Source organism: Sapajus apella, unplaced genomic scaffold, assembly GCF_009761245.1.
Source record: "Sapajus apella isolate SASKATOON/1434 unplaced genomic scaffold, GSC_monkey_1.0 scaffold62, whole genome shotgun sequence".
Lineage (NCBI taxonomy): Eukaryota > Metazoa > Chordata > Mammalia > Primates > Cebidae > Sapajus > Sapajus apella.
Window position 1 is genome coordinate 232,244 of NW_022437002.1, and position 71,329 is coordinate 303,572.

The following is a 71,329-nucleotide window of genomic DNA, read 5'->3' on the forward strand; positions in this document are numbered from 1 at the left end:
TGTCACCTCCAGCTGTGCCTACATCAGATAAGAGGTAGAGATAATCGTAAGAAGTGCTGGCCAGGCGTGGTGGCTCATGCCCGGCCTAATATTTCTTAAACACCTAGAATCTGCCAGAAGCTAGGGAGACAACAATGACAGAGACAGATGTATTCCCTGCCTCCATGGAGTTTATATTTTAATGAGAAAGACAGACAGTAACAAGTAAAAATGCCAAAGAAGAAAAATGCAAAGCAATGCAAGTGATAATCTAATAAAGGAAAAAAACATGGAGCTGCTCAGATGGAGAAAATATTAATTATTGGGAAGTTAAATACAATTAGCTTGAACTCACAGCTCTTGAAGAGTGAGAAACAGAGTCCCTCCAGTATTTCAACATGTAGTTGAGGATGGAAGCCAATGAATGTCTGGCTTCTGGTCTACTCTAGCTCCAGTTTCCTTCTCTTGGTTTCTTAGCTCCCTGCCATCAACCAGATACCTGGGATGAACAAGAAGAACATTGAGGAGCTCGCAGTACTACCTGGTTCTGTACTTGAGCCCACTATCAGCATTTTTTTCTGCCAGATCCCTTTCCACCATTTCTGTCCACCAGAGCGGGCTTCCTAGGGTTGATGGCAGACTGAGTCCTCCCTAAGCTGGCCACTCCCTCTTGTCTAGACCTGTCCTCAGAGTATGGGGCAGAATAGGATAGGGGTTCAGGATCCCCACCCTGCCAGGTACTATCTAACCAGAAGCAAGTGACTTAAGTGTCTCTATGCCCCAGTTTTCTGTTTTGTTTTTGTTTTTGTTTTTAAAACAGAGTCTCACTCTGCTGCCCAGGCTGGAGTGCAGTGACGCGATCTTGGCTCACTGCAACCTCCACTTCCCGGGTTCAAGCAATTCTCTGCCTCAGTTTCCCAAGTAGCTGGGATTACAGGCGCCCACCACCACGCCTGTCTCATTTTTTGTATTTTTAGTAGAGATGGGGTTTCACCATCTTGGCCAGGCTGGCCTTGAACTCCTGACCTCATAATCCACCCTCCTTGTCCTCCCAAAGTGCTGGGATTACAGGAGTGACCCACCACCCCTAGCCTTTCTAGTCTTAAAATGGGATCATGAATATTCTTAACCTCATAGAGTTGATAGATGTAAAGCAGTTGGAGTCATGCCTGGCATATTACTAAATGTTAGCAATCATTCTTATTTAGCACTTGTCCATGCAGGCACTGTGATAGCTGCCTTATATACTGTAACTCACTGAATCTTCTCAAGGTCATGCAAGGCAAGTGGTATTACCCCATTTGCAGATTGGAACACTGAGGCTTAGAGTGGTCAAGGCCCTGTTTTGCTCAAGTTTCCACAACTAAGCTGATCTGGGATTTAAACCTGGGAAGTGATACTTAATATTCCCCACTCCTTCCTCCACATTATTTTCTGCCTCCCCTGGAGACGAGTTTCACACTTCCCTTCCCCAGCCTCTTTTGGTCTTGGCTGAATTCATCCTCCTTCCAAGACATATTTTGCCAGTCAAGCCTTGCAGGTCCATGAAGCTGATTCTTTTTAAATGTAGGCCTCTGAGGAGATGACCTCACCTCAATCTTCCATCCCCTCATTTTATATAGAGAGTAGTCTCAACATCTTCTATAATTTTCTACAGAAATTAAAGTTTTTCTTCTGAATTATAAAGTCATGATAAAATGTATCTTCCAAAGGACATAGAAATTGATCTGAAATTTCATCAAAAGTTTATCTCAGCTGGGCACAGTGGCTCATGCTTATAATCCTAGCACTTTAGGAGGCCAAGGTGGGCAGATCACCTGAGGTCAGGAGTTTGAGACAAGCCTGGTCAACACAAAAAAATTAGCCAGACGTGGTGACACGTGCCTATAATCCCAGCTGAGGCTGGAGAATCTCTTAAACCTGAGAGGCGGAGGTTGCAGTGGGCCAAGAATGCGCCATTGCACACCAGCCTGGGTAGCTGAGCAAGACTCCTCAAAAAAAAAAAAAAAGAAAGAAAGAAAAGTTTATCTCAAATGTTAAAATCATGATTACACTGGAGCACTTCCACATTCCAGATCTACAAGTGTCAAAGCTAAGGGAACTGAACAAGATACATAGAACTGTATATCTCAGAAAAGAGAAGTAGCAGCAGTTGACAGGAAGAGCAACATCCTCAATCTTCAAGATATTTACAAAGTTTGTGTATGTTTTTCTCTTCCTAAGTTCCCTCTTCAAAGAAAATTATTCCTACCCAGCTCCAATAAGCTTTTGCTGACCAGCACAACCTGTCCAGTTTTGCTACTAAAGGGACAATAAGTAAGTCAGCTATGAAGCACCTTATATATTAGTAAAAGCTAAAAATAATTATAGCAGTCAGTACTGGCAAAGGTATGAACAAAACAGTATTTACAAAATTTGCTGGTGTTGCCGTAACGGTCACTACCGTTTAAAAAGCACTTTGGCAATATGTTTTACGGGGTGGTAATTCCTTCCCCAGAATGTTACCCTAATTAAATTATAATAAAGCGGAAACAAAGTAGCAACAACCTGGAAATGACCTGCAAGTCACAAGTGTTTTGAGTGCTTACTTTGTAGAAGGTCCTATGTTATACGCTCAACACAAATAATCTTATTTAATCCTCAAAACAATTCTAGGCCGTATATGCTATTTTATTCCTTGTATACCAAATGGGGAAACTGGGACTACAGGAAATAAAGTAATTTACCAGGGCTCAACAGCTATAGGGCAAGGGAAGGTTTAAATCGTTGAAGAACAAGGAAGACACAGAATTTTTTCCTTCTACAGTAGCGTATGAAGAAGGAGAATGGAATGGATAGCCACTACTCAAGCCTCTACAATGTGCTAGAAATTGACCTGAAATTTCATCAAAAGTTTATCTCAGCTGGGCACAGTGGCTCATGCCGGTAATCCCAGCACTTTGGGAGGCCAAAGTGGGCAGATCACCTGAGGTCAGGCGTTTGAGATCAGCCTGGTCAACACAGTGAAACCCTGTCTCTACTAAAAATACAAAAAAATTAGCCAAACGTGGTGGCACATGCCTGTAATCCCATCTACTTGGGGGGCTGAGGCCAGAGAATCTCTTAAGCCTGAGAGGCGGAGGTTGCAGTGAGCGAAGAATGCACCATTGCACTCCAGCCTGGAAAGCTGAGTCAGACTCCATCTCAAAAAAAAAAAAAAAAAAAGGTTATCTCAAATGTTAAAATTATGATAACTCTGGGGCACTTCCATATTTCAGATATACAAGTGTCAAAGCTAAGGGAACTGAACAACATATATAGAAGATATATATATACTGTAGATTTGTTGTCTCATTAAAGCCTCCCATCTTCAAGACAGGGGATCACTAGACTCTTTGACAAGTGTGGAAACTGATACTAAGAGAGGGGAAGTGGTCAGCTCAAAGTCAGACAACGAGTGATCACTGTCCCAGAATCCTAGCCCAGTGTGTCTGATTCTAGAGTCTGTACTCCTTCCTATATTTTGAGTCTGTCTTTGTAGCAGGTCCTATGTTATATACTCAATACAAATAATCTCATTTAATCCTCAAAACAATTCTAGGAGGTATATGCTAGTCTTTTATAAATATGGTAAGTAAAGTCAACTCAGGCATGGGGTATGCTGGGCTGGTGCAGATGGGGAGGATGTTTGACTGCTGAGCCTCCAGGACACTGACCTAGCTCCAGAAGCACTTCCTGGGAAATCAGGCAGTCCTAGGTTTGGGATCCAAGGAGGAGTGGGAATTCGGTATGGCCTTAGCATGTCTTTAACTGATGCAGCTAAGAGATAGGTAATATACAAAGTCTGAGGCTTTGTTCAGTCACAACAGGAGAACAAAATAGGAAAACGAGGCAGAATGGCAATCAAGTACCATAGCAGTATGGGAGAAGAAGACAGCAGCATTGTGATTTGTGGGTTTCCCAAAGTACCCTCCAATGCTCCATGGCCTTTTCTTTCCTTCTTTTCTTTAAATTCAACTTTAAGCTCTCGGGTACATGTGCAGGATGTGCAGGTTTGTTACACAGGTAAACATGTGCCATGGTGGTTTGCTGCATAGATCAAGCCACCACCTAGGTATTAAGCCCAGCATCCATTAGCTATTCTTTCTGATGTTTCCCTCCCCACTCTATGGCCTTTTCTGTGTGCACAACTGCTTTCCCCACAGGAGAAAAGGAGCAAGGTCACAGACCATGACAACATCTGGCCCCTTTCTGGGGATCACCCTCCTGTCTGCCAGACCATAAGCAGATAGATACAGGAGGCAAAGGCAAAACTGGTCCTGGAATCTCCCACCCCATCTAGCCACACCCCACACCCTTGCTGGACTTGGTCCAGGATGTAAACTGGGTGGGCTGATAGGGGAGACCTTGAAGGGAGGGGCTAGGAAGGTTGAGGAAGCAGGTCCAGGGGAAGAAAGCTCATTACAGACTTGTTCTCTGTCCTGGGATGTTATCACATGAGACAGGAGGCTCCATCCACATCTCTGAGTCTCTTGCCCTCTGTTCCCTTAAGCCCATAGCACATCTTTTCCTCCTTCCTGTGTAGATTACAAGGGGACCAGGGAGGGGATTGCACAGCAGGGTACAGATGAGGAAAACTGGGTTCAGGCTTCTGTTCCACCCACAAGGGCCGCTGTACCTTGAGTCACTTTCCCAGCAACGAGAAAACCTAGAGTGCATCCAGGGGTGAAATCTTCCCAAGGAAGGCACTCAGGATGGATGATTCACTCCCCTGACTGCAGAATGAGGTGTCAAGGTGTGTGATTCTAAGAACCTTGTCAAACAGATCAGACTCACTTTGGAAAGACAGTGCCTCCACCCCAGCGGCACCATCTCCCACACTCAGTCCCAGCCCAGCCAAGGTGGGTGAAAATGACCAGATTCTGGGGAACCCAGGGCAAGAAGAATGGGGAGCATAAAAATACCCAGTACCAGCTGGGTGCGTTGGCTCACACCTGTAATCCCAGTACTTTGGAAGGCCAAGGTGGGCAGATCACCTGAGGTCAGGAGTTCCAGATCAGCCTGGCAAACATGGTGAAATCCAGTCTCTACAAAAAATACAAAAATTAGCCAAGTGTGGTAGCAGGTTCCTATAATCCCAGCTACTCAGGAGGCTGAGGCAGGAGAATCACTTGAACCTGAGAAGCAGAGGTTGCAGTGAGCCAAGATTGCGCCACTGCGCTCCAGCCTGGGCGACAAGAGTGAAACTCCATTTGAGAAAAGAAAAAAAAATACCCAGTACCTACAGTGGTGTCAAGAGCTATACAGTCTCATGTAATCCTCCCTGCCCCTCTAAGATCTTGAGATTCTTCACTTTCACCATTTCACAAGTAAAGAAAGGTATGAGTTCAGATTCTTTGAATTGGAATCAACAATTCTGTGAAGTGAGCTGTTCCCAAAACATGGGAGAAAGGGGGTGTTAATTTTAAAAATCAAAATGTGTGGCCTGGAATCCAGGGACATAGATAATAATAACAGATAATGTAGCTGGGCGCAGTGGCTTATGCCTATTATCCCAGCACTTTGGGAGGCCAAGGTGGGCAGATCATTTGAGGTCAAGAGTTTGAGACCAGCCTGGCCAACATAGTGAAACTCCATCTCTACTAAAAATACAAAAATTAATTAGCAGTCATGGTGGCACACGCCTGTAATCCTAGCTACTCAGGAGGCTGAGGCAGGAGAATTTCTTGAACTTGAGAGGCAGAGGTTGCAGTGTGTGGAAATCGTGCCACTACCTCCAGCCTGGGTGACAGAGTGAGACTTCATCTCAAAGAAAAAAAAAGATAATATTTACTTAGTACTCACCATGTGTCAGGTATTATTCTATGTCTTTACTTAATCCTTAGGGCAACACCATGCAGTAGATGATAATGTCACTCCCATTTTATAGATGAGAACCAGGTCACAGAGAAGTTAAATGACTCACACAGGGTCACACAGCTACTAAGAGGCAAGGTGAGAATCTGAATCAAGGTAGCCTGGAGTCAGAGACTGTGCCCTTAACCATTTCACCAGTGGTTACCTAGCTGCATGTCTAGCAGTCTGAGAGGTGGCTGGGCCTAAGGAATAATCTGGAATGAAGGTTTCATTCTGTTCTCTTGCTGCATATCAGCTCTCTCTGGTGGAAAATGGTCCTAGGCAGCTCTTGAGTTCCTATCTCCTCTGTTTAAGACTAAGCCTGGAATTCCAAATTCCCGGGAAATGGGCTCTGCGAGTCAGATCCATATCCCTAATCCAGTCAGTCAGGCAGGGTGGAGGGAGACAGATTCACATGGTTGTAGGAACCCCATCGTATCAAGCATGTGACCATGGCAGGGGCGATTACCAGAAAGATGGGAAGGGTGCGCTGAAAAGTCACCACAAAAGTTTTCCACTGCAGGAAACTGAGGCTCAGGGAAGTTGAACAATTTGCTCAAGGTCACTCAGAGTAAATGAAGCCCAGATTCTAACTCATTTTGTTTTTTCCCTCCAAATCTAGGTCCTTTTCTCCATACCATGCAAAAAGGGAGACATGTTTAGTTAGATGCCTAAGGTAAGTTCACAAATCAATTTTTCATTCAACTAGTGTTAGTTAAACACCTGTTATGTATCAGGCAATGTTCTAGGCACTGAGGTTACATGATGAACAAAACAGATAAAATCTTGTCTGAAATAAAGACAAGGTAAGAAACAAAAAATAACAACAGATAAAGAAGACCCCGGCTCTCATGGAGTTGACATTCTACTGAATCCCTTGAGTGAGGACAGAGGCCTATCCTCAAGACTGCTCCTTCAGCTGGGTTCCAAATGGTGTGAAACATGAAAAGAACTTGAGATTTTTGTTTGTTTGTTTGTTTTTCTTTGTATTTTTAGTAGAGACAAGATTTTGCCATGTTGGCCAGCCTGGTCTCAAACTCCTGACCTCAGGTGATCCACCCGCCTCAGCCTCCCAAAGGGCTGGGATTACAGGCGTGAACCACCGTGCCCAGCCAGAACTTGGGTTTTGATGTCTGTCATAGACATTGGCTCCTTTTATTGGCACCACCTACTCCCTTGTAGATTGCACAAGTGGCACCGATTCTTCACCTTTCTCTATATCCACATCCTTTGTCACAAAACTTTGTCACAAAACTTTTGCATCACTCTGATTCTGGCCTTAGTCATGTGACTTGCAGTGGGATCACACTTGTAACCCCAACACTTTAGAAGGCCAAGGTGGGAGAATCACTTGAGCCCAGGAGTTCAAGATCAATCTGGGCAACAAAGTGAGACCCAATCTCTACATATAATAAAGTTAAAAAGAAATCAGCTGAGCACAGTGGTGCATGCCTGTAATCCTAGCTACTTTCGAGGCTCAGGCAGGGGTGATACCAGTGGACTCAGGGAGGTCCACAAATGTCAATTTGACCTCGACCCTGGCCAGCGTCCGGGTTCTTGACACTATCACAAGAAGGAATTCAAGGATAAGTCAAAAAACAGTGAAAGTAGTCCAGGCGTGGTAGCTCACACCTATAATCCCAGCACTTTGGGAAACTGAGGAGGGAGAATCACTTGAGGCCAGGAGTTCAAGACTAGCCTGGGCAAGATGACGAAACCCTGTCTCTACTAAAACTACAAAAATTAGCTGGGTGTGGTGGTGCATGCCTGTGGTCCCAGCTACTTAGGAGGCTGAGGTGGGAGAATTGTTTGAACCCAGAAGATGGAGGTTGCAGTGAGCCAAGGTAGCCCCACTGCCCTCCAGCCTGGGTAACAGAGTGAGACCCTATCTCTCTTTTTTTTTTTTTTTTTTTTTTTAATAGAGACAGGGTTTCACCATGTTGGTCAGGCTGATCTTGAACTCCTGACCTCAGGTGATCCACCAGCGTAGGCCTCCCAAAGTGCTGGGATTACAGGCGTGAGCCACCACGCCCAGCTGACCCTATCTTAAAAGAAAGAAAGAAAAAAAAAAACGTGAAAGTAGGGTAATTTATTGAAAAGTGAAAAGTACACACTCAAGAGAGGGGAGTATGGGTTGACTCAAGAGAAAACGTCACACAGTGGAGTTTGGGGTTTCTACCTATATGGGTTTCTTTAACCAAGAGGTTGAATATTCATTATTCATTAAGATTCCTGGAAAAAGATTTCTCAGAATCGTGGTGTCACTCATTTTTATACCAAATATGGGTATTCTCAGAGCTGCCACAGTGCTGGTGGGGGTGTAATTTGTATGTTAATGAGCATATAATGAGGTCCTAGGAGAAACCTAGGTCAAATCTAGTTTCATGTTGGGTCCAGTTGGTCTCAGCCAGCTTGCCCACACCCTGGTTTTTCAGGGTCTTCTGCCCTAGCTTCTGCAGCTGTATCAACAGTTTCCTTTTGCTAGTTATGTGAAACTGCTGCCTGGAATTTTCTATTCTCCTGTGACCAACTTGTATTATTCCTGTCTCACGAGAATTCCTTGAGCCTGGGAGATCAAGGCTGCAGTGAGCTGCAATCACACCGCTGCACTCCAGTCTGGGCGACAGAGCAAGACCCGGTCTCAAAAAAAAAAAAAAAAGTCATGCAGTTCATACAGCATTTTTACCTAGCAACCTCCACCTAGTGAAAACATCTTTGTAAAAATTATAACAGTGAGAAAATTATGACAGTGAAAAGAATCTGATCTAACCAACCGCCATCTTACCTTTAACCTCCAAACTGCCCTTGGTCATTCCTAGACTTGGGCCAAGCTAACTTTGGGAGAAATTTAGCTTATAACTTAAATGAAAATAGCCCTTCTCCCAAACAAAATCACCTTGGAAAAACTAATGAAAGACCACCAGTTTAGGCGGATAAGAGAAGCCTGAATTCTGCTAAGATGTAGGCATAAATGATTACCAGCCATTATTCCGGAGGTCACAAGATTTGCAACTTCCTCAATTACTCCTGCAGATAACATCATTATTGTAGAACCTAAGATTGACCTTTTGAGTTGTCTTTTCAGGCCTTTGCATTTCTTTTCTCTTCTTCCTCTTTTTTTTTTTTTTTTTGGTTGTCGTTTTTGTTGAAACAGGGTCTTGATCTGTTGTCCAGTGGCATGATCTTAGTTCACAACAGCCTCAACCTCCTGACCTCAAAGGATCCTACTGCCTTTGAGCCTCCCCAGTAACTGGGACTATAGGCACGTACCACCATACTTCACTAATTTTTTTAATTTTTAATAGAGATAAGGTCTCACTATGTTGTCCAGGCCTGTTTTGAACTTCTGAGCCCAAGCGATCCTCCCACCTTGACCTCCCAAAGTGCTGGGATTACAGGCACGAGCCACTGCACCCAGCCGGCCTTTGCATGACTGATGACCTGATGGCCCCACTGGACCCACCGAGTGGCCTTTGGCCCCTACCCAGAAGCAGACTTAGCACACTAGGACCATTTTCCACACCTCTATGATTGCCCCCCAACCAATCAGCAGCACCCATTCCTAGCCACCTACCTCCCTGCCAAAGGTTATCTTTGAAAAACCTTAGCCTCCAAATTTTCAAGGAGACTGCTTTGAGTAATGATAAAACTCTGGTGTCCTGTTTAGCCAGCTCTACATGTCTAAAACTCTTTCTCTACTGCAATTCTCCTATCTCAATAAATCAGCTCTATCTGGGCAGTGGGCAAGAAGAAACCATTGAGCAGTTAAACCAGCAACCTCCATTTAATTCCAAGCAAAGGGTCTCCATCCCCCATACAGTCTGCATTCCAAGGGGTGGGCGGGGGATCAGATGTCCTTCATAGATAAGGAGTGAATCTCTGGGTTGCCCACTCCCAGATTCCTCTTCGACAATAGGTTCATTCTCAGGGTATGCTTAAGTTGTGACTGTCAGGTGTGTCTGCCCCCCAACCCTTCTCATGCCTCTGCCATCACCCATGAGAACACGCCAGACTCTCCTACTGAAGGAGCTGATCCAGATGCCCTAGTATTCCCAGCCAAGATCAGACTAAGTCAACCAACAGCCAGCCAACCTCCAGATATGTAGCACGTCCAAACCAGATCAGCAGAGCTGCCTAGCTGATCACCAGATGTATGAGTGATAAATGTTTAACTGCTTGTTGTTGAATGCTTCTGAAGCATGTGATTATTTGCTTTATACCACTGCTGTGGAGATATGTAGCTGAAATAACCTTCTCTAGCCCAACAATGTATTAATTTCCTTTGTGGCCTTGATTGTAACCCCATAGCCAGGCATGGTGGGACGTGTCTGTAGTCCCAGCTACTCGGGAGGCTGAGGCGGAAGAATTGCTTGAACTTGGGAGTTGGAGGTTGCAGTGAGCCAAGATCATGCCACTGCACTCCAGCCTGGGTGACAGAGCAAGACACCATCTCAAAAATATGTATGTATATGTTTTAATGCCAGGTGCAGTGGGTCACGCCTGTAATCCCAGCACTTTGGGAGGCCGAGGTGGGCAGATCGTGAGGTCAGGAGTGCAAGACCAGCCTGGCCAAGATGGTGAAACCTCGTCCCTACCGAAAATACAAAAAAAAAAAAAATTAGCAGGGCACGGTGGCACACACCTGTAATCTCAGCTACTCAGAAGGCTGAGGCAGGAGAATCACTTGAACCTGGGAGGCAGAGGTTGCAGTGAGCTGAGATTGCGTGCCACTGCACACCAGCCTGGGTGACAGAGCGAGACTCCGTCTCAAAAAAAAAAAAAAGAAAGAAAGAAAAGTAACCCTAGATGACCCATTTCATTGAAGAAGCTATATCCTTCTTCCCACCCTGAAGGACAGGGCCAGAGTTAATCCCATCGGACACCCTCTCCTGAGAATTTGAATTCTGAAACAGTGTGAGCAGGACAGAAGATCTTATTGGAAGTCATTCATCATGGTGGCAGTGGCAGCGGCAGCACTCAGGTAAAAATGTGCCTGCAACCTGATCCTAGGCCTTCCAGCTCTCCTTTGGTTCTTGTGTGTCCCCAAGCTTGCTTCTCCAGCTACCTACAACTTATTTGAGGTCCACCGACATCTTTCCAATAAATTCTATTTTGCTAAAAATGGGCAGAGACAATGTCTGTTGCTTGCAACTAAGCACCCTAACTGCTACTCCACCAGATAGACCCTAATTCCAGTCCCAGCCCTGCTATTATACTTAGCAGCTGATCATTGTCCAGGAATTGTACCCACCATTATCATGGGCCCAGGTTCCTGGTGTCACTGTTCTACCATTGTGGCCCATAGCTTTCACCTTCAAAGTCACTTCAAGGCATAAGATGGCTGCTGGAGCACCAAATTCCAGACAAGGAAAAAAAAAGGAGGGAAGAGCAGAAGGGGATGATAGCTGAGTAAGCTCCTTTGAAGCACTATTTCCAGATGACCTAGCAACTCTCTCGCTTTATAGGAGACCAGAATATTCTACCTCCCTACCTCCAAATACTCCTCTTTTGCATAAGGACTATTTTGAGCTGAAGGCAATTGAGAAGACGCCAATACAACAAAAGCTCTCTACCCTCCCCCATTGGCCTAAAAGCAATACATACATTTACAAAGCCAAAGGTGTCCTTCCTCCTCTCCCAACCAGTGGAAACAGAGGCTGATCTCTGAAGACAACTTTAGACCCTCATTTGCCAGAAAACACCAAAGGGATCTGTGACAAGCTTTACTAACTAGTGTTTGTCTACCATTTATTTGCCTTCCCCAAATTTGCTGCCCCAGCAGACTCAAAAGTCCTTTTCTGGCCAGGCACGGTGGCTCACACCCGTAATCCCAGCACTTTAGGAGGCCAAGGTGGGTGGATCACCTGAGATCAGGAGTTCAAGACCAGCCTGGCCAACATGATGAAATTTCATCTCTACTAAAAACACAAAAAATTAGCTGGGCATGGTGGCGGGTGCCTATAATCCAAGCTACTCAGGAAGCTGAGGCAGGAGAATCACTTGAACTTGGGAGGCGGGGGTTGTAGTGAACCAAGCTCATGCCACTGCATTCCAGCCTGGGCCACAGAGCAAGACTCTGTCTCAAAAAAAAAAAGGTTTTTTTTCCTGTGCTTTGTTTCTTCTCCAAAAATGTACTGTTCTTTGTTGAAAATTCTCCGTAAACCTGAATTCAAAACCACCTCTTTGAGACTTACTCAACCCCATGGGTATCTCCATGTAAACATGAGGTATACATGTTAACAGACTTGTTTTTCTCTTCTGTTACCAGGATGTGTTCTAGCTAAGAACTATGAAGGATAGAGAGGAAATTCTTTTTTCTCCCCAACAACTTACATCTCATTGACCAGAACTTAGTCACAGGGCTACACCTAGCTATAAGGAATGAAATCTTTTGGCTAGGTGCATTGCTAGCACTTAGATTAAAAACAGGGGTTCTTCCACTTAGAAAGAGGGAGACAACAGCTATTAGGCAACACACATTCTGGCTGCAGTTAGTTGCTCATGTTCAATGGTATGTGTAATGATCCTTGACAGATTATAAAATAATTTCCTCTCCATTACCTTCCCAAGCTGGGTAGTGGATTGTGCCTGTAAATCCCAGCTACCCAGGAGGCAGAGGTGGGAGGATCATTTGAGGCCAGAAGTCCGTTACCACCCCAGAGCCTCCTAACATGTCTGTGCAGTAATTGCCATTATCTTCATTTTTACAGCTGGGAAAACTGAGGATCAGAGATAGACAATCAGTTACCTAAGGCCAAACAATTAGTGACGTCAGAACTAGGAAACAAATCCAGCTGGAACGCCGAGGTCCACATTCTTCCCAACTGCCAATCTTGCCCTCCTGAACTAATTTTGGCTGTTGCTGTAGTTAAAGGTCATTTGTTATGAAACATCCCTAATGTTAGAAGCCATTAACAGTCACACGTAAGATCAAGTCTAAACAAATGGACTGTGGAGAGCTGCCATCTTCTTTTTCCAGTCCTCTTCTCTCTCTCCCCAGTGCCCACAGAATGTATGTGAAGTTACTTCTGGAATGCTGCCCTCTCCAGCCAACCCACAGTCTTGGGCAACATTTGTATGAACTGGGCCATTAGGGGAGGGGCATTAGCAGTTGTCTAAGGAGAGACAAGCTCTCTGTAATTCAAGAACAACCAATGACCCGTCTCAAGTGTTATATTATCCACATCCTAGAATAGTGAAGATAAGGGAATTGACATTTATTATACCCATTTTACATATAAGAAAACAGAGGTAAATGCCCAGGATCACATAACCAGCAAGTGTAGACCTGAGATTCAAACTATCATAGCTCTGATTTGTAGCTTTTGCCAATTCCTGTGGTGTAAATACTACCACCATGGCTGATTTCAGATTGCCAGCAAGACATCTCCGAACACAGAGTTGGGAAGAGTTGCTCATGAGGGACCCTCACAAGCCTGGTAAGCATGAAACAGCAAATATAACACTCTTGCATATTTAACACGTCTGCCGCTTTCTAGAGTATGAGTGCAGGGACCTTGTCTTTTTTGACTTGTCCCCACAGCATATGGCAAATCACTAAACATTTATGGAATGAAAGGATATCACACATAGAGAATTGTATTGACTCAGCTCTTTCATACATAGTAATTCAAGCAGAGTTTGCTGCCTCAGTGGCAGGAAACATCACCTTGAACATGAGAACCCATGGCGAGAAAGGCTCCTTTGGGAACCTGAATCTCCCCCTGCTCTGCCTGCCTCTTCTCATCCTGTAACAGCCCATCAGGTTCACATTGCCCACTGTCTAACCAGAGCCAATTTCTCAAGACAGGGGAGTTGCAATAGAAAAAGAATAATTCATGTAGAGCTGGGTGTGCGGCAGATCGGAGTTTATTACTACTCAAATCAGTCTCCCTAAGCATTTGGGGATCAGAGTTTTAAGGATAATTTGGTGAGCTGGGGAAGTCCAGTGAGTTGAGAGTGCTGATTGATCAGGTCAGAGATGAAATCATGGGAAGTTGAAGCTATTCTCTTGCTCTGAGTCAGTTCCTGGGTGGGGGCCACAGATCAGAGGAGCCAGTTTATAGATCTGGGTGGTGTCAACTGACCCATCGAGTACAGGGCCCACAAAGTATCTTAAGCACTGATCTTAGGAGCAGCTTAGGGAGGGTCAGAATCTTGTAGCCTCCAGTTGCATGACTCCTAACCATAATTTCTAATCCTGTGCCTAACTTGTTAGTCCTACAAAGGCAGTCTAGTTCCTAGACAAGAAGGAGGTTTGTTTTGAGAAAGGGCTGTTACTGTCTTTGTTTTAAACTATATAAACTAAGTTCCTCCCACAGTTAGTTCAGTCTATGCCCAGGAAGAAACAAGGACAACTTAAAGATGAGAAACAAGATGGAGTTGGTTAGATCTCTATCACTCTCTCGGTCATAATTTCACACAAACAGTTTCAATCCCATCTTCCCTTTTTGTTAAGTTTTTTTTAATTATGATAACATGTAATGTACCATTTTAACCATTAAGGATTCAGCTCAGCACACTAATATATTGGCTGGGAGCGGTGGCTCATGCCTGTAATCCCAGCACTTTGGGAGGCTGAGGTGTTCGGATCATGAGGTCAGGAGTTTGAGACCAGCCTGGCCAACATGGTGAACCCTGTCTCTACTAAAAATACAAAAATTAGCTGGATGTGGTGGCAGGCGCCTGTAATCCCAGCTACTTGGGAGGCTGAGGCAGGAGAATCACTTGAACCCGGGAGGCAGAGGTTGTAGTAAGCCAAGATCGCACCATTGCACTCTACCTTAGGCAACAGAGTGAGACTCCGTCTCAATTAAAAAAAAAAAATCATATTGTGCAACCATCACCACCATACATTTCCAGAACTTTCATCTTTCCAAATTGAAACTCTGCACCCATTAAACGCTAATTCTCCATTTCCTCCTCCTCTCCATGGCAATCACCATTCTACTTTCCATCTCTACAGATTTGCCTACTCTGGGTACTGTATATAAGTGGATTTATACAATATTTGTCCTTCTGTGTCTGGCTTATATCATTTAACATAATGTCTTCAAAGATCTTCTGTTTGTAGCATATGTCAGAATTTCTTTCTTTTTTAAAACTGATTGTTTTTTTTTTTTTTTTTTTAGACAGATTTGTGCTCTGTCACCCAGGCTGGAGTGCAGTGCACTGGTGGGATCTTGTCTCATTGCAGCCTCTGCTTCCATGATTCAAGCAATTCTCCTGCCTCAGTCTCCTGAGTAGCTGGGATTACAGTCACATGTCAGCATGCCCAGCTTATTTTTTGTATTTTTCGCAGAGATGGGGTTTCACCATGTTTGGCCAGGATGGTCTCAAACTCCTGGCCTCAAGTGATCTGTCCACCTTGGCCTTCCAAAATGCTGGGATTATAGGCATGAGCCACAGCTCCCGACCAGTTTTTGTTTGTTTGTTTTTTGAGACAGGGTGTCACTCTGTCACCTAGGCTGGAGTGCAGTGGCACAATCACAGCTCACTGCGGTCTTGATCTCCTGAGCTCAAGTGATCCTCCTGCCTCAGCCTCCTTGAGTAACTGGGATTACAGGTGCATGCCACTGTGCCCAGCTAATTTTTTTTTTTTTAAGTAGAGAAGAATTCTTGCTATTTTCCCCAGGCTGATCTCAGGCTCCTGTTCTCAAGTGATCCTCCTGCCTTGGCCTCCCAAAGTGCTGGGAGTGCAGTCATGAGCCACCACTTGTGGTCTGAATAATATTTAATTGCATGTCTATATCACATTTTGTTTATCCATTCATTCCTCAATGGACATTTGGGTTACTCCCACCTTTTGGGTATTGTGAATAATATTGCTACGAATATCTGCTTGAGTTCCTGTTTTCAATATTTTGGGGTATGTACTCAGAAGTGAATCACTAGCTCACATTAACTGGGTGTGGCAGTACATGCCTATAATCCCAGCTATTGGAGAGGCTGAGGCAGGAGGATCTCTTGAGCCCAGAACTTTGAGGCTGCAGTGAGCCATGATGGTGCCTCTGCACTTCCGTTTAGGTTCAAGAGTGAGACTGCATCAAAAAAAAAAAGGGGGCATTACTAGATTAAATGGTGATTCTTTCTAACTTTTTTTTTCTTTCCTTTTCTTTCTTTCTTTCTTTCTTTCTTTCTTTCTTTTTTTTTTTTTTTTGAGATAGGGTCTCACTCTGTTGCTAGACGCCTAGACCTCCTGGGCTCAAGCAATCCTTCTGCCTCAGCCTCCTGAGTAGCTGGTACTACAGATGTGCACCACCACACCCAGCTATTTTTTTAAATTTTTCACAGAGATAGGGTCTCCCTATCTCTGTGTTGCCCAGGCTCGTCTCAAACTCCTGGGCTCGAGTGATACTCCTACTTTGGCCTCCCAAAGTGTAGGAATTACAGGCATAAGCCACTGTGCCCGGCCCATGTAATGATTCTATGTTGAATTTTTTGAGGAACTGCCATATTATTTTCTACAGTAGCTACACCATTTTACACTCTCACTAGCAAAGTAAGGATGCACAGTTTCCAATTTCTAAACATCCTTGTCAACGCTTGTTTTCTGTTTTTATCGCATTGTGATTTTGATTTGCTTTTCTCTACAGATTAGTCATATTGAGCATTTCAAGTGCGCAATGGTCATTTGTATGACTTCTTTGGAGAAATGTATATGCAAGTCCTTTGCCCATTTTTAAATCAAGTTGTTTGGTTTTCGTTGTGGAGTTATATATTTTAGGTATCAATCTTGTATTAGATACACGATTTGCAAATATTTTCTTCCATTCCGTGGGTTGCATTTTCACTCTATTGATGGTATCCTTTGATGCCTCGTCCTCCTTTTTCAGGAACCAGCTCATCCTTTTCCTTCCAAAGGCCCAAATTCCCTGACTCATGCATGTGGCAAATCCTGGCTTCCTTTTTTTTTTTTTTTTTTTAATCTTTTTAAAATCTTTTAAAAATTCTGGCTTCTTAAAACACCCTCAGTTTTAGAATGGTCTGGGAAGTCAAATACAAGGAAAGCCTGACTAGTCCCACTGGCTCTTCTATGGCTTCAGGTTTCTAAGGAAAATACAGGGTTACACAACATGGACTGGGTGAAAAGGGGCAGGGGAATGGGATTATGGGCTGGAGTGAAAAGGGAGGTTGTGTGTGGAGAAAGACACCCTCTGTCAGGACAGAACATAACACTTTTTTTTTTCTTTTTGTCTTTTTTTTTTTTTTTGAGACAGAGTCTCTCTCTGTCACCCAGGCTGGAGTGCAATGGCGTGATCTTGGCTCACTGCAACCTTTGCCTCCCAAGTTCAAGTGATTCTCCTGCCTCAGCCTCCCAAGTAGCTAGGACTACAGGCGCATGCCACCATGAACGACTAATTTTTGTATTTTTAGTAGAGACGGGGTTTCACCATGTTGGTCAGGCTGGTCTCCAACTCCTGACCTTGTGATCCTCCCACCTCGGCCTCTCAAAGTGCTGGGTTTACAGGCTTGAGCTACTGTGCCCACCCCCAACACTTTCATTTATTTATTTATTTTTATTTATTATTTTTTTAAATTGCACTTTAGGTTCTGCGATCCACCTCTATCCCTCCTCTTAGGATATCAGGATCCGGGTGACGGATAAAAGCACCTTCTAGCTCCAGTGGCAGTGACCACTCTGGCTTCTGAGGGTCTCTGGAACACTGTGTTCATGGATGCCATCCACCCTCAAGAGTAACCTCCCTAGCTGACCAAGGTGACCTGAGCTCAGGAAAGAGTCATTGCTGCTGGGGCTTTAACCTGCACGGGGAGCACAGAGGCCTCAAAGAGGAAGCCAGAAACAGCAAGGTGGAGGCCCTCACCTCCCATTGGAGGTCTCGGGTCATTCCCCCAAGAGAGCCCTGCCCCAGTGCTTACCAGACTGTGCCTTGAGAGAGGGGCTTGGGTGAGGGTACAGCCACATGGCAGGGTGGGAGGGAGGACACAAGGAAAGAGACCCATGCTTACTAAGACAGATCTGGCTTTGAATATTATTATGCCATTTAGTAGCTCTTTTTTAAATCTCGAACCCTTCTGAGCCTTAATTTCCTCATCTGTAAAATGGGCATGAAATGTTCTGTTCTGTGGAATGGTTGTGAGGACATGATGAGATAAGATAGGTGAAAGTGGCAAGCAAATAGCTGGGGCCCCCTTCCTTCTGTACCAAGTACCTGAGAGGCAACCACTACATCTTATTCAGTCAGCTCAGGTCCTTATTTATGTTATTCATTTCTTTTTTATTCCTTCTTTTTTTAGGGGCTTTCTGGCAAAAACTGGAAAGCCTGCTAGACAAATTCTAAAAGAGCTGTAACACTTGTCTTATTCATTTCTGTGGGGATAAAATCACCCATGTTTCAGGGAGAGTATGAGGTTTCAGTGAGATAACAGATCAATTGTGTTACTGGACCAGAATAGGCAGTCCATAGGTGTTTGTCAGTTACCTAAAAGGATGAAGGAATGGATGGATGGATGGTTAAAGGGATGGTTGGATGGATAGATGGTTAGAAGGATGGATGGAGGGAGGGATGAATGATAAAAGGGATAGATGGATGGATAGAGGAATGGTGGGATGGAGGGATGGATAGGTGGATAGATGAATGGGTATGTGGGAGGATGGCTTGCTGGCAGAATGTCAAAAGGAATAGGATTTTTTCTACAGAAATATCAAGTCTGCACAAAAACCAGGTGCTTTACAGGAAGGTCTTATTATATCTCTTTGCAACCTTAGGTCTTGAGCACAGATATAACATATGAGTAAAAACAGGCATTAACACACCCAGGTCTAATCAACTGTGACCTCCACTTACCACTCTGGGGTCTATGACTTATCTCAGCGAGGCCAGGTCTTACATAGCCAGCATTCACCAACTGAGATCACTGGTGGTTCCCTGGGGGGAAAGCTGAGATTGGGGCAAATGCAAAGTGAGGCTTTCCCGATACACAGGATGCCTTGGAAATTCTAATCAGTGATGTTTCATCAAAAGAATTACAACTCAACTCTTCCCATAATCCCTGTCACTGTTGCAAGAATGGAGAGATGCAGGTGAGCAGCCAGCCCTGCATCCGCTGCAGCTCCACACCGTGTGACCTCCACAATCACTTAGCCCCTCTGAGCCCCATGATCTCCTCAGTAAGATGAAGGGTTTGGACCCTTTCAGCTCCATGATGTTCTGATTCTCTGAAAACTCTCCATGTCTCCCTTTAAAATATGGACCTAGAACTTTGGAAGAACGTGTATGACATTTCTTTTCCATCTGTCTCTATAGGGTCTCCTCAAATCCTTTCAAAATATTTGCACGTATATGTCAACATGTCTGTTTATGCTAAGCCCTGGGGAGGCTATACGCTTTGAAGACAGACAGATCTCAATTCCAGGCCGTGTGAGAAACTGGAGACAGATTATTAAGATTCAGTTCCTGCCCCCCAAGATGGGAAAGACAGGCATTGAAATGGGTTAACGTCAATGGTCACAGTAATTAAGGTATAAAAATGTTGGACTCTCCCACTCCCAAAATGCTGTCTGGAGGAATTCAGAAGGCTGCTTATTGGAGTATTCTGGGATATGTCAAAAAGAAGAGAAGGGCTGGGTACAGTGACCCATTCCTGCAGTCCCAGCTACTGGGGAGGCTGAGGTAGGAGGATCGCTTGAGGCCAGGAGTTTGATCCTGCAGTATGCAAGAGTCATGTCTGTGAATAGCCATTCCATGCCAACCTGGGCGATATAGCAAGACCCCACCTTCAGAAAAAAGTTTAGAAAAAAAGAGAAGAGACAGAGGATACAGGTGGAGTAAAGGTGGCCGTATTGGAGTGGTGAGGAGATCTACAAGGCTGTAGCGTGAGCTACAACCTACGGCACTCCTCCCACCCCCTAATACTTATGAGAGCATGGTCTATGTGTTGAGGCAACATTCTGGGAGAAGTAAGGAGGTAATCACAAGTCACCGTCTCAGAACTGTCAGTTACTCTTTTTTTTTTCCAATTAGAGACAGGGTCTCGCTATGTTGCCCAGGCTGGTTTCAAACTCCTGAGCTCAAGCAATCCTCCTGCCTTGGCCTCCCAAAGTGCTGGGATTATAGGCACTGGCCCAGAGTTATTCTTTATTGAGACCCTGTGCACTTTACACACATCACAGTAGAGTTTCCTGAAGTGCTACACAAGTCACTAAGACATGTCAAGTGACTTTAGACAGAACACAGAAAAACTTTTTTCTTTGAGACAGAGTCTTATTCTGTCACCCAGGTCAGAATGCAGTGTGGCATGATGATCACAACTCACTGCAACCTCGACCTCCTGACTCAAGCAATCCTCCCACTTCAGCCTCCCGAGTAGCTGGAACTACACATACACATCACCATGGCTGGCGACTTTTAAATTTTTTTTTTTTCTTTTTTTGGCAGAGTCTTGTTTGACGCCCAGGCTGGAGGGCATTGGCACAATCTTGGCTCGCTGCAACCTCTGACCCACGGGTTCAAGCGATTCTCCTGTCTCAGTCTCCCAAGTAGCTGGGATTACAGGCACCCACCACCATACCCAGCCAATGTTTGGGTTTTTAGTAGGCACAGGGTTTGGCCATGTTGGCCAGACTGGTCTTGAACTCCTGACCTCAAATAATCCACTCTCCTTGGCTTCCCAAAGTGCTGGGATTACAGGCGTAAACCACCACACCCATAAATTTTTGGTGGAGACAGTATTTTGCTATGTTTGCCAGGCTGTTCTCAAACTCCTGGGCTCAAGCAGTCTGCCCTCCTCAGCCTCCCAAAATTCTGGGATTACAGCCATGCACCACCACACACAGCCGAGAAACATTTTTATAGTTACGATTTTATGTTTTTGTCTACCTTCTATTTGTGACAGGTAGTATTAGTTTTCATTTATAATTATCTTATAATGTTTTCTTTCCAATAAATGTAAGCTTTTAAAAATGACTTAAAGAAAAAGTATTTATTAAGTAAACATACAGTTGGTACATGGATATTGCAAAAATTTCATGGGTACAGAAATGACTGAAATTCAGGAGACAACGGGGTGAGCACAGAAGCACTGTTCTTGTTCAGAGTTCTTTTGGCTGTGAGTCATGGTCACCCAGTCAAATCAGCTTCAGCAAACTAAGAGAATATATCCTGACAAGCGACTCTCACAGGGCCCAGAGGAAACAGTGCTGGGTCCCTGGAGGGTGGAAGGAGGCCAGCAGGTCCCTGGAGATGGTAGGTACCCCATTGCTCTCCAGGCGCCTGTGATTCCCCTGGTCTCTGCCTTGCTATGCGTATCTTTTCTCTGAGCAGAGCCATTTTCTCTACTACATTCATGCAGGTGGCCATCCCCCCAACACACACAGACAAACACACACACACACAGACACAGTCACAGCTCCAGAGCTTCTATGTTTTCAGGTAAGGGACCTGCAAATCCTGAACAGCATTCCTGCTCTAGATGCCCACCTTGCATCCTTTCTGCTCCCATCAGAGGATCAAGGGGCCGAAATTCTCAGGAAAGGGGGAGGGTCTAGGATGAGCAGTCACCCTGACCAAGAGGTGTCTGCCTCAACATTGGCCGCTCATAACAATCCCATGAGGTAGCTTTAACCTCATAGGTAACAACCCTAAGAGGTAGGAAATTCAGCGCCTGGTCTCTCAGCAGGAAATGACACAACCAAGACTTGAGCCAGGCCTGTGTGACACTGAAGCTCAAGTGTGCTGCACTAGCCACCCGATCACATCATCAGCCAAGTCCAGCCCACAGCTACTGTCCCAGACTTCAGCAGGTTACTGGCCCACCGGGAGACATTTCTCAAAATCCACAATTGGCATTTGCCAGATACACAGGAAGCAAGTAACCCAGCTTCACAGGGACACCGACTGGAAGGAAGGAAGACCTCTGAAAGAGCACAGCGCTCTGCAAACCAGAGACATTTCCTCTGAGCCCCTTGGGTCTGAGGCTGCCAGATTGACACTGCAGGCACTTGTCTCAGGGCAGGAGAGGAGGCTTATTTGCATATACTTGCCAAAAATCACAAGCAGACATCTAGAGATCCTCAAGAGAAACTGACACCTGGCTGACAATCTGCTGACAGTAACTGCTCCTCCCACCTTGTGGAAGCTGTGTTAGGAGGAGCCTCCCAGAGGGCAAGGAAGGGGAAAGGAACCGACACACTCTTCCACCCAGGGCCCTCATGCGCTTCCCAGCCCACGAGCCTGTTCGCATGGAAACCCGTGGACATCGAGGTGTCCTGGCCTGGACAGCCCCAATTTTGCTTCTTTTTTTTTTTTTTTTTTTTTTTGAGACAGAGTCTCACTCTGTCGCCCTAGCTGGAGTGCAATGGTGAGATGTCAGCTCACTGCAGCCTTCGCCTCCTGGGTTCAAGCGATTCTCCTGCCTCAGCTGCCCGAGTAGCTGGGACTACAGGCATGCAACACCATGCCCAGCTAATTTTTATGTATTTTTAGTAGAGACAGGGTGTCACCATATTGGCCAGGCTGGTCTCAAACTGCTAACCTCAGGTGATCTGCCTGCCTCAGCCTCCCAAAGTGCTGGGATTACAGGCATGAACCACTGCGCCCAGCCCCAATTTTGCTCTCAAAGGGCCTTTGCGCATCCTCAGTAGGTGGCTGCCCCATAGAAGGTACTTAATTAGGGACTGTTGTTGAGACGGAAAGATGGAAGAGGTGGGCATCTCTCTCCCACTCCCCCAGAGCTGACTGGGCCAGAGGTGAGGCCTTTGTGGAGAGACACATCTGCCTTGGGAAGCAAGCTCCTTTCCTAGCTTTTGGTCTGTTCATGTTTTATCTTCTCTGGTCACCATTCAGGACAGGTTGCCAGGTGAGTCAGAGAAGGTTCCATCAAGGCACTTCCCCTGAGAAAGGTCACAAAGACCTTGTGCCTGAGGGTGGAGAGAGGATGGCATCATCCTAGCTCAAAAGTCTGCCCCAAGATAGTGCCACACAGAGAGGGCAGTGTCCCTTTTCCAACTCCCATTTCTGCCTCTATCACTTGAGAGTGCTTGCCCAGAGCTTTAGACTGATGCTCCATCGGGGAGAACTAGGTGGCTCAAAGTCTTCCCCCAATGTCTGTACCTCTGCACCTGGCCCTGGCATTCCTTCCAGCCCCATAAGATTAAGGGACTCAGGATGAGGTAATCAGCCACAGTTACTACACTATGCGCCCACAGGTGGATGAAGGGGCTCATTTGAGTTCTGGATTTTCTGACAGTCTGGCTCTGCCATCACCCCTGCCTGGGTGAATTAGCCTCCAAACCTAATGGCCCACCAGTGCCCATGGAGGTGGTACCCAGACCACAGCAGATATCCCTTCTTCCCCAGCTCAGTTCATGATGTCCATGGGGACTTCAGGCCTGGCCCCAACAAGCAGGGACTAATTTTTGGGGGAAGTGCCAGGGACCTGGTTGAGTGGCACAACCACTTCAGTGATCGTATCCGTGGTGGCCCGGGAGCATTTCCGGCTGCTGCGCATGCTGTAGAACTTTTCCGAGAGATGCTTGCGGAACTTCTTGGTGAGGAAACAGTAGATTACAGGGTCTAAGACACAGTTGGTGCTAAGGAGGCAGAGGGTGACCTGATGCGCGTCGTTAATGGCCTGGTGGAAGTTGCTGTTCTGGAAGCCCAGTTCAGCCAGGGTCCAGGGCAGCTGCACCATGTGGTGGGGCACGAAGCAGATGATGAACACCGCCAAGACTGTGCACACCATCCACAGCGCCCGGCGCCTGACTTCAGCGTTGCGCTGCTGCTGCACCGGCTGCATAAGCAAGGTGCGAATGATGACCAGGTTGCAGAAGAAGATGATGAGGAAGACCAGGAAGAAGCTGAACACGATGAAGATGTGGATGATGAGGACTGGCATACTGCCCTTCTCGTAATGCTCGAAGCAGCGGGTGATGTTGCCGGAGCCAGCACTGTTGGACACTGTGTTGGTGGAGTCCATGATGAGGAAGTAGGATGCAGCGCCCACAATGGCCACCCAGATAGCCAGGGACAAAGAGATACCACGTTTGCGCGTGTTGGTCTGAGCAGTCTTGATGGGCTGAGTCACTGCCTGGAAGCGGTTATAAGTGATGACGCCCAGGAAGGCCACAGAGCAGTAGGTGTTGATGAAGAAGAAGCAGCCAGCCAGGTTGCACAGGAATTTGGGGAGAATCCAGTTGCCCCGGTTTTGGTAGTAGACAATCCACAGTGGCAGGGTGATCAAGAAAAGCATGTCCGCCATGGTGAGGTTCACCATGAAGATCTTTATCTCATTGAGTTTCTTGGAAGGGTACAGGTGGGCAAAGACCCACAGCACGTAGCCATTAGCAATGACCCCAAGCACAAAGATGATGCTGTAAACAATCGGGAAGAGAGTGTATCGGAACTCAGAGTCCACGTGGGAGTAGTCATGTGGCTCCATTGCTGTGGGCTGGAATGATCAACTGGTCCTGGCCCTGGCAGTGCCTGGAAGACCACACAAAAATTCTGGTTAATAAAGGGACAAGAAAGGACTGTTCTATTTCATGAATTCCAAGACTCCTTGCCATGGCTAGGATGATGATGTCCCCTCCAAAGTTTATGCTGAATCTTTTTTTTTTTTTTTTGAGACAGAGTCTTACTCTGTTGCCCAGGCTGAAGTGGCGTGATCTCAGCTCACTGCAACCTCCGCCTTCTGGGTTCAAGTGATTCTCTTGCCTCAGCCTCCTGAGTAGCTGGGATTACAGGCAAGCTAATTCTAGCCTGTAATTTTTATATTTTGAGTAGAGATGGGTTTCACCATGTTGGTCAGGCTGGTCTTGAGCTCCTGAACTTGTGATCCACCTGCCTCAGCCTTCCAAAGTGCTGGGATTACAGGCATGAGCCACTGTGCCTGGCCTCTGTTGAATCTTAATTCCAGTGCAAAGGTGTGGCCTGTGGAATGTGATTAAGTCAGAGGGTGGAATGGGATTAGCATGGTTAGAAAAGGGTGCCAGGTTGCCCGGGGAGGTAAGGTTGAAGTGAGCCATGATCGGGCCACTGCACTCCTGCCTGGGTGACAAGTGAGACCCTGTCTCACACACACAAAAAAATTAATAATTCTTTAAAAATGGCTCAAGGTTGAAGAAAGGGCTTAATCTTGCCCTTTTTGTCTTTCCATCCCTTTTGCCATGTGAGGTCACAGCTTTCAAGGTGTGACCTTGGAAACAGATAACCAGGCATCAGACACTTAGCCTGCTGGCGCCTTGATCTTGAACATCCTCCAGAACTGTGAGAAATAAATTTCTTTTTCTTTTTTCTCTTCTTTTCTCTGTTTTTTGCTTTTTATAGACAATCTTTCTCTGTTGCTCAGGCTAGAATCCAGTGGTGTGATCATGGCTCACTACAGCCTCAACCTCCTGCACGCAATTATCTTCCCACCTCAGCCTCCTGAGAAGCTGGGACCATAGGTATGTGTGTAACACCACACCCAGCTAACTGTTGCATTCTTTGTAGGGAAGGGGTTTTACTGTGTTGGTAGTCTGGAACTTCTGGCCTCAAGCATTTCTCCCACCTCAGCCTCCCAAAGTGCTGGGATTACAGGTGTGAGCCCCCACTCCCGGCCAGAAATACATTTCCTGCACTTTATAAATTACTCAGTGTCAACACTAATGGATTGAGACACTCCCATTTTACACATCTTTAAAATTCTAAAATTGATGGCATTTTCCAATTAATTGGCAGTGGTCTTTCTCTCTTTCTTTCTTTTGTTTTGGGTTTGTTTTGGTTTTTTTTTTTTTTTTTTTTTTTTGAGGCAGTGTCTCACTCTGTCGTCCAGGCTGGAGTGCAGTGGCAAGATCTAGGCTCACTGCAACCTCCACCTCCCGGGTTCAAGCAATTCTCTGCCTCAGCCTCCCAAGTAGCTGGGATTACAGGTACCTGCCACCACACCCGGCTATTTTTTGTATTTTTAGTAGAGACGGGGGTTTCACCATCTTGGCCAGGCTGGTCTTGAACCCCTGCCATCATGATCCACCTGCCTCAGCCTCCCAAAGTACTGGGATTACAGGTGTGACCACCACACCTGGCCTCTCTCTCTCTCTTTCTTTCTTTCCTTCTTTCTTTCTTTTTCTCTCTCTTTCTTTCTCTCTCTTCCTTCCTTCCTTCCTTCCTTCCTTCCTTCCTTCCTTCCTTCCTTCCTTCCTTCTTTTCTTTCTTTTGAGACAGAGTTTCACTTTGTCACTCAGGTTGGAGTGCAATGGCATGATCTCAGCTCACTGCAACCTCCACTTCCCGGGTTCAAGCAATTCTGGTGCCTCAGCCTCCTGAGTAGCTGGGACTACAGGTGTACGAAACCACACCTGGCTGATTTTTTTTGTATTTTAGTAGAGATGGGGGTTTCACCATGTTGGCCAGGATGGTCTCAAACTCCTGATCTCAGGCAATCTTTGCCCAACCAGAAAAGTTATATTTTAAAATGGAATAAAAGAAGAGGCCTGGCACAGTGGCTCACACCTGTAATCCCCACACTTTGGGAGGCCGAGGCAGACGAATCACGAGGTGAGAAGTTTGAGACCAGCCTGGCCCCCATGGCAAAACCCCATCTCTACTAAAAATACAAAAATTATCTAGGCATGGTGGCACGTGCCTGTAATCCCAGCTACTTGGGAGGCTGAGGCAGGAGAATTGCTTGAACCTGGAAGGCGGAGGTTACAGTGAGCCAAGATTGCACCATTGCACTCCAGCCTGGGCAATAAGAGTGAAACTCCATCTCAGAAAAAAAAAAAAAGAAGAAGAAGAAGATAAACAGAACTGATATTGATTTTGTTGAATTTCAGTTGCTATTCATTGTCAAAACACATCATTATTTTATGTAGAAAAAAAAAATACTGCATGGTCAGGTGTGGTAGCTCTCACCTGTAATCCCAGCACTTTGGGAGGCCAAGGCAGGTGGATCACCTGAGGTCAGGAGTTCGAGACCAGCCTGGCCAACATGGTGAAACCCTGTCTCTACTAAAAATACAAAAATTAGCCGGGTGGAGTGGTGAGTGCCTGTAGTCCCAGCTACTCAGGAGGCTGAGGCAGGAGAATTGCTTGTACCTTGGAGTCAGAGGTTGCAGTGAGCTGAGATGCTGACATTGCACTCCAGCCTGGGCAAGATTGTCTCAAAAAAAATAAAAATAAAAATAAATAAGTAAAAATTAAATAAAATATAAATTTGTCTTATTTGTCTTCTTTTGACTTAGAATTTTAGATCATCTGTTTCTAGTGATAAATATATATACATTCTTATTATACAAAATTTGAAATTTTAATTTTTTTTTTCTTTTCTTTTTTTTTTTTTTTTGATACAGAGTCTCATTCTGTTGCCAGACTGGAGTCCAGTGGCGCGATCTCCTCTCATTGCAACCTCCACTTTCTGGGTTCAAGTGATTCCCTGCCTCAGCCTCCAGAATAGCTGGGACTACAGGGGCACGCCACCACGCCCAGCTAATTTTTGTATTTTTAGTAGAGACAGGGTTTCACCATGTTGGCCAGGATGGTCTCGAAATCTTGACCTCATGATCCACCTGTCTCGGCCTCCCAAAGTGCTGGGATTACAGGCAGGAGCCACAACTTAGGGCCAAAATTTGGATACTTTTCTACCGATGAGATTTGAAATAAAAATTTTTATGGTAAAATGCCCTACATTTTAAAATAATTTATGTGCTCATCAAAGGTCTGGAAAATATAGAAGTATAATATTAGGGTCACCCAGAGAATAAAATAGTAGCCATCATTTAAAAGGATGTATTAGATATGGCTGTACTGATTTGGAAAGGTATCCTTGGAATACAGTGTTAATTAAAAACAAAACAAAACTGGCCAGGCATGGTGGCTCATGCCTGTAATCCCAGCACTTTGGGAGGCTGAAACAGGTGGACCTCCTGAGGTCAGGAGTTTGAGATTAGCCTGCCCAACATCATGAAGCCCTCACTCTACTAAAATTACAAAAATTAACCAGGCGTGGTGGTGGGTGCCTGTAATCCCAGCTACTCAGGAGGCTGAGGCAGGAGAATCACTTGAACCCAGGAGAAGAGGTTGCAGTGAGCCGAGATCAAGCCACTATGCCCCAGCCTGGGCGACAAGAGCAAGACTCTGTGTGAAAATAAATAAATAAATAATAAATAAAAATAAAAACAAAACAAAACAGAAAAGTTGCAAAAAATATTTGGTTTGAGCCCATTATATGTGTTTGAATAGAAGATCTAGAAGGATACACCTCAAACAGTTGACAATGGTAAGTAACCTCTGAGAAGGTGAGGTAGCTTAGTTGGAAGTTTATTTACTTTATACTTTTATGTGTTTGTTTGAATCTTTAAAGGGCACTTCTTATCTTAATAATTTACAATTTTGAAAATACAATGTAAGGACATGCACAATGGCTCATGCCTGTAATCCCAGCATTTGGGAGACCGAGGTGGGAGTACTGAGTGAGCCCAGGAGTTCAAGACCAGTCTGGGCAACACAGTGAGACCCCTGTCTCTACAAAAATAAATAAATAAAACAATTAGCCAGGCATGGTGGTGCAACCCTGTAGTCTCAGCTACTCAGGGGACTGAGGCAGAAGGATCTCTTGACCCTCGGAGTTTGAGGCCAGCCTAGACAACATAGTGAGACTTCATTTCAAAGAAAAAAAAACAGTTGCTCCCTCCCCTCTTGTTCCTCCCACTACTGCTGTCATGGTAAGCTTCTTGGAGTTCCCCTGTTGTTTACGTTGCAATGCGTGACCCAGGGAAGCAGCAGGCAGGGAGGAGGATGGGAAGCCAGAACTCAGCTGGGGCTGAGCGAGGTCCAGCTCATCATAGCTAATAGTGTAGTAAAAAGAGCACAGTAGGCCAGGAGCAGTGGCTCATGCCTGTAACCCCAGCACTTTGGGAGGCTAAGGCAGACGAATGCTTGAGCCCAGGAGTTTGAGACCAGCCTGGGAAACATGGCGAAACCCTATCTCTACCCAAAAAAAAATTAGCCAGGCATGGTGATGCTTGCCTAAAGTCCTAGCTACTTTGGAGGTTGAAGTGGGAGGATCGCTTGAGCCCAGGAGGTGGAGGTTGCAGTGAGCCGAGATTGTGCCACTGGCATTCCGGCCTGGGTGATGGAATGAGATCTTGTCTCAGAAAAAAAAAAAAAAGGGAGTGAGACACAAGGAAGTCAACACTTGGAGCACCTTCTTTAGAGCCAGGTACCCTGCCAGGTACTCTCTTATTTGAGTCTCATGCAAACACTTTGCATTAGGAAGTAAAATGTTACAGAATAGGAAACTGAGTACAGAGTGGTTATGTGACTTGTGCAAGATCACACAGCTATTAAAGAATGGTGCCAAGATGTCAGATGCAGCTCTATTCTTTCACATATCCATCCAACAAATATTTCTCAGCACCAACTGCATGTAAGGCACACGGCTAAGCACAGGAGCTATAGGGCGAACACCCAGCAAAAGGGCCCTGCCCTCAGAGAACTTACATCTCTTGGGAGAGACAGACAGAAGCAATTTAAACAAACATCATTGTTATACAAATAAAAAGGGGTGCTGATATGGAGAACAAAAAGAGATCTCCTTAGAAAGGAGGTGACATTTCAGTTGAGGCTGAAGGAGGAACAAGAGCAGAACATTCCAGGCAGAGGGCTCCGCATGGGTCCACAACTGAGGCAAGGGCTTGGTGGTTTCCAGGAATGGAAATAAGCTTACCAAATGGCCCTGGCCCTGACCTCCAGCCGCCACTCTACCCTCACTCATGTGTCGTTAGCATCAGGCTCTGGCCAGGACGGACTTCCCAGATGGACCTTCAAACCTGTCCATACATTTCCTGCCTAGGAGCCTCCACAATACCCACCCATCTCGCTGCTTTAAATGCTCTTCATTTTTTATTTAGGCTGGAGTGCAATGGCACAATCTCGGCTCACTGCAACCTCCACCTCCCGGCTTCAAATGACTCTCCTGCTTCAGCCTCCTAAGTAGCTGGGATTACAGGCACTGGCCACCATGCCCAGATAATTTTTGTATTTTTGGTAGAGACAGGGTTTCACCATGTTAGTCAGGCTGGTCTCGAGCCCCTGACCTTGTGATGCGCCCACCTTGGCCTTCCAAAGTGCTGGGATAACAGGCGTGAGCCACTGCGCCCGGCCCTACTCCCCACTTTCACCCTACCAAGTGCAACTCATGCTTTGGACTTCAGCTGAATTTCACTGCTCCTCTTCGCTGGACTTGGGACCAAGCTAGCATCTCCTACTCCTCCAAACTCCCTGTACTTCATAAATCTTAGCACAGTTGTAATCATATTGATATTTGTGTGATTAATGAGCATTTTCTCACTCGACTGTGAACACCAAGAGAGCTAGGACCTTCTCTATCTCTTCAATACTGTGTGTTTCTAGCGCTAAGATGAAGGAATGGGTGACAGCCTTGTTAATTACGCCCATCCCTTCCAGAGCCACAGCAATGGAAACACATGAAGAAGCCTAAAGATACTTACAAACTTACAGGTATGTTTAAAGAAGCAATTGGCTCTAACTGGAATTTTGTTTACTGAGAAAATTTTTGTGCTTTGCTCCATTGAGTGTGGTAGCAGTTTATCTGCCTTAAATATAGATTTTATTATTGCCAATAAATCATTGTTATTCTTTTTTTTTTTTTTTTTTTTGAGACAGGGTCTCACTCTGTCATCCTGGCTGGAGTGCAGTGGTGCCATCTTGGCTCACTGCAACCTCAACCTCCCAGGCTTAAGAGATCCTCCTGCCTCAGCCTCCTGAGTAGCTGGGACCAGGCATGAGCCACCACGCTCAGTTATGTTGTAGCTCTTTTGGAATTGTCTAGCAGGTTTTCTGGTTTTTACTGCAAAATGCCATCCCCTCAACAAAAAAATTACTAAGTTTCACTGTGCTGGGACCCTTTCCATCCCAGAGTTAGTACTGCCATCTGATTCTAAAGCTCCAGAGCAATAGTTCTCACACGGTGGCCTATGGAAGTGGAGACTTGGGAATCTATGAGGCCAAAACTATTTTCATAATAATACCAATATATTATTTTCCTTTCCTACTGTATTGACATTTGCACTAGTGGTACAAAAGCAAAGCTGAGTAAAAGCACTGGCTTCTTAGTACAAATCAGGGCAGCAACACCGAACTGTACCAGGAGTCATTGTATCCTTCACAACCCAGACTGAGCGTGGGGGGAGAGTGGTCAACTTCACTTTAAAATATCTTCAATAGGCCAGGCATGGTTGCTCTCGCCTGAAATCCCAGCACTTTGGGAGGCTGAGGCAGGTGGATTACCTGAGATCGGGAGTATGAGACCAGCCTGACCAACACAGAGAAAACCCATTTCTACCAAAAAAAAAAAAAAAAAGAGAGAAAAAAGAAGAAAAGGTCTTCAATAAAGCAAGGAAATGATGCAGTTCATTAAATCTTGAATACATATCTTTGTAAACAGGAAATATTCATGAAACACTTCTGCTGCAAACCTAAAGTGGGCTTTAGGAAAAACACCTCTGAGATTGTTACCGCTATGAGCTAAACTTTTTTTCTGGATCATGATTAGAAAAAAATGACTGACCGGTCGGGTACGGTGGCTCACGTCTGTAATCCCAGCACTTTGGGAGGCCAAGGTGGGAGGATCACTTGAGTCCAGGAGTTCAAGACCAGTGTGGCCAACATGGTGAAACCCTGTCTCTACTAAAAACACAAAAATTAGCTGGGCATGGTGGTGCATGTCTGTAATCCCAGCTACTCAGGAGACTGAGGCAGGAGAATAGTTTGAACCTGGGAGGCGGAGGTTGCCGTGAGCCAAGATCCTGCCACCACACTCTAGCCTGGGCAATAGAGCAAGGCTCTGTCTCAAAACAACAACAAGTCTGACTGACAAGCTATGATGGTTTTTCAGACTTGGGTATCTGGCAGACACTTCCTTAAATATGAATGAAGAGAGCCTGTTTCTTCAAGGGAAACAACTGATGAGATTTGTTGACAATGACAAAATTAGAGCTTTCAGCCAGGCACAGTGGCTCATGCCTGCTATCTCAACACTCTGGGGGCCCAAGGCAAGCAGATTGCTGGAGCCCAGGAGTTTGAGACCAGCATGGTCAACATGGCAAAATCCTGTCTCTACAAAAATTTAAATTAGCCAGGTATGGTGATGCACTCCTGTAGTCCCAGCTACTCAGGAGGCCGAGGATTGAGCCCAGAAGCTCAAGGCTGCAGAGAGCCATAATTTCACCACTGCACTCCAGCCTAGGCAACAGAGACCGAGAGAAAGAGAGAGAGAGAGAGAGAAATTTTTGGAAAAATTGTATTTGCCAGTATGAGCTTGACAGCTTTCTAATACCTAGCATCTGATGAAATTGGTGGAGAGATTGGCTGGGTGCAGTGGCTCATGCCTGTAATCCTAGCACTTTGGGAGGCCAAGGCAGGCGGATCACAAGGTCAGGAGTTCAAGACCAACCTGGCCAACATGGTGAAACCCCATCTCTACTAAAAATACAAAAAAGTAGTCGGGCTTGGTGGCGGGTGCCTGTAATCCAGTCTACTCAGGAGGCTGAGGCAGGAGAACTGGTTGAACATGGGAGGTGGAGGCTGCAGTGAGCCAAGATCATGCCACTGCACTGCAGCCCAGGTGACAGTGCGAGACTCTGTCTCAAAAAAAAAGAAAAATAAATTGGTGGAGAGATTAATGGATGCAATTTTTTGATATTGTGTATTTAAAGGCTGACATTTAGAAGACCTGTATAACTCAGTGAACCAATGTTTTCAAATGAGCAAGGCATGATGTCTCAAAATTATACATAGGTGAAAGATCCACTCAAGTGGTAAGACAGACCAATTCAATGTAGTATTAAGAGGTTACAAAAAGTGTATTGAGAATGGGCACAGTGGCTCACACCTGCAATCCCAGTACTTGGGAGGCCAAGGCAGCAGATTAGTTGAGCCCCATAGCTTGAGACCAGCCTGGGCAACATGGTGAAACCCCATCTCTACCAAAAATACAAAAATTAGCTGAGCATGGTGATGCATGCCTGTGGTCCTAACTACTCGGGAGGCTGAGGTGGGAGGATCATTTGAGCTGAAAAGTTGAGGCTGCAGTGAGCTGTGATTGTGCCACTGCGCTCCAACCTGGGCAACACAGCAAGACCCTGTCTCAAAACGAAAAAGTCCGTTGACATAATTTAGTTTCTACATTACAACAAACCTTTAAGAAACTACTATTTGTGGGACTTTGGTATCATATCAAAGAAGAGTATTGGCTGGGCGTGGTGGCTCATGCCTGTAATCCCAGCACTTTGGGAGGCTGAGACGGGTGGATCACCTGAGGTCAGGAGTTCAAGACCAGCCTGGCCAGTATGGTGGAAAACCCCACCTCTATTAAAAACATTAAAAATTAGCCAGGCATGGTGGTGGGTGCCTATAAGCCCAGGTACTTGGGAGGCTGAGGCAAGAAAATCACTTGAACCCAGTAGGCAGAGGTTGAAGTGAGCCAAGGTCATGCCATTGCACTCCAGCCTGGGCAACAAGAGTAAAACTTAAAAAAAAAAAAAAAAAAAAAAAAAGAAGAGTACTACCGATTATCTGAAAAAGCCATTAAAAGATTCCTCCCTTTGTAAGTACATATCTGTGTGAAGGCACATTTTCAACCAAAAAACATGTCGCAGAAGCCTAAGTGCAGAAGCAGATATGAGAATCCAACTGTCTTCTATTTAGCCAGCATTAAAGAGAGGTATAAAAAATGTAAATCGATGCCACTTTTTTCCCTAAATTGTTTATGTTTTAGAAAATCTAGTTGTTTTTCACAAAAACGTGTTATTTATGTTCACATGGAAGGAGTTTACTATTGGGGTGTTTTTGTTCAAAAATGAAAATTTTTAGAATGTCTGAGTTTTCATTTTTGGTACAGTAAGTATTGCTGGAGACAACTTATGTAAACAAAAGCTCTTTGGCACCCGCAATAATCTTAAAGGATACAAAGGGACCCTGAGACCAGAAGATTTGAATACTGCTACTCCACGTCTCAGCACCCCACCCTTCCTTTGAGCCCAAGATGCCAAGTTCATCCAGGACTGGCCTTGTTTCTATCCCAGGCTATACCCTCTTGCCTTGGGGGTCCTGTTCCCAGGGCATGGAGGCATATTTGGTCTAGCCCTGCCTGTGTGTGGCTGGGGGCAGCCCACAGTTGGGCAGAGCATGGTGCTCACTCTGGGTCTTTGGGGAAGTCAGGTCCCTATGTCTCCACCACCCCGGCCCCCTTGCCCAACACAAAGTGCCTTCCTCTTCTTGGGTTTGGATTCTCTGGAAACTCTTCAGCCAGAGGACCCAACCCAGGACATCCTAAACCCTGCACCGTGCCTGCCCAGGCCTGTTGAGAAAGCCTTTCCGCCAGGGCCAGGACTAGAATGAAACATGTGAGGCATTCACTTGGTGCAAAAGTTAAGGAGACGCCAAACCTCAGTAATCAAGATAAATAATATTTTACTTTATTTATTTATTTTTGAGACAGGGTTTCACTCTGTCACCAAGTCTGGCGTGCAGTTGCGTAATCTCAGCTTACTGCAACTTCCACCTCCTGGGCTCAAGCCAACCTCCCACCTCAGCCTCCCAAGTAGCCACACTAGGCTAATTTTTGTGTCTTTTTGGTAGAGATGAGGCATCACATCATGGCCAGCTAATGTTTGTATTTTTAGTAGAGATGGGGTTCCACCATGTTGGCAGGCTGGTCTCAAACTCCTGACCTCAAGTGATCTGCCCTGCTCTGCCTCCTAAAGTGCTAGGATTACAGGCGTGAGCTGCTGTGCCTGGCCAATAAATAATACTTTAATGCAATATTTTTTAAAAATAAAAAGGAGTATTACTGATTCTTCCCTCCTGCCTCAGGCTCTAATACGACTCTGTCTGGCACTATTATGATACTGTCTTCATCTAAAATTTTGGTACTTTGTTCATCATAAATTTTTTTGGCATTAATTTTGATTTTTTAAAAAGACCTTCTCACCATGTGGACAGAACACACATAGAGACTAGTCTAATTCACTCATTCAGTTGCTCATTCATGCATTCATTGGATAAGCACTCATAGCTCCAGAATCTGAGCAGTGCACTGAAGCCTCAGAGAACAGACCCAGCCCTGGCCCTTGAGCTGCTCACAGGCCTTTTTGCAGGAGAAAGAGATTAAGAAACAGACAAGCAGTAGGTGCTATAATGAAGGAAGCTTCAGGTGTAATAGGGATTCAGAGAAGCTGCCCCTAGCCCAGACTTGAGGGTGAGGAGAGACCTCCTGCCTATGCAGAAGGAGTTAACTTTAATAGTGCAAGGAGAGAGGAGTAACAGGCAGAGGGGACTGCAGGGCAGAGGCTGGAAGAAGAGGCAAAGATGTGCCTTGTTCTAAAGGAACGTGAAACATTTGGTTTGGCTAAAACTTCAAGTCTAAGGAGTTGAGAAGTGACAAGCCTTCAAAAATAAGCATCAGTCAACTCAAGATGGGTCCTGGAGGTCAGTCCAAGTGCAATAGGACACTGGAAGGATAAGTGCCCTCAGTTAAAGAAAAAGCAGGAATGTCTGGAACACGGGGCCTCAGGAAAGGAAGAAGGAGCTCTGTTCAACCTGGCAAAAGCGTTGCTGGACTGAAGCGGACTGGGATCATCCACCCCCAAGGAGCCCATGGTCAGGAAGACAATAGGGGGCGGAAGACAACCCTCTGGGACTAGCTGTGAACCAGGCTCCAGTGGTTATCGAAGTGAAGCCAAAGGCACAGCCAGTTAGACAAAGTATTCAGTTCCCAGGGAGCCCTTGATGGAATCCAAGTCCATCTCAGACGCCTGAAAGCTTTTGGAATCATAGTTACTTGGAAATGTTGCAGGAAAAGCCGCCAGCAGAACCCCTCAGATGCTGGAGTGAGGAAGGAAGAGACTTTTATTCAGCTAGCTGTGGGGCTCAGCTTTTTTTTTAAAACACAAGTCAATGGATGCTCCACAGCTAGCTGAATGAAAGCCTCTTCCTGCCTCACTCTGGTGTCTGAGGGGTTCTGCCAGTGGCTTTTCCTGCAACATAAGGAGTCAGGACTTTATTCTGAGTTAGGACTTTACTCTGCAGATAATGGGAGTTATTGAAGAATCTTGAGCTTGGAAGGGACAAGACAGGGTCTGGATTTGGGGAAGATGGCTTTGACCGTTGTGTACAGAATGAGCTGGAGGGAATCAGACCAGCGTCAGGGAGACAGCAAAGAGACAAATGCAATCATCTGGAGGGCCTCAAGAGGACTGCACCGTGGCAGAGCAGATGGAGGGAAATGGATGGTTGTGAGAGTTATTTGGGATGCCAGATGGACAGAGCTTGGTGATGGATGGGATACTGGTTGAGAGAAAAAGGGAATCAAAGACAACTGCCAGGTTTCTGGGCCAGATGAGGAGGCCATGGTGGCATCTGTCTTCATGGAGAACACACTGAGGAGGAACAGCACGAGGGTGGGGAGGATGAATTCATGTGAGGACATATCCCATTTGGGGTGCCTGTGAAACACCCAAGAGGACGAGGGTTAAACCCTGAAGAGCCCAACATCAAGGAAGCTGTCAGAGGAGGAGAAACCTGTGAAGGAGGCAGAGACAGGACAGTCAGAGACAAGGAGGGTCCTATGCTGAAGGCCTAAAGGAAGAAAGTTTCAAGAGCTTGGGAAGACGTGGGCAACAGTGTGAATAGCCACAGGGAGATGAATAACCATGTAGACAGAAAGGCAAACACTGGATGTGACAACATGGAAATCAATCTCATGTGATCAGATCATGTGATCAGAGGGAGAGCAGTTGCCCAGGCATGGATTGAAGAGTGAGTGATAGGAAAGGAAGGGGAATGTTAAATCCTCATTCAAGAAATTCAGTTGAACTGGGTGCCATGGCTCACACCTGTAATCCCAGCATTTTGGGAGGCTGAGGCAGGCAGATCACTTGAGGTTAGGAGTTCAAGACCTACCTGACCACTATGGTGAAACCCCATCTCTACTAAAAATTATCCAGGTGTGGTGTCTACTAAAAATACAAAAATTAGCTGGGCATGGTGGCAGGCACCTATAATCCCAGCTACTTGGGAGACTGAGGCAGAAGAATCGCTTGAACCCGGGAAGCAGAGGTTGCAATGAGCCAAGAACATGCCACTGCAATCCAGCCTGGGCAACAAGAGTGAAACTCCGTCTCAAAAAAAAAAAAAGAAGAAGTTCGATTGAGCAACAAAATGCTGTGTGAGGACCTTTCTTGGATCCTGATTCAAATAAACCAACTGTACAAAATAGTTTCTAGACAATTGGGCCAGCTGTGGTGGCTCATGCCTGAGGTCCCAGCACTTTGGGGGGCCAAGGTGGGACAATTCATTAAGCTCAGTAGTTTGAGACTGGCCTGGGCAATATAGCAAGACCTCATCTCTATAAAAATTTTTAAAAATTAGCTGGGTGTGCTGGTGCAAACCTCTTGTCCCAGCTACTCAAGAAAGCTGAGGCAGGGGGATTGCTTGAGCACAGGAGTTGGAGGCTACAGTGAGCTGTGATTATGCCACTGCACTCCAGCTTGGGCAACAGAGCCTCAAGATCCTGTCTCACACACACACACACACACACACACACACACACACACACACAGACACACACACACACACAATAATTTTTAAAAAGACATTTGGGAAAACTCAAACACAGATGGTATTAAAAAGGTAACATTTATTTCCTTAGAGAGGATAATAATATGGTGGTTGTATTTTTAAATTCCTTAGCTATTAGATGTGCATACTGAAGGGTTGATAGATGAAATTGTACGAGAGCTAGAATTTGCCTTAAAATACTCCGAAAATGCTGGGTGTAGTGAGCATTTTGGGAGACCGAAGCAGGCAGGTCATTTCAGGTAAACAAATGAAACTAGCCTGGCCAACATGGTGAAACCCCATCTCTACTAAAAATACAAAAAAATTAGCCGGGTATGGTGGCGGGCACCTGTAATCCCAGCTACTCAGGAGGCTGAGGCAGGAGAATTGCTCGAGCCCGGGAGGTGGAGGTTGCAGTGAGCAGAGATCCTGTCACTGCCCTCCAGCCTGGGCAACAGAGCAAGACTTCATCTAAAAAAAAAAAAAATTCCAGGAAGACCAGGTATGGTGGCTCATGCCCGTAATACCAGTACTTTGGGGGGCTGAAGGAGGAGGATAACTTGAGATCAGGAATTCAAGACCAGCCTGGGCAACATAGCAAAACCGCATCTCTACACCTGCCCCCACCTCCCCCCAACACACACACGAAAATAAAATATTCCAGGAAAATTGTGCCTGCATGCTAATCTCTGTTTCAAAGTTGGCTTCCCAGGAACCCAACCCAGTAGATTGTATACTGACATCAGAGCCTCCCCAGTCCACACGGCCCCCACAGGAGGCCCAGCAGGAGTAGCCTCTTCCTTCCAGATACAGGACCAGAATCAGTGAGGGAGTCCTGGTGGAGCCCCTGCTTGGCTCAAAGCCATTGCACTTGGTGCCACCAGTACCTGTCATCCTGGCTCTTCCTACTTCTGCTGCCTTCTGTCCAGTCCCAGGTTCCTAGTCCCCATGAGACTCCCACTCCCTGGCCCCAATCCAAACTTAGTGCCTATCGCTGTATCTTTGCCTCAGTAGAACCCTTGAAATCACCCAAAATGTAAACAGCTGAGTCTCCTCTGAGCCTGAGAGCTTGGACTTTCATGACTTTATTCATGCTGTTTCCTCTGCCAAGAAACCCTTCCTTCCTTGTCATTGCCTGGATGTTTACTAGAACATTCTTTGAGATTGCTCAGACCTCATTTCCTCCGAATAGCTTTTTCTAAGCCTCCTGGCCTCCTGCACACCCGGCTCCACCCATGGCCTGGTTAAGTGCCCATCCTTTGGACTTCCGTAGCTCATGGCTCTTTATCCCACTGAAATTGCCTCTATGTATCTTCTCTGCCATCCAGAGGCAGGGACAGTGTCCATTCATTCACCTCACAGTTATTGACATCCCCACTGTGTTGGGGAGTCTGCAGAAACAAAATAGACAAGGTTCCTGCTCTCAAGGGGCTTACATTCTAGTTGGGGGAAACAGTCAAAAATAAGTGGAGTGACATGATAATTTCAAACTGTGATGAATTTAATAAAGGAAATAAACATAGTAACATGAAGATAGGGTAGATGGCTTTTTTTTAATTTTTATTTTGTAATAAATAGAGACAAGGTTTCACTGCGTTCCCCAGGCTGGTCTTGAACTCCTGAGCTCAAGTGGTCCTCCTGCCTTGGCCTCCCAAAGTGGTAGTATTACAGGCATAAGCCACTATACCCAGCCGTTGGCTGTTTTAAGTAGAATGGCCAGGGAAGGCTTCTTGGAGGAGGTGACATATAAACAAAACCAGAGACAGCCTTACCATGCAGTCAATAAAGCTTAAGCTTTAAAGCTCTCTCCTGGGCCCTCTACCTAATTGTATATTCGTAATTTGGTATCTTCAAAGGCAGGGTCCCTTCAAATTGTGTAAGCTTCAGTAACCTGCAAAATCTGTGTCTCCCCTTGGCTGAACTCTAAAAAAGAAAAATGGAACAAGTAAGGGGAAGATCTGGATTTTTTCAGGCAAAGAGTATCATGTGCAAACGGCCTATAGTGGGAGTAATTTATTTCATCTTGTTCTGAAGTAGGAACAAGAAGCTGAAAAGTGGGTGTGGCCCTAGGGAGTGAGAAATGGGAAGAGTAGGATGTGATCAGAGGACAGCAGGCTCCAGATTGCTCCTGAACCATAGTAAGGAGTGGGCATTTTATTCTGTGAGCATCGGAGAGCCGCTGCAATGTCATTAAGCAGGGAAGTAACATGATCGGACTCGCGTTAGCTGTCAGGTAGAGGATAGATGATAGTAGGGAGAAAGCATGGAAACAGCAAGACCATTCTGGAGGTCAGAGATGGTGGTGGCCCGGACCAGAGAGTGGCGTTTCCAATTCCTCTCCCCGTCCCCTGTACTCAGGGAGCTTGGCTGGGGCAAAAGTTTGGTAAACATTTTTCGGGTGAACAAACACCTAGCAAACGGCAGGATTGCCTGCTCCCCAGACAGAGCAGCTGCCACACAAGGCAGAGCCCTCTGCAAACTCAGGACTCAAACTGTGGTCCTTGGACCAGCAACATTGGCACCACCTGCAACCTTGTTAGAAATGCAGAATCCTGGGCCCCATCCAAAATCTCCTGTATCAGAATCTTTTGGCTGGCCATGGTGGCTCACCCCTGCAATCCCAGGACTTTGGGAGGCTGAGGCAGGTGGATCACTTGAGGTCAGGAGTTCGAGACCAGCCTGGCCAACATAATGAAACCCCCTCTCCATTAAAAATGCAAAAATTAGCCAGGCACGGTGGTGGGTGCCCGTAATCCCAGCTATTCTGGAGGCTGAGGCAGGAGGATAATTGCTTAAACCCAAGAGACAAGTTGCAGTGAGCCAAGATCACACCACTATACTCCAGCCTGGGTGACAGAGCGAGACTTTGTCTCAAAAAAAAAAAAAAAAAAAAAAAAAAAAAAAAAGAATCTGTATGTTAATAAAATTAAGATTCCCAGGTGATTCGTGCATGAACTGAAATCTGAGACATGCGGTGCCCCGACTCACTGCCAGCCACACACTCTCCTGGTCTAACATCTTCCATGGCTCCCTGGCCCAGGATCAAGTCCAAGCTCCTTTCCTATCTCATTCCCACCTTTCCCCGCTACTCATCCTCTACTGTTGCCGCACTGAACTTCTTGCTGCTTCCCTAAAAACTCCATTTTTCCCCCAAATCGTTCTGCCTTTCCACATGCCGCATCCCGCTTTTGCTATTGCTTTACCTAGAAAAATCTTACTCACCTTTAAGACCTAATCTAAAGAGTGCTTCCTCTGGGATGTCTTCCCCGATTGCCACAGACAAAATGAGCTGCCACCTTCTCTGGGTCCCCATGCACTGGGCGCATTCCTCATTCTAGCATCTAACACAATATGTTTTAAGTTAATTACTATGGCTAGTTCCTTGGCAGTCTGGACACTTCTTGAGGGCAGGGACTAGATATTTTTCATCCCTTTAATCTCAGTATCAGGCACTGAGAAATGAATGGATGAATGACCAAGCCCTAATGACTGCTCCGAAATCCCCGGCACAAAGGAAATGTGCGTGGTCTCCCCAGGGAAGGTGTACTGGGTGGAGTGGGTTGGGGGAACAAGGTCCCTGGAGTCAGAAAGGTCTACAGAGTCATGCCTGGCTTACCATCTACTTGCTGTGTGACTTTGGGCAAGCGACCTCACCTCTCTGGGCTTTGATGTCTTCATTTGCAAAATCTTACAATCCTAATGATGGTTTCAATGATAAGTATACAAGGTGGCTGGAACAGGACCTGAGCCGAAAATGACCAAGCCTCCCTCTCCCCACTGGCCCAGCTGCTTGGGGCCAGGGGAGGGGATTGTGGGGCACCAATGACCCAGGGGCTTTGACCTACACACTGGCTTTCCTGCCAGCTCCAGACAGATCCTCCGGCTAATGCCAACAAAGCTTTCAACAGCTCAGGAAGAGGATGAACATTTGGAAAGAAAAGAGGCTCAGACCACTCAGTTTGACACATGGGCACAGTTTCCTGATGGATCAAGGCTGGGCAGCTGGCCCAGACATGGCCCTCAGCTAGGGGTATGGTAGGGAAGGCATAAATATTCATGAAGACAGAAGAATTCTGCTGTCTTACCCTTTCCGCTGTGCTGCATTCGGCCCCCATCCCTGCTGGAAACATTCTCAGTCTGTAGGGAACCTGGAGAAGGGGTTCTCATCCAGAGCTGGACAGCCAGAGATGAGGGAGCTTCAGGGGATGTGCAGAAGGAGGTATGTGCTGGTTGATTCCGCAGGCCAGATGGTGGGTCGGGAAGTTGGGTTCACCAGTCATGTTAGCCCCTAACATTTGGGGGGCCAGTTGAAGTCAAAAGTACTAAAGTCTACATATCTATAAGCTGTAAATAAGATACATCCAAGTTCATCCACAGCTCCTGCTCCTTGCAGCCCCGCAGGCCTGAGGGTACATTCACCAACAGGGCAAGGGCTAGAAGTGGTCGAGGTCGGGGAACACCACGTTCCAAGTGGGCACACTCTCTTGGATCCAAGTACTCCTTGCTCTGTGCGGAGCATGAGGCTGAAGCCCCCCTAATTTCCAGTCACTAGGCACCATTTACTGGTTAAATGTACAGATATATCTTGCCTATGATCATATTTCCACCTCAGATCATCTTCATGAGGCTGGTTTTACAAGATACCCAATTTTTTAAGGGTAAAAAGACTAGAGAAGAAAACAGATTTGTCCACAGTCGCACAGCAGGGAAATGGCAGACTTGGGATTTTGAACTCCAAGGTCCATCCTGACTCTCCTAGAACAAGTGGTGGTCTCTACTGGGAGCAAACCACTCCTGGGCCAACTTGTGTACTCACAGGCCTGTCTGCCAGCCTGAGAACAGGAGCTCCAGATGCTCTGAGGCCCCAGGAGGAGATGTCTTTGACCTGGGGTCCTGCTTTTACCTTTGTTCCTCGAAATTGGGAAGGGCATCGGACAAAGGGATGGCATGACCTGCTCTGTATCCATCTGACTACCGCCCGGCAGGGAGAGAGCTCGGTCAGGCCCTAGTTCAACCACTATGCTCACCCTGTGACTGAATCTCTGTTTCCTCATTTGTAAGGTGAAGATTTTTTTTTTAATGGGGCTAAGAGAAAAGGACATTAAGAAAACAATCTCATTTACAACAGGATCCAAAAAAATAAAATACTTAGAAATAAACTTAACCAGCTGAGCACAGTGGCTCATGCCTATAATCCCAGAACTTTGGGAGTCTGAGGTAAGCGGATCACTTGAGCTCAGGAGTTTGAGACCAGCCTGGTCAACATGGTGAAACCCTATCTCCACTAAAAATACAAAAATTAGCTGGACATAGTGGGGCATGCCTGTAGTCCCAGCTACTCAGGAGGCTGAGACAGGAGAATGGCCCGAACTGGGAGGCGGAGGTTGCAGTGAGCCAAGATCCTGCGACTTTCACTCCAGCCTGGGCAACTGAGCAAGACTCTGTCTAAAATAATAATAATAAATAAATAAATAAAATAGAATAAATAAACTTAACCAAGGAAGAAAAAAAGCTTGTACACTGAAAACTACCAAACATTGCTGAAAGAAATTGAAGATGATACAAATAAATGGAAAGACATCCCAAATTCGTGGATTGGAAGACTTAATATTATTAAAATGTCCAAACTACCCAAAGTGATCTACAGATTCAATGCCATTCTAGCAAAATCCCAATGTAATTTTTACAGAAAATTTTTAAAAATTATAAAATTCATATGAAATCTGAAAGGACACAAAATAATCAAAACAATCTTGAGAAAGAACAAAACTGAAAGACAACCCCTAATTTTAAAACATATTACAAAGCTACAGTAATCAAAATGGTTTGATACGGGCATAAAAACAGATACATAGATCAATGGGACAGAATAGAGAGACCCCAAATAAACCCCCACATACATAGTCAAATAATCTTTGTCAAGAGGACCAAGACTACGAAATGGGGAAAGGATAGTCTCTTCAACAAAAGGCGCTGGGAAAGATGGATATCCACATGCAGAAAAATGAAGATGGGCTCTTATCTTACACCAGATATGGTTTAAAGATCTAAACATAAGACCTGAAACTATAAAACTCCCAAAAGAAAACATAAGATAAAAGCTACACAGCTGGGTGAGGTGGTTCATGCTTGTAATTTGAACATTTTGGGAGGCCAAGATGGGCTGATCACCTGTGGTCAGGAGTTCAAGACGAGCCTAGCCAACATGGTAAAACCCCATCTCTACACAAATACAAAAATTAGCCAAGCATGATGGTGGATGCCTGTAATCCCAGCTACTCCAGAGGCTGAGACACGAGAATCACTTGAACCCGGGAGGTGGAGTTTGCAGTGAGCCCAAGATTGTGCCGTTGCACGCCAGCCTGGGTGACAGAGCAAGACTCTGTCTCAAAAACAAACAAAAAAGGCCAGATGTGGTACCTCACACCTGGAATCCTAGCACTTTGGGAGGTCAAGGCAGGTGGATCACCTGAGGTCAGGAGTTTGAGACCAGCCTGACCAACATGGAGAAATCCTGTCTCTACTAAAAATACAAAATTAGCCAAGCATGGTGGCACATGCCTGTAATCTCAGCTATTCAGGAGGCTGAGGCAGGAGAATCGCTTGAACCCGGGAGGCAAAGGCTATGGTAAGCTAAGATTGCTTCATTGCACTCCAGCCTGGGCAATAAGAGCAAAACACTGTCTCAAAAAAAAAAAAGGCCCAGTGCAGTGACTCACACCTGTAATCCCAGCATTTTGGGAGGTCGAGGCCAGCAGATCACCTGAGGTCAGGAGATGGAGACCATCCTGGCTAACACGGTGAAACCCCATCTCTACTAAACATACAAAAAATTATCCAAGCATGGTGGCACACTCCTGTAGTCACAGCTACTCAGGAGGCTGAGGCAGGAGAATCACTTGAACCTGGGAGGTGAAGGTTGCAGTGAGCTGAGATCATGCCACTGCACTCCAGCCTGGGCACCAGAGTGAGACTTGGTGTCAAAAAAAAACACACATTTTCACATTTCTATTCCGAGTAACATTATTCACAATTATCGAGCATGGAAACACCTAAAATCTCCATAGACAGATGAATGAATAAGCAAAATGTGGTATCTATATACAATGAAATATTATTCAGCCTTACAAAGGAAGAAAATCCTGACACATGTTACAACATGGATGAATCTTGAAGACGTTTACACTAAGTGAAATAAGCCAGCCACAAGAAGACAAATACTATATGATTCCACTTATATGAGACATTTAAACTAATCAATAGCATAGAACCAAAAGCAGAATGATGGCTGCCAGGGGCTGGGGGGAAGGGAAAATAGAGAGAAGTCCAACAGAGGTAGAGTTTCATGCAAGATGAAAACATTCTCTTTTTTTTTTTTTTGAGACAAAGTCTCACTCTGTCACCCAGGCTGGAGTGCAGTGGTGCAATCTCAGCTCACTGGAAGCTTTGCCTTCTGGGTTCAAGCAATTCTCTTGCCTCGGCCTCCCAAGTAGCTGGGACTATAGGCACACCCAGCTAATTTTTGTATTTTTAGTAGAGGTGGGGTTTCACCATGTTGGCCAGGCTGGTCTTGAAATCCTGACCTTAAGTGATCTGCCCACCTTGACCTCCCAATGTGCTGGGATCCACTGCTCCCAGCCATGATGAAAACATTCTATTGGCACTCACAGGATTTAGTTAAAAAAAAAAAAAAAAAGAAAGAAAACATTCTAGAAATGTATTATACAACTATGTGAATATAGTTAGCATGACTGAACTATACACTTTAAAAATGTTAAGAGGGACCAGACACGTGACTCATGCCTGTAATTCCAGCACTTTGGGAGGCCAAAATAAGTGGCTCATTTGAGCCCAGGAGTTTGAGGCCAGACCGGACAACATAGCAACACCCCAATCTCTATAAAATAAATTTTAAAAATTCATGTTAAGAGAGTAAATTTGTTATGGTTTTTTACCACAGGAAAAAAAAAAAATTAATGGCCTAAGAGATCGCAAATTTGAAAGCACAATGTGTATTTTTAAGTTAGAGTCATATGACTCAGTTTATGACTTAAAAGCTGTGCAACATTTGGTAAAACTGCTTGCCTCCTTTGGGCCCCATGTGTAAAACACGAATAGTAACACATCTATTTTACAGGGCTTTTGTAAGCATCAAGTGAAATAAAGGATGTATAGTATTTAGAGAACAGTGGTTAAGAGTATAGACTCTGGAGTCAGACAAACCTGGGTTCAAATCCTGCCTCTCTCACTTCCTGGCCACAGGACCGCAGCCAAGCTTGTCTTCCCTCTGAGTCTCAGGTCCCTCCCTGAAAATGGAGCTGATAATACCCAGGCACATGCCTCTCCAGAGTGGTATGAAGACTCAATGAAACAATGTGTATAAAGTCCTTATCAGGGCCAGGTGCAGTAGCTCACGCCTGTAATCCCAACACTTTGGGAGACCAAGGCAGGCTGGAGCAGGCCACCTGCAGGCTGGATATGCTCCCGGCCCGTCATTCCAGATACATGTGGACAAAGCCAGAGCCAGCTGCCTGTCCACCCCACATAACCACAGACACACAGGCACACTGGTCAGAGAGGGGGCTGCAGCAGGGTCCCAGTATTTGCCCTTCAGGAGCTGGCTCCTCTCCTAACCCAGACACACACCCCCAGGCCTGTCAAGGGGTGTTACCAGGCTCCTGCTCCACTGTTGCCCCCTCTGAGGCCCAAGCCTCCACCCACCTAGGGGATTGGTATAGGGAAGTGGGGGATGCCACCAAGAAAGAGAATGTCATCCTCTTCAACAAGGCCTCCTTCACAGGCCTGGGGTGGGAGGGGGAAATCTCTGCTCCCTGTGAAAGGACAACAGGATTCCAGCCTCTCCTCATACCTGCTTTTCACCCCAACACCAATCAGAGAAAACACTCCTGGAGGCAAGTTTTGTCATTGATGCTATAAACTGTAAATTCCTTACTACTTCAATGGCCAGATGGGGAAACTGAGGCCCAGGGGTGAGAAAGGATTTTCCCAAGGTGCGTACAGTGTCGGGGGCAGAACTGGGATCAGACACTAGGTCTCTGGTTCACCATCCATTCCTTTCTAACCTCAACAATCTCTTCATCATTCATCTGTCCTGCTCATATTCTAAGCATATGCTCTGTTGCAAACCCTGCGCTAAGGATAAAGGATACAACAGTGAACAAAACAGATTCCTGATCCCTGAGGTGCTCACAGCAGTTATCACAGAGTCAGGGTTGCAGGGAATACATCTGTCCCCTTTGCGCAGCATTTTCCAATTGACAAAGCACTTTCCTACCCCACCTCTTATTTCATTCTTCCCCCAAACCCACAGGTCAGTTTTTGTTGTTGTTCTGTTTTTGGGTTTTTTTTTGAGCCAGAATCTCACTCTATTGCCCAGGCTGGAGTGCAGTGCTGCGGTCTCTGCTCAGTGCAACCTCTGCCTCCTGGATTCAAGCAAATTCTCCCACCTCAGCCTCCCGAGTAGCTGGGACTACAGGCTTGCACCACTACGCCCAGCTAATTTTTGCATTTTTAGTAGAGACGGAATTTCACCATGTTGGTCAGGATGGTCTCAAACTCCTGACCTCAAGCGATCCACCCACCTCGGCTTCCCAAAGTGCTGGGATTACAGGCATGAGCCACTGCGCCCAGCCCACAGAGGTCAGTATTTTAACCCCCAATCTGCAAAGGAGGAAAGTGGAACTTCCGAATGGCTCAAGGCTCCGGTTGTCAGGAGCGGAGATCAAAACCCCGGATGCCCACCTCAGTCCCAGGACCCATCTTCATCTACGGAGCTGACCTCTTTCTCCAGCTGGTTTGCCAGGACCTAAAGATAGTTGTTTCTCTTTTGCTTCCCTAGCACTCCCCAACACACCTCCTACCCCTCCTCTCCTAACACACACACACACACACACACACACACACACACACTCCCCAAACACCTGGAACACAGCTGGGTATTCAGTCAGAGCTAATGGAAAGCAGCCTAAAGGTGTGGGGAGAGCACCTGCTGGTTCTGTCATATTTCCTAAGTGAGCAAGTGCACAACCCCACGTCTGGACCTCCTGCCAGCCAAGGACAGTGGGTGCCAGCCTGGGCCCTGTCCCCAGCACCTGGGACCTGATAGGGGCCACAGGTTGTGGGCTTGGCCCTTTGTATAATAACCTGGTTATTTTCAGCAACCCCTACCCCACCCGGCAAACCTAGCATCTAGTGAATTCCTAAGTACCCGCCCCTGTACCAGGTCGTTTATATGTTCCAACAGTTCTGTGGGGGAGATAGCATTATCCTTATTTGACAATTTAGAAAACTACATAGAGATGGAGTGTAACTTGGCCAAGACCACACAGCTTGTCAAGCAGATGTCATTTGGCTCCCCGAGATCCAAGCTGCCCCCATCACCCACCATCACCACCTCCCAGTGAGGTCTCTGGGGTCACCTCAGCACTGCCTTAGACTCAGAAAGCCAAAGATGGTGTTGGGCTGTCCAGGAATGTTTGAACACAAGAAGTTATTTCTTTCATATGAGACTCCCAGATAATGTGGAGGCTGAGGTGGGAGGCTCGCCTGAGCCTGGCAGGTCCAGGCTGCAGTGAACTGTGATCACACCACTGCACTCCCACCTGGGCAACAGAGTGAGACCCAGTCTCAAAAAAAAAGAAAAGAAAAGAAAAGAAAATAGAAGCACCCACCTGTGCAGGCTAGAGGCATGACCTTGGTTTGCCTCCCGAGGACAGTTTTATAGCCTCCCCCTTGCCCAACAGGGGCCAGGACCCCATCTTACCTGTAGCAGGGGCAGTGGCTGCAGCTGCAGGGACTGTGTGTCTCTGCCTGGGTCCTGGCCCCAGTCTCAGCCTCTGTGCGTCTGGCAATTGCAGAAGTGAGGAAACCGAGTGTATCACTGCCAAGTCATCCCCGGGAGGAAATGCTGTGACCCTAGGGCCTCTCAGCGGGTGTCACAGGAACCTCCAAGCTGGGCCACCAGGACCTGGGCACTGCACAGAGGCTTCTCGTAGAGCAAGGGACCGGGTGGGGTATGGGCAGCACCTAATACCGGGGAGCTGAGGTGAGAAAGAGGAAAAGCAGGAGAGAGAAAGCAAGTGAGAAAGAGAGCATGAGGGTGAGGAAGAGGAGGGAGGAGAGATGGGGGGGTGTGGGAGGGAGTCAGGAAAAAAAATGAGAGGGTGGGGGAAGGGATGGAGGGAGCGAGGCTCAGGAAAAAAGATGTAAACACCGGGAGAGATGAGAGGAACGAGGAGATACACGGACAAAGACCAGGGAAGGTCCACAACGAGACACAGGCAGTGAGCGGGCGCCTGTGCACATTTGGGTCTGTGTGTCTCTGGATGGGGGTGAGAGAGAAAATCAAAGACAGGGATTGGATGAAAGAGAGTGGTCTCGGGATACAAAATGGAGAGAGGAGGGAGGCGCTCAGAAGAGCCACTGTGATGAGTGGCACAAGTGGGCAGGGCGCTCCTAGTGACCAAGGAGCATTAAGCCCAGAAATCCCACGGGAACAGAGCTGCGGGGCTGGAGGTGGAAGCTCCCTGAGATCTGGAGCCTGGGTTAGGCAGTGTGTGAGTTCATGGGAGCCGGTGGGTGAAGAGGGGTGGGCAGTCGGGGATGAACACACATGAATGTGTGAGTGTGAGTGTGAATCTGGGGGTATGTGTGAAAGTGAGCCAGTGGGAGCATCCTGTGTGCATAAGTGAAGGGTAAGCCAGAGTCCCTGCCTCAGTTTCCAAATCATTTACCCACTCCTTCAACCAGCCAACAAGCACTGACTGAGTACCCCCAGGCACCAGGCCCGAGGGTGTCTGTCTAAACAAGCAAGTCCCTCAGACACATCAGCCGAGCCAACAACCTCCTACACAGGGAGGGAGACAGAGGTCCCGACAGGACCAGGGTCCCACAGCAAGGCAGGTGAAAGCAGAGGCAGGGGCCTGCGTCAGCATCAGCCTCAGCTCCACGCTGGGTGTCTGGGCTAGCCTCCTCCTCCTAATGTCCCTTATCAAAGCCAAAAATGTCTCTCAAAGGACAAATCAACTTTTTTTTTTTTTTTTGAGATGGAGGCTCGCTCTGTCGCCCAGGCTGAAGTACAGTGGCAAAATCTCAGCTCACTGCAACCTCCACCTCCCAGTTTTAAGTGATCCTTCTGCAGAGTAGCTGGGATTACAGATGTGCACTACCATGTCTGGCTAATTTTTTATTTTTAGTAGAGATGGGGTTTCACCATGTGGGCCAGGCTGGTTTTGAACTCCTGACCTCAAGTGATCCACCTGCCTTGGCCTCCCAAAGTGCTGGGATTACAGGTATGAGCCACCACACCCAGCCCATTTTCTTTCTTTTTTCTCCGCCTTTTGTTTGAATCAGGATCCAAGAAGATTCATGTAGCAATTGGTTGCTATGTCTCTTAATTCTCCTTATTTAATTAATTTATTTATTTAGAGGCGAGTTCTCACTGTGTTGCCCAGGCTGGTCTCAAGCTCCTGTGTCTTGCTTTTTTGAGACGGAGTCTCGCTGTCACTCAGGCTGGAGTGCAGTGGTGTGATCTCAGTCTCATTATGTTGTCCAGGCTAATCTCAAACTCGTGACCTCTCAAGGTGCTGGGATTACAGGCATGAGCTCCTACCACTCGACCTCCTAATTCTCTTTGAATGAATAGTTTCTCCCTATATCTTTTTTTCTTGTTTAGAATTTATTTATTGAAGAAAGCATGTCATTTGTTCTGGATGTTTCTTATCATCTGCGCTTGTTGAGCGAATCCCTATGATCCACTTCCTTCTGTTAACAGGAGTAAACTGGTGGTTGAACTTGCTGATTCTACTACGATTTCCTGGCAAGACTGTTTCATAGGTGGTGGTGTGAATTGCGCATGCTCAAACACAACTTTGTTAGAAAGTGTTTCAGACATAAGACAAAAAGAGAAGGCAGAGTACAATAAACCCTTGGGGTAGCTTCCTACGGCTGCTATAAAACATTACCACAAACTTAGTGGTTTAAAACAACACACATCGGCCAGGTGTGGCGGCTCATGCCTGCAGCCCCAGCACTTTGGGAGGCTGAGGCAGGCGAACTGCTTGAGGTCACAAGTCTGAGACGTCTCAAAAAAATAAATAAATTTAAATAAATAAATAAATAAAATATTTTGCCACACTCTCTATTTCTCCCCTCGCTCCCTTTATTCCTCTTCCTTCCTTTCTTCTTCATACTCTCTGTTCAGCCTTCTTTCTTTGTCTTTCTTTCTCTTTCTCCTTCCTTTCTTCTTATTTGGCTGTAATATTTTAAAGCAAATTCCACATATATGAACATTTTATTATATAGCTGCAACACCACTGTCTCCTAATAAAATTATCAAGAATCCCTTAGAATTATCTAAAATCCTGTCCCTATACCAGTTTCTTGATTTTCTCAGATATGTGTGTCCTGGATATCTTCTGTTTTCTCCTCCAGACCCACTCTGGGAATGGCGCATGCTAAGAGTGCACTCCACCCTTCTCCACCCCGCTCCGCACCCCGAGAAGCTGCCCTGTATGGACCACGTTAATTGTTCCCCTGTTTCTGGCTGGGCTCAGCCAGCTGGCGGTGCTGATAAGGCATCAGAGGATGGGAGAAAAGAAAGGGTCAAGTATTTATTTCCTGGTTCCTCCCTGCCCGTTGCAGGATCAGCTGCAACTTTCTTTTTTTTTCTTTTTTTTTTTTTTTTTTTTTGAGATAGAATCTCACTCTGCCATCACCCAGGCTGGAGTGCAGTGGTGTGATCTCAACTCACTGCAAACTCTGCCTCCAGGGTTCAAGCGATTCTCCTGCCTTAGCCTCCCAGGTAGCTGAGATTACAGGTGCATACCACCATGCCCAGCTAATTTTTATATTTTTAGTAGAGACAGAGTTTCACCATGTTGGCCAAGCTGGTCTCAAACTCCTGACCTCAAGTGATCTGCCTGCCTCAGCCTCCTGAAGTGCTGGGATTACAGGTGTGAACCTCTGTGTCCGGCCTCTTGAATCTCTTTTAATCTGAAACAGTCTCCTCTCTGTTTCTTGCGTGCTTTTATTTCATTTTATTTTTAACCTTTTTTTTGTGTGTAGGAGGGTAGAGACAGGGTCTCATTATTTTGCCCAGGTTGGTCTCAAACTCGTGGGCTCAAGGGATCCTTCTACCTCAGCTTCCCAAAGTGTTGGGATTACAGGCATGAGTCACTGAGGTGGCCCTGTGTTTGTTTTTGTGTTCATGTGGTTGATTTCTGGAGAGAACTGGCTCAGTTGTCCAGTAGAATGGTCTATATTCTGGAATTGACTGATTGCTTCCTTGTGAAGTTCTTTAATTTATTCCTTTGTTCCCTGTATTTCCTGAAAACTGAGGTTAGACCTAAAGGCTTGAATAGATTCAAATTTGGACATATATTTTTTTTTTCACCCAGGCTATAGTGCAGTGGCACCATCTCGGCTCACTGCAACCTCTGCATCCCATGTTCAAGCTACTCTCCTGCCTCAACCTCCTAAGTAGCTGGGATTACAGGTACCTGATACCACACCCGGCTAATTTTTGTATTTTTAGTAGAGATGGGATTTCGCCATATTGGCCAGGATGACCTCATACTCCTAACCTCAGGTGATCCACCTGCCTCAGCCTCCCAAAGTGCTGGAATTACAAGCGTGAGCCACCATGTCCAGTGGGTTTCAATTTTTTATAAATAAAAAAGGATTTTTTGTTGTCGTTTTTGTTTTAAGAAATTCAATTTGGTGTTTGTTTTTTAAAGCAATACTTGTTGAGCTTTTGTGATCAGAACAGCAGTGAAAAAGAAAACTGTCCCAATATTATGCAGTGGATAATTGTATCTTGGGATGTAACTTTCCTGTGATAGCGTCTTACTGGGATGTTAAGTGCTGCATCATATTCAATGTAGACGGAAGTGAAAATGATGCAGCCTAGAAAGCTCTGTTAAATGACAGAAGAGGGGCTATAACAGCAATGAAGATGCTGGCATTAAAGATGCCTATAAAGGTTTGAATACATTTGTTTTATGAAATTTGAGTGCAAAAAAGAAATATTTATAAAATAATGAGCTATTGCCCAAAATGTCTAAGTATACAAGTAATTAAAGGAATAAATTAAATAGTATAAATAAGGCTGGGCACAGTGGCTCATGCCTGTAATGCCAGCACTTTGGGAGGCCAAGATGGGAGGATGGCTTGAGCTCAGGAGTTTGAGACGAGCCTGGGCAATGTGGTCAAACCACATCTCTACAAGAAATACAAAAAAAAAAAAAAAAAAAAATTAGCTGGGTGTGGTGGTGCACATCTGCAGTCCTAGCTACTCAAGAGGCTGAGGTGGGAGGATCACCTGAGCGCAATAGGTTGAGGCTGCAGTGAGCTGTGATTGCACCACTGCCACTCCCGCCTGGGAGACAGAGTGAGATCCTGTCTCCAAAAAATGTGTGTGTGTAATAGGTAGGCATTTGACTATACCAGTGATTCTCAACCAGGGGCTATTTTGCCTTCTAGGGACAACTGTCCGTGTCTAGAGATATATTTGGTGGTGACAACTGGCGGGTGGGGCGGGGGTGGGGTTGTGCTGCTGGCATCTAGTGGGTAGATGCTAGGGATGGGACTAAAAATAAGACAATGCACAGAACAGCCCCTACAACAAAAAATTATTTGGTTCAAAATGTTAATAGTACTGGAACTGAAAAACTCTAGCATATTAGCTATATTCCTAAGAGTTTCTATATATTCCAAATGGCCTTTAAAAAATCTCTTTTTGCATCTTATCGTCAAGAAAGTAGGAGACTGCTTATTTTAGGGGTTGCTTTATTTTTTATTATTTATTTATTTTTGAGATGGAGTTTTGCTCTTGTTGCCCAAGTTGGATTGCAATGGTGCAATATCAGCTCACTGCAACCTCTGCCTCCCACATTCAAGTGATTCTCCTACCTCAGCCTCCCAAGTAGCTGGGATTACAGGCATGTGCCACCACACCCAGCTAATTTTGTATTTTTAGTAGAGACGGGATTTCACTATGTTGGTCAGGCTGGTCTCAAACTCCTGACCTCAGGCGATCCACTCACCTTGGCCTCCCAAAGTGCTGGGATTACAGACATGAGCCACTGTACTAGGCCAGGGGTTGCTTTATGTTTGTGTTTAAGATATTTTAAAATTTTTTTCGTCAAACCTATTTTAAATTTTAAAATAAATAAATTTACTTTAAACTTTAAATGATGGAGGGATGACAAAATGAATAGGTAGGAAGAAAGAAAGAAAAAGAGAGGAAGGAAGGAAGGAAGGAAGGGAGGGAGGGAAGGAGGGAGGGAGGGAGGGAGGGAAGGAAGGAAGGACCAAAATCTTGCCACTTCTCACCACCTCCACTGCTATGGCCCTGGTCTAAGTCCCTCCAACTCCCTGCTTGATTGCAGCCTCCTCCCCCATCTCCCTGCTTCCATACTCAGGTCCTCTTTAGTATGTTTTTTTTTTTGGAGATGGAGTCTTGCTCTGTCGCCTAGGCTGAGGGGCATAATCTCAGCTCACTGCAACCTCCGCCTCCCGGGTTCAAGCGATTCTCCTGCCTCAGTCTTCCAAGTAGCTGGGATTATAGGCATGTGTCACCATACCCAGCTAATTTTTGTATTTTTTTTAAAAATATGATTTGTGCGTCATCCTTGCGCAGGGGCCTGCTAATCTTCTCTGTATCGTTCCCATTCTAGTATATGTGCTGCCGAAGTGAGCACTAATTTTTGTATTTTTAGTAGACACAGGGTTTCACCATTTTGGCCAGGCTGGTCTCAAACTCCTGACCTCACGTGATCCTCCCACCTCAGCCTGCCAAATTGCTGGAATTACAGGCATGAGCCACTGCACCCGGCCTAGTCTGTTCCTAACACAGCAACAAGGTTGAACTATTCAACATCAGTCACAGCACATCACTCCTCTGCTCAAAGCCCCCCAGGGCCTTCCATCTCAGAGGAAAAGTCAGAGTCCTTTAAAGCACCTGCGAGATCCTGTAAGACCTCACCTCATCCCCTACATCTTGCTCCCCGCGCTGTAGTTGTTCTGGTCTTCCTGCCCTTCCTCAACACACTCTCACCTCACCCTTTTATTTTTCTTTTTTGTTTTTTGTTTGTTTGTTTTTGAGACAGAATCTCGCTCTGTCAGCCAGGCTGGAGTTCCATAGTGTGACCTCGGCTGACTGCAACCTCCTCCTCCCGGGTTCCAGCGATTCTCCAGCCTTAGCCTCCTGAGTAGCTGGGATTACAGATGCCCGCCACCACATCGGCTAATTTTTGTATTTTCAGTAGAGACAGGGTTTCACCACACTGGCCAGGCTGGTCTCGAACTCCTGATCTCAGGTGATCTGCACACCTTACCCTCCCAAAGTGCTGGGATTACAGGTGTGAGCCACCGTGCCCAGCCTCACTTCGCCCTTTTGCACCTGCTATTCTCTCTGCCTGAAACACTCTCCCTCAGACACTCAAAGTTTGGTCTTTCCTCAGATGCCACTTTCTCAGTGGGGCCTTTCCTGACCACCCTAATAAGTTGCAGCCAGCCCCCCTCATTCCCAGCCCCTCACTCTGCTTTCCTTTTCTCTGTAGCACATATCACATCTAATATAACATGTCTTTTATTTATTTACTTTGCTCATTATCTTCTCCCCAACTAAACTGTAATCTCCTTGAGTTTATTGCCAAGATCTAGAACATGGCCTGGCACATTGCAGATGCTGGATAAAGCTTATTGAATGAATGAATGAATGAATGACATTAGAGAGAGGAAGTGATTTATCTAAGTAACATAGCTGGCAGGTAGCAGAGCTGGAATTAGGACCCAGATACACTAAACTAGGGCAGTCCTGCACAACTACTACAAAGATATCATCCAGTTCTTCCTGCCTTCAAAACCTGTCCTTTGCCAAGAGTGTTGTGGACACTTTCTTGCTGTAAGTATTCCATTCAAAGAAATTTTTGAAGAACAAGAAATGGAGGATAATACGGGTGAAAGAATACCATAGGGAAAAGGGCACAGGTTTTAGAATCGATGAGACTTGAGTTCAATTCTTGATGCCACCTGCTTTCTGTGTGAACTTGAAAAAGTCAAATTACCTCTTCAAGCCTGCTTTCTAATTTGCAACTGGGAATAATCATACAGGAATAATCACAACCTCATTCTGTTATGAAGAGTTATCAGACCAAAGGAAAAAAAGGTTATGAAGATTGAAAAGGAAAAGCAAACCTGTCATCTTCACAGACAATATGACCTTTTCCATAGAAAAATTGCAGCAATTCCATGGAAAAAATATTAGAACCAGAAAAGCACTTAAACATGTAAAAAGCAATCACGTTCCTTTAAACAAGCAATTAAACAAAAAATGGCATTTTTAAGAAGACACAACTTACAATAGCAAGAAAACTGTTTTGGCTTGTTTTGTTTTTTTTTTTCCTTTTTTTGGCCAAATATGTGCAGGATCTTTGAGATTGCATCTTATCCTGTCACCCAGGCTGGAGGGCAGTGGCACTGTCTCAGCTCACTGCAGCCTCCACCTCTTGAGTTCAAGCAATTCTCCTGCCTCAGCCTCCCCAGTAGCCAGGACTACAGGCGCACACCACCACGCATGGCTATTTTTTTTTTTTCCAGTAGAGACAGGGTTTCATCATGTTAGCCAGGCTGGTCTTGAACTCCTGACCTCAGGTGATCTTCAGCCTTGGCCTCCCAAAGTGCTGGGATTACAGACATGAGCCACTGCGCCCAGCCCTAAGATGTGCAAAATCTTGATGAGGAAAATTATAAAAGTCATTTTAAAAAAAAACAAGAAGCCAGACATGGTGGCTCATGCCTGTAATCCCAGCACTTTGGGAGACTGAGGCGGGTGGATCATGAGGTCAGGGGTTCAAGACCAGCCTGGCCAACATAGTGAAACCCTACCCTGTCTCAACTAAAAATACAAAAATTAGCTGGGCATGGTGGCACGTGCCTGTAGTCCCAGCTACTCAGGAGGCTGAGGCAGGAGAATCACCTGAACCCAGGAGGTGGAGGTCATGGTGAGCAAAGATCATGCCGCTGCACTCTAGCCTGGGCAACAGAGTGAGACTCCATCTTAAAAAAAAAAAAACAAACAAAACAAAAAAAAACCAAGAATTAAATAAATGGGTAGATGTACCATATTTATGCATGAGACTGTCAATATCATCAAAATACAAATTCTTCCCATTTAATCTATAAATTTAGAGCCAGTCTAATCAAAATCCCAATAGAGTTTTCCCAGAAAATGTACAGGTTAATCCTGAAATTCCAAATGAAAAAGCATGGTGGCTTACCTCTATAATCCCAGCACTTTGGGAGGCTGAGGCGGGTGGATCACCTGAGGTCAGTAGTTCAAGACCAGCCTGAGCAACATGGTGAAACCCTGTCTCTACTAAGGAGGCTGAGGCAGGACAATGGCTTCAATCTGGGAGGCAGAGGTTGCAGTGAGCCAAGGTTTCACCACTGCACTCCAGCCTGGGCAACAGAGTGAGACTGTCTCAAAAAAAAAAAAAAGAAAAGAAAAAGAAAGAAAAAGCAAAGAGCCAAGAGTAATGGAGAAATTTTTGAAGAACAAGGGCATATACATATGAACAACAAGGATACCTGAAAGGACTTTTCGCATCACATGTCAAGTCTTAATATAAAGTCATAGTATTGGCCAGGCATAGTGGCTCACACCTGTAATCCCAACACTTTGTAAGGCTGAAGTGGGCGGATCACAAGGTCAGGAATTCAAGACCAGCCTGATCAACATGGCGAAACCCCATCTCTACTAAAAATACAAAATGTAGCCAGGTGTGGTGGTGGGCTCCTGTAATCCCAGCTACTCAGGAGGCTGAGGCAGGAGAATTGCTTGAACTCATGAGGCGGAGGTTTCAGTGATCCAAGATCATGCCATTGCACTCCAACCTGGGTGACAGAGCAAGACTCCATCTCAAAAAAAAAAAAAAATAAATAAATAAATAAATAAATAAAACGAAATAAAGTCACAGCATTAAGGCAGAGTGGGGCTGGGCATAGTGGCATATACCTGTAATCCCAGCACTTTAGGAGGCCGAGGCAGGTGGATCACCTGAGGTCAGGAGTTCAAGACCAATCTGGGCAACATGGTGAAACCCCATCTCTAATAAAAATACAAAAATTATGCCAGGTGCCGTGGCTCATGCCTGTAATCCCAGCACTTTAGGAGGCCAAGGCGGGCAGATCACAAGGTTATGAGACTGAGGCCATCCTTGATAACACAGTGAAACCCCATCTCTACTAAAAATACAAAAAATTAGGCATGCATGGTGGCACACGCCTGTAGTTTCAGATACTCAAGAGGCTGAGGCAGAAGAATTGCTTGAACCTGGGAGGCGGAGGTTGCAGTGAGCCAGGATCATGCCACTGCACTCCAGCCTGGGCGACAGAGCAAGACTCTGTCTCAATAAAACAAAACAAAACAAAACAAACAAACAAAAATTATCCAGGGTGGTGGCATACGCCTGTAAATTCTGCTACTCCAGAGGCTGAGGCAGGAGGATTGCTTGAACCTGGGAGACGGAGATTGCAGTGAGCTGAGATCGTGCCATTGCACTTCAGCCTGGGTGACAGAGGGAGACTCCATCTCAAAAGAATAAACAAATAAATAATAAAAGACAGAGTGGTATTTTTTTTCTTTTATAGAGACGGGGTCTCACTTTGTTGCCCAGCCTGATCTCAAACTCCTGAGTTCAAGCAATTCACTGGCCTTGGCCTCCCAAAGTGCTGGGATTACAGGCATGAGCCACCTCACCTAGCCTTCCGAGTGGTATTATCATGGTGATTCCAAAACCCATGCTCTTCTCCCTGTGGTATTCTTCCACCCCCACTATCCTTCATTTACTGATAAGAAAAGAGCTACTCACTGAAGTGAGGAGGGATAAGCAGTGGAAAGAAACAAAACAGAGACCCCATAAATAGAGAGCTCATCTATGGAAACTGACACTTACCACAGAGTTGCCATTACAAATCAATAAGAGTAGATATTAGCTACTAATAGCCACTAGTAGTGCAAGTTATTAGCTATCCATTAAGGAAAAAATAATAAAATTAGATCCCTCACATCATATCCAGAATTAAATTCCAAATGGAGTAACAACCCATACAAAGCAAAGTATGCAAAGTTCTGGAAGAAAATAGAGGAGAATATCTTTATGATCTAGGGGTAAGAGAAAAAAAAAGTGTTTTGTTTGTTTGTTTGTTTTGTTTTGAGACGGAGTCTCGCTCTGTCACCTAGACTGGAGTGCAATGGCACACTCTGGGCTCATCACAACCTCCGCCTCCTGGGTTCAAGCGATTCTCCTGCCTCAGCCTCCCAAGCAGCTGGGATTACAGGTGGGTGACACCACGCCCAGCTAATTTTTGTATTTTTAGTAGAGACGGAATTTCACCAAGTTGATCTCAAACTCCTAACCTCATGATCTGCCCGCCTCAGCCTCCCAAAGTGCTGGGATTACAGATGTGAGCCACCACGCCCAGCCAAAAAAAAAATTTTTTTTTTTTAAAGACAGTCTCGCTTGTCACCCAGCTAGAGTGAAGTGGTGCAATCTCGGCTCACTGCAGCCTCTGTCTCTGTGCTCAAGCGATCCTCCCACTTCAGCCTTCCGAGTAGCTAGGACTAGAGACACATGTATTTTTTGTAAAGGTGGGGTTTCACCATGTTGCCTAAGCTGGTCTCAAACTCCTGGCTTCAAGCAATCTGTCCACCTCAGTCTCCCAAAGAGCTGGGATTACAGGTGTAAACACCATGCCCAGCCAAGAAAACTTCTTAAATTAAGACATGGAAATTACAAATAATAAAGAAAAGGTGGATAAATTTGACCATAGAAATTTGAAAACTGTGTACATTAAAACACACTGTAAAACTGATGAAAGCCAGTGCAGTGACTCACACCTGTAATCCCAGCACTTAGGGAGGCTGTGGCAGGTGGATCAGTTGAGCCCAGGAGTTCAAAACCAGCTTGGGCAATATAGCAAGACCCCATCTCTACTAAAAATACAAAAATGGGTTGGGTGCAGTGACTCACACCTGTAATCCCAGCACTTTGGGAGGCCACGGCAGGTGGATCACCTGAGGTCAGGAATTTGAGACAAGTGTGGCCAACATGGTGAAACCCAGTCTCTACTAAAAATACAAAAAATTAGCTGGGCATGGTGGCTGGCACCTGTAATCCCAGTAATTTGCAAGACTGAGGCAGGAGAATCCCTTGAACCTGGGAGGCAGAGGTTTCAACAAGCTGAGATGGCACCATTGCACTCCAGCCTGAGCAACAAGAGCGAAACTTGGTCTCAAAAACAATAAAACTGATGAAGAATCACAGATCAGGAGAAGATATTTGCAACACATATAACAAAGAATTTTCAGACATTGTATAATATAAATTTTATAAGTCAACTTTAAAGAAAAACCCAGTAGAAAAATAAGTCAAGAAAATAATAGTCAATTCACAGAAGGAAAAGCCCAAATGATCAAGAAATATAAAAATATAGCCAACATTTCGGGAAATCAGGCACCTAAGTTAAAACAATCACCACCCACCTGAATGGAAGTTCAAGTCTGCCAATTCCGAGTACTGGAGAGGATACAGAGCAACGGAAACTCTCATTACCCTGCCAAAAGACAGTGCAGCTGCCACTACTATTTTGGAAATTAATTTCATAATAAATGCTTGCCAGATGACGTGCCAATAATTTTATAATAAAGTTGAAAATGTGCACATTCTTCGCAAGTATTTACCAAAAATATTAAACACAGAAGTAAGGAAACAGACATTTGTATGTTTTTTCAATGCAATCCTGTGCATATGTTAAAATGAAAAGAGCTGCATGTAATAACAAGGATAATAAACATGCAATACTAAAAAAGCATGTTGCAGAGGATAACTTACACTTTTGAGACAAGGTCTGGCTCTGTCACTCAGGCTGGAGTGCAGTGGCGCAATCTCAGCTCACTGCAACCTCCACCTCCTGGGCTCAAGGCATCCTCCCACCTCAGCCTCCTGAGTAGCAGGGACTACAGGCACGCACCACGTGCCCAGATAACTTTTGAATTTTTTGTAGAGACAGGGTTTCTCCATGTTGGCCAGGCTGATCTCGAAATCCTGGAATCAAGTGATCTGCCTGCCTTGGCCTCCCCAAGTGCTGGATTACATGAGCCACTTTGCCTGGTTAGATAACATTTCTTAACACATTAAAACATTGTTATGTTGGAGAACGCAATACACACGCATCCATATATAAAGACAAATTCAGGATATGATTACCTCTGGGAAAGGGGGTGAATTAGCGTGGGTACACAGGAGGCTTCTATTTTAACTGTAATATTTATCACTATAGTGGATACACAGGTGTTTGTAATACTATTCTACAGATTATATCTATTTTATATTCTATAAGACAAATACATGAGCCTGATATTGGCAAACAGAATCTGGACAGTGAGAGGGTGAGAAGTCCAGGAATGTGCCGCATCATCTGTCAGCCTTGCCACTAAATTGTAGTAAAGAAGGGGTGGTATAGACAATTCCAAGGACAGATGACAGCGCAAAAGAACAGAATAGAGAGTCATGGGAGGAGGGGGATTGCACTAAAGAAACATACAAATGTCTGCTCTACAACCAGAGGCCCTGAGAGCCCAAAAGTAACTTGGGCAAAGACTCCTGGGGATGAACAGCCCTGAATCTTCTCTTCCTCCTTACCACAGCCTCAGCTTCTCTCTCTCTCTCTGTGTGTATGTCTTTCTCTCTCTCTTTCTCTCTCCTCTCTCTCTCTCTCATCCTCTCTCAAATTTTGAGAGTTTGAATCCTGTCTCTGCCACTTCACAACTGCATCACCTTGGACAAGTCCCTGGGCCTCCCTGAGCCTCAGAGTCTTCATCTGTGAAGCACCCCACCCTCACAATGGGATTCGGCCAGTAAAGGACAACACCTGGCCGCTATCATTCTCCTCTCTCTTCTCTCCTCTTCCTCTTCTTCTCCCTCGTCCTTTCCCTCCCTTGCTCGGGTCTGAGTCCCGCTGGCCCTCCCTCTCCAGCTCAGGAGCAAAGCAAGAATTGCCCGGCTCCCCATCTTGGAAGGTCGCATCAGCATGCACTGTATCCTGAGATGAAGCCTCAGACCATGCAGAGGAGGCCTGACAGGGAGAAAAATCCAGACCAGGAGATTCAAAGGCAGGGAAGTCCCTGGAGATTTAGGGCAGCAGAGGACTTAAAATCAAAGAAGCCCTGGATGAGGCCACTGGCTTTGCCTGGGCGGGGGAGGGCCTCGGAAAGCCCACAGAGCCCGGGCACTCTTCTTAGAGCCCTGAGACTAGAAAGCCATGACACTGGTATGAAACGCAACTGTCATAAGTCTAACTCCGTGGTTCAAAGAGAGGTCTTCAGCCATTCGCAGTGTCTCACGCCTATAGTCCAAGCACTTTGGGAGGCCGGGGTGGGTGGACCGCTTGAGCCCAGGGTTAAAACCAGCCTGGGCAACGTAGTGAGACCTCATATCTACAAAAAGAAAAAAAAGAGAGAGAGAGAGAGAGAAAGAGAGAGAGAGAGGTCTCCAAAAGTAACTCAGGCTTCCTCCAAGAGGGAAATAGGGTGGTTGGAGAACAAGGACAGGAGAGATCTTCTCTCCATGCACTCTTTTATATCTATTGAAATTTAAATTGCTAATTATTACCTCTCATTTTGGTTTTTTGTTTGTTTTGTTTTGTTTTGTTTTTAATTAAAAAAACAGGCTGGGCACGGTGGCTCACACCTGTAATCCCAGCACTTTGGGAGGCTGAGGCGGGCTGATCACCAGGTCAAGAATTCGAGGCTACCAAAAATACAAGAAAATTAGCTGTTTGTAACGGCACATGCCTGAAATCCCAGCTACTCAGGAGGCGGAAGCGGGAGAATCACTGAACCCGACAGGCAGAGGTTGCAGTGAACTGAGATCAGGCCACTGCACTCCAGCCTGGGCAGCAGCGCAAGACTCTGTCTCAGGAAAAAGAAGAAAAAAAGATGTAAGAGGCCAGGTGCAGTGGCTCATGCCTGCTGTAATCCCAGCACTCTGGGAGGCCAAGGCGAGAGGATCGCTTGAGTCCAGGAATTCAAAACCAGCCTAGGCAACTTGACAAAACCCTGCCTCTCCAAAAAATATAAAAATTACCTGGGCATGGTGGTGCATGCCTGTGGTCCCAGCTACACATGAAGGGACTGAGGCGGGAGGATCGTTTGAGCCCAGGAGGTCCAGGCTGCCATGAGCCAAGATCATGCCACCACAGCACTCCAACCTGGGTGACAGAGTGCGATCGTGTCTCAATAAATAAATAGAAACATTTAAAAAAGAGATGGACTCTGGGACTAGACTCACCTAAGTTTAAATTCCACTACAGCCTCTTAGCTGTGGTACATTAGGCAACTTTCGTAACCTCTTTGAGCCTATTTCCATAGATGTAAAATGAAGACAAGAATATCTACTTCATAAAGGTTTTACACAACTGTATAAGATAATGCTTGTAAAAGCCTTGAGCATGGCGTTTGGCTCCCAGGAGACGTGGTAAATGCCGGTAGCTGGAGTTTTTCTTTTTTTGAGACAGAGTCTTGCTCTGTGCCCAGGCTGGAGTGCAGTGGCACGATCTCAGCTCACTGTAAACTCCGCCTCCTGGGTTCAAGCAATTCTCCTGCTTCAGCCTCCCGAGTAGCTGGGATTACAGGTGCCCGCAACCACGCCCAGCTAATTTTTGTATTTTTAGTAGAAACAAAGTTTTACCATGTTGGTCAGGCTGGTTTCAAACTCCTGACCTCAGATGATCCACCTGTGTTTTTATTATCAGTGTGCTGTAAGTCCTAGGGCCACAGGAAGCAACACTGAGACAGCTGGGAATGCTAGCCTCTTCTGTCATGCTCGGTGCAGCTGGGACCCCTGGCTCTGCTCCTGCCCTTTTTGACCCATTGTGCTGCCCTGGCTGCCAGCGCATGAGGAGAGTGAGAAGTGGGGATGGGTTACTGACCTACTGACTGAACAATAGGGCAGGGGCGGGGCGCATCTGGGGGAAGGGCAGTTCTGCGGCATGTACAGGTGGTTGCGTTGCTGTGTGTGCGTGTGTGTGCACGTGCACACATGTGGGGCAGATATTTGTGAGACCTTGTGGAGTAGGTTTGTTTGCAGTGAATGGGTGGAGGGCCTTCCAGGTTGGGGTGTGTGTCTGTCAGTGCGGTTGTGCCTCCTGTGTGTCTGTGGTTGTTTTTCCTTGGTTTAGGATCTGCATCGCCTGAGGCAATCTCATCTGTTGGTGCCCGTTTGTGTATGTGTATAGGGAGGGTCATGGGTTGTATCTGTGGATGATGAGGGTCTGTTGTGTGTCATGAAGGGGTTCTGGGGGTGATAAGGATGTGTTTTGTGTGGTCCGTGGGGGTGTGTGTGAATGGCTGTGAGGGGTGGGAGGCTTGTGCTGTGTCTGTGGGCAACAAAGGGGCTGTGTGTCTGTGAGGGGTGCTGACAGGAGGGCAATTAGGCATCACCTAGCTCTGTAGACCCTTCCAGAATATGAGCAGCCTCGGGGATTCTGCAGGGCAGCTAGATGAAGCAGCCGAACCTGAGTCCTTCCCTCAGGCCACCAGCCTCTTACCTGAGAAACGGCGGGACGGTAGCCCAGGCACTGGCAAACAGGCTGAGGCAGACGGGACACCTGAGAGCATGTTTCCTTGCAGCTTCTCGGGGAGCTTCTGGACGGCTTCTCGGGAAGCGCAGGAAGCAGGAAATGTGTGGAGAGGAGGCAGAGGACGGGTCCAGACGCAGGTGTGTGACTCACTCTGCTCTAGCCTCCAATGGGCAGCAGCAGGATGAAGGGTTAGGAAAGGCCTGCCCCCGGGCTCTGCTGGGTGGGCAGGGCAGCTGAGGCCAGGAAGGCAGCTCCTGGGGTGGGGCCCCAACACCAAGGTCACCGGGAATACCCACAGCCAGCCAGGCACACCAGCTCATCCCACAATACTGGGCTGGGCCCCCACCCCCAGATGCTGCACCCCTCTGGGAAGAAGGGCTGGGCCTGGGCTGGTGGAGGAGAGAGGAACTGGGTCCTTCGACTGAGGAGGACATGAGCCCTAACCTAGAGAAGGACCCAGCCCTGTCCTCAGGAGCTCCCAGCCTGGGCCTTGTCCTAAGAAACCTAGGCTTCAGTGGGCACAGCCCCGAATCCGGTGAGCCCCAAACTGATGAAAAAGACCCAAAGCTGCCTCTAGAGGCACCCCTGTCTTAGGGGACATACAGCCAGTTTGTCTACAGGAGGCCAGTCCAATGGGTGTGATAAAGCTGCGCCTACAGGTGCCCTCAACCGAAGAGGAGACAGCCCTGCCTTCAGAAATGCGCAGCCTCTGGGAAAGAGAAGATTCTGCCTTCTGAAGCCATATCCACAAAGACATCCCTGTCCCCATAGCCCCCAGACTGAAGGAGAAGACAAACCCTTGCTCTGAGGAGCCCCTTGTCTGACCAAGGCAAAGGACCAGAGTTCTAGGACTGCACCTGGGGTTCCAACTTTGCAGGCTCTGCACTGAAAGTTACGCTATTTCTATTCATACCTCTGCCCACCCCTCACCCTGCAACCAAAATATTGGGCTTAGCAGGGAGCAGAGGTGTCAGGCCACAGAGGAAAGCACACTGGGCCACGGCATAGGTGGACATTCTCAAATACCAGCTCTAAGAATCGGACAGATCAGGGTGTAACTGCCATCTCTGGTCCTCAGCTTGAGCCCTGCAGTGAATGTTCTCAGACCCTGCTTCCTGAGTCTGTAGCAGCAAGACATACACCCTACCTCCCACTTAGCATGATGACTGCACATACCAGGAGTTCCGTAAATGAAAATCACTTTATTTACCCAAGCTCCTGTCCCAGTGTCCTGGGGTTGGGAGTCAGCTCCTTTCCCCACATCAGACTGAGTTATAGAACTTGTTGAAAATAAAAGTAGAGCCGAGCACGGTGGCTCACAACTGTAATTCCAGCACTTTGGGAGACTGAGGTGGGTGATCACCTGGGGTCAGGAGTTTGAAACCAGCCTGACCAACATGGTGAAACCCTGTCTCTACTAAAAATACAAAAATTAGCCAGGTATGATGGTGTGCACCTGCAGTCCCAGCTATTTTGGAGACTGAGGTAGGAGGATCGCTCAGGCCTGGGAGACTGAGGCTGCAGTGAGCCATGATTGCATAGCTGCACTCCAGCCTGGATGACAGAGCAAGACCCCATCTCAAAAAAAATAAATAAATAAGCAAGATTCTGAATCAGCAGTGCTGGTAATGGGGCCAGGAAGTGAAAAAAAAAATTTTTTTTTTTTTTTTGAGATGGAGTTTCACTCTTATTGCCCAGCTGGAGTGCTATGACTCGATCTCAGCTCACTGCAACCTCTGCCTCCCAGGTTCAAGCGATTCTGCTTCCTCAGACTCCATAGTAGCCGGGATTACAGGTGTGCACCACCATGCCTGGCTAATTTTTTTTTTTTTTTTTTTTTTTAGTAGAGATGGGGGTTTCTCCATGTTGGTCAGGCTGGTCTCGAACTCCTGACCTCAGGTGATCCACCTGCCTTGGCCTTTCAAAGTGCTGGGATTACAGGTGTGAACCACTGCTCCTGGCCAAGAAGTGAAATTTTAACAAGCACCCAGGTGATTCCAAGGTAGCAGTTCATGGAGCAATACAGGCTTGGAGGGACTCCAGAGGAAGCTGGGGAGAGGAGAGTTTACTCCTTCAGGGGCTCTTTTTCTTTTCTTTCTTTTTTTTCTTTTCTTTTTTTTTTTTTTTTTGTGTGTGTGTGAGAAGGTGTTTTGCCCTGCAGGTCCAGACTGGAGTGCAATGGTGCGATCTCAGCTCACGGCAACCTCTTCTTCCCAGGTTCAAGTGAGTCTCCTGCCTCAGCCTCCCAAATAGCTAGGGTTACAGGCATGTGCTATCACACCTAGCTAATTTTCTATTTTCAGTAGAGATGGGGTTTCTCCAGTTGGTCAGGCTGGTCTCGAACTCCCAACCTCAGGTGATCCACCTTCAAGGGCTCTAACTATGCTTGCCTATCTCCCACCACGGGAATGGCAGCCCTGCTGAGTGAGCCACAGATGTGTGGTTAGGGTAATGGCATCACTGACAGAACACTAAGCTCTGCCCACCCCCAACCTCTTTGAGGACTGGCTGTCCCTGCCCGATGGCCCCAGCCCTGGCTGGGTTAAATTGGGAGCTTGTTAAAGATCCAGCCGTCTGGCCGGGCGCGGTGGCTCATGCCTGTAGTCCCAGCACTTTGGAAGGCCAAGGTGGGTGGATCATGAGGTCAGGAGTTTGAGACCAGCCTGGTCAAGATGGTGAAATCCCGTCTCTACTAAAAATATTTAAAAAATTAGCCAGGCATGGTGGCGAGGGGCAGGTGACCCAGATGTGTTAAGATGAGGTTAGGGAGCGGGGAAGGAAATGGAGAGGGGCAAATCCTGTTTCCTTGAGGTTCCACCCTCAGAGCAGGCCCAGACCCATTCACAACCTCCCACACACTTCCTCCTACCTCCACTGGGCCCCAGGGAAGTGGGAGGGGCCAGAAGGTGAAGCTGGCTGCGGCTGCTCCAGTAAGCAGCTGAGAAGCCACAGCCATAGGGGTGGGGGGAATTCAGATGACTGGAATGCCAAAGGCAGCAGCAATTCTCCTGCCTTAGCTTCCTGAGTAGCTGGGACACAGACACGCACCAACACGCCCGGCTAATTTTTATATTTTTAGTAGAGATGGGAGTTTCACTATGTTGGCCAGGGTGGTCTCGAACTCCTGACCTCTAGTGATCCTCCTGCCTCAGTCTCCCAAAATGCTGGGATTACAGGTGTGAGCCACCGCACCGGGCCTACATTTCATTTTAAAGGTGCAGTTCCCACTTTACATACTAGGATACTAACGCTGAGTTGATGTTTCCAGCTGTACCTGGCTGCCTCCTTCCACCCCATCTCTGCCCACAAAGGCCCTCTTGCCAGCAGTTGGCCCTGAAGCTGGGGAGCCTATGTGCTCCATTAGTCACAGAAAACAAAAAAAGTGGGTCATCCAGCCTTTCATTCTCTCTGGGTCCTGGCGCTCCTCCAGCAAGCCTTCCCTGTCCAGACAGCTCCCCTTAACCTATTCAGGGATGAAGGGGCATGAGAGGATGGCACTGTCATAGCCACAGCCCCGCCCTGGAGGCCAGTCTTGGCTGTGCTGCCTCAAGTCAATGCACAGCACACACCCCTCCCCAGCCAGGTCATCACAGAGATTGCTCCAAGCAGGGTTATAAGAATGTGCCGGGACCACCGCTGATCTTCCGAGTGGGTCTATCACTAAAATGCACCAGAAAGGAAGTGGGAAGACTTTGGTCCATCTAGGTAAATAGGATGTCCTGACTGAAGCCCAAATTCTTCATATGCCATTATGATCTCCCTGGTCTCATCTCACCTCACGTCTGTGCTCCAGGCACAACAAACATTATTCAGTCCCATGAATGGGCTAGGCTCTTCCCTCTAGGCCTTTGCACATGCTGTTTCCTCTGACTGAAACACCTTTCCTCAAGTCCTTCCCATTCTGTGCCAGACACTGTTGTTTCCAGTAGGCATTCTTTCATCCTTGCCAACAAAACTTTATTTTATTGGAAACAGGTGCCCAATCCCAAGGAGTAAGTTTTGGTGTATTGCCCATTCATTCTCCTTGGTGGCTCTCCCAGCCAAACTTACCAACATGGGTCCATGTGACCCATTTTCTTTTTTTTTTTTTTTTCTTTTTTGAAACAAGAGTCTTACTCTGTCACCAGGCACCAGGCTGGAGTGCAGTGGCACAATCTCGGCTCACTGCAACCTCCGCCTCCCGGGTTCAAGCAATTCTTCTGCCTTAGCCTCTCGAGTAGCTGGGACTACAGGCGCACGCCACCACGCTCAGCTAATATTTGTATTTTTAGTAGACACGGGGTTTCACCATGTTGGCCAGGATGGTCTTGACCTCTTGACCTTGTGATCCACTCGCCTCAGCCTCCCAAAGTGCTGGGATTACAGGCTTGAGCCACTGCGCCCGGTGATGTGACCCATTTTCTAACCAGTGACATCTTCCGGGAAAAATTTTGCTTCCTGGACAACTTATTTCTATTTGGTAGTTGTTAAAAGATGTGGTGCTAGAACCTTCTTACAACTATGAAATGCCAAGCCCTCCAGAGAGGATGGAGAAGCATAGTAAGAGCTTGCGTCCTTGGAGGTATTACTGAATGAATGACACCACCACAAACAATACCTGAAACCACCTGTATCCTCTTATGGAAGTAAAATATTCCTCTAATTCTTTTTGCTAGTTATCCCTTGCAGCTAAAACATTCCTAACTGATGTATCAGCCCTGGGTTCCAGTTTTTTTGTTTTGTCTTGAGACAGAGTTTCACTCTTGTTGCCCAGGCTAAAGTGCAATGGCACGATATTGGCTCGCTACAACCTCCACCTCCTGGGTTAAAGCAATTCTTCTGACTCAGCCTCCTAAGTAGCTGGGATTACAGGCATGTGCCACCACACCTGACTAATTTTGTAATTTTAGTAAGAGATAGGGTTTCTCCATGTTGGTCAGGCTGGTCTCTAACTCCCAGCTTCAGGTGATCTGCCTGCCTCAGCCTCCCAAAGTGCTGGGATTACAGGTGTGAGCCACCGTGCCCAGCCGAGTTCCAACTTTTAAAGGGGCCACTTTCTCCAGGAAATATTCCCTGGCTGCTAAAACCGAGATCAAGGGCCCCCTCCTTGGAGCAGTGGACACAGTCTCATTGCCTGTGTGCCCCAGCTGTGAGACAGGCAACAGGGGTCCTGAGGTGTTCACCATTTCTAAACCAGTATATTTGTTCAATGAATAAACACATCTGATATGATTTGAATTTGTGTCCCCGCCCAAATCTCATGCCCAACTGTAATCCCCCAATTGGAGGAGGGACCTGGTAAGAGGTGATTGGATCACAGGGGCGGCACCCTTTGCTGTTCTTGTGATAGTGAGTTCTCCCTATCACTGTCTCATGGTAGTGGGATCTGGCCGTTTCAGTATAGCACCTCCCCCTGCACGCTCTTCCTCCTGCTCTGGCCATGTAAGACGTGCCTCCTTCCTCTTCATCTTCTGCCTCAATTAAGTTTCCTGAGGCCTCCCCAGCCATGCTTCCTGTACAGCCTGTGAAACCACGAGTCAATTAAACCTCTTTTCTTTATAAATTACCCAGTCTCAGGTAGTTGTTCATAGCACAGTGAGAACTAATACCCATAGCTAATTGCTGGCACAGCCTCCTTGAGGGCAAAGGTAAGTTTGCAGATGGCTGAACTAAACCACCACCACTTAAGCTCTAAGGAAGGGGTGTGTGTACCCACATCCTGGAGTGAGATGGGGGTCACTTTGCTTTGCCTGGCTAGAAAAGATCATTGCCCCTACTCAGGACAGTCTGCATTACCTCACGGAATGTATCACTTCAGCAGGGCAACTAAACATTTCCTCCCTCTGCCTCGGTCCAGTTTTAGCCAGAGACACACCCACCCATCCACCCACCCACTCACCCCTGTGCTCTACTTCATGTATGGTTTGGATGTGCTCAGCTGTACTTGGAAGGACAGTAAGACACCCAAGCCTCTGTCCTCTCCCATAAAAAAATCAAAGTTGCACTTCTCATGATATTAAAAGACATTGTGCCTTTCGTAGTCATGGTGCCTGTTTACTCGTCTACAAGACATTGCAAAAAGTAAAGTCTAGTTTTGAGTTACCTAGTTTCTTGTATCTTCACATTTCAAGTGTCACCTTTCCACGTCTCACTTTAGGCCCCACCGGAGGGCTGATTCTGTGGCTGGAAGCAAGCCGGCCTTTGAGCTGGACGCTTCATGTTACTTCATTTAATCCTCAAAACAATCATTATCTTCATTTTACACAGAAATAATAGTTTTGTAGATGAAGACACTACGGTTTGCTCAGGTCTGTCCAATCGCAAAGCATTTCGGGGTTGAGCCAAGCCAGACAAGGGACCCAAAAGGGATAGTACAAGGAGGAATACATCAATAGTTTGGGTATAAAAATTTATTATACATAAAGAACATTACCACTAACAAATGCAGACAAGCTATGACACCATGGTACTGGATGGAGGACAGCTAGCTCTTTGGAAAGTGAAAGGTTTGGGTGGCGTGGGCCTTATGCCACGCTGATTGGTCAGTAGACGGGAGGGCACATGCCAAACGCCACAGGGCACCAGGGCAGCAGGTGCCTGCTCTGAGTGTCCACAAGTGTTCCCTGTCTCATCTGGGGCTTCAAAGGGAGCACACCCAAAAGCTAGCAACTGAAGCGAAGGGGCTTCCTAAGATACCCCAGGCCTGTCTCTGCAGTCACAGCAACACCATTTTAAGCAATATGTTTAATTGGATGATTTCCACAAACTATCCACGAAGTTTCTAACCATCACAATTCAGTGAAGTACAAAACATTAAGTTACAGGCTGTGAGAAGAGAAGGCAGCACCAGTGGTGGCACCTTCCAATCCTGGTGGTTCTAGGGGCAGGGAGAGGGGAAGGTCTTCTTTTTAAACCAAGCCCCTCATTTCAATGTACAAAAGAATTACTCTGATCGATATTAAATTGTATTGAAAACAAAATGGACTAAAAAGCAAATACTACTCTATGTTGGGGCGGAAGTGGGAGGAAAGAATGAGTCCTTCAAAGCAGGAAGGGAGACAGCAGGGGGAAGGTTCTGTGCCTGTGACCCTGGGCGGTCACTCACGCTGCTCCATTTTTACTTTTGGTGGTCTCAGGAAGGTCCGATTTTTCTTCTCTTTCTTCCCCTTTGTATTGGCTTGGAAATTTCGCCAGCTGTCTACACGACCATCTCGACTTTCCTAAGCACAAAGAAGTTTGAGGTGAGGAGACCAGTT

General features: G+C 46.3%; 2 protein-coding genes, 2 non-coding genes and 1 pseudogene across 4 annotated transcripts in view; 1 reads left to right on the top strand and 4 right to left on the bottom strand.

Moving 5' to 3' along the window:
• Positions 1–18,109: 18,109 nt before the first annotated feature.
• Positions 18,110–18,171, bottom strand: LOC116529695. Its single transcript, XR_004259617.1, has one exon. It is a non-coding gene; the product is annotated as a U7 small nuclear RNA (small nuclear RNA).
• Positions 18,172–22,295: 4,124 nt separating this feature from the next.
• PTAFR (platelet activating factor receptor) lies at positions 22,296–48,532 on the bottom strand. The gene is made up of 2 exons (XM_032246578.1): positions 48,214–48,532; positions 22,296–24,296 (listed from the first exon to the last, which is right to left on the bottom strand). Exon 2 carries the CDS (start codon positions 24,250–24,252, stop codon positions 23,224–23,226), a length of 1,029 nt encoding a protein of 342 aa, XP_032102469.1. The 5' UTR covers positions 24,253–24,296; positions 48,214–48,532; the 3' UTR covers positions 22,296–23,223.
• On the top strand, positions 30,613–30,675 carry LOC116529697. Its single transcript, XR_004259619.1, has one exon. It is a non-coding gene; the product is annotated as a U7 small nuclear RNA (small nuclear RNA).
• A 5,526-nt stretch (positions 48,533–54,058) lies between the features above and the next one.
• Positions 54,059–54,151, bottom strand: LOC116529686 (annotated as a pseudogene).
• Positions 54,152–70,465: 16,314 nt separating this feature from the next.
• Positions 70,466–71,329, bottom strand: part of DNAJC8 (DnaJ heat shock protein family (Hsp40) member C8) — a 36,242-nt gene continuing 35,378 nt past the window's right edge. The window contains exon 9 of the mRNA XM_032246579.1: positions 70,466–71,293. Within this exon, the coding sequence (XP_032102470.1) occupies positions 71,171–71,293 (123 nt within the window). The 3' untranslated portion in view covers positions 70,466–71,170. The remainder of the gene's footprint in view (positions 71,294–71,329) is intronic.

What these genes read in the sequence shown, in the direction of transcription:
- PTAFR (XM_032246578.1), bottom strand. Translation starts at nt 24,252, where the DNA reads ATGGAGCCACATGACTACTCCCACGTGGACTCTGAGTTCCGATACACT.